The sequence below is a fragment of the Agelaius tricolor genome, unplaced genomic scaffold (genome assembly GCF_023055355.1).
Source record: "Agelaius tricolor isolate 1412-34295 unplaced genomic scaffold, bAgeTri1.0.p SCAF_2, whole genome shotgun sequence".
In the NCBI taxonomy this organism is placed as follows: Eukaryota; Metazoa; Chordata; class Aves; order Passeriformes; family Icteridae; genus Agelaius; species Agelaius tricolor.
The window spans coordinates 8310175-8371122 of record NW_027269262.1 but is presented as its reverse complement, the minus strand read 5'-3'; the positions used below and the strand labels follow the sequence as shown (position 1 = coordinate 8371122).

The 60948-nt window shown below is 43.8% G+C and overlaps 1 protein-coding gene across 1 annotated transcript; it reads right to left on the bottom strand.

The window, feature by feature from the left end:
• Window positions 1–11927: 11927 nt before the first annotated feature.
• Window positions 11928–50078, bottom strand: NEDD9 (neural precursor cell expressed, developmentally down-regulated 9). Its single transcript, XM_071452112.1, has 7 exons — window positions 49971–50078; window positions 33507–33947; window positions 18405–18506; window positions 17448–17549; window positions 15801–17024; window positions 15375–15464; window positions 11928–14531 (listed from the first exon to the last, which is right to left on the bottom strand). Exons 1-7 carry the CDS (start codon window positions 49980–49982, stop codon window positions 14040–14042), a joined length of 2463 nt encoding a protein of 820 aa, XP_071308213.1. The 5' UTR covers window positions 49983–50078; the 3' UTR covers window positions 11928–14039.
• Window positions 50079–60948: the final 10870 nt, after the last annotated feature.

Here is a 60948-nt window from a genome sequence, read left to right as displayed (position 1 = left end):
TTTTCTGTGTTTCTATTCACAGGGCTTTTCAGTTTCCACAGCAGGATATGAAAAGCACAAATGTTCCTTTAACTTTGGTAGCCAAGATATTCTAATATGTAGGGAAAGATGGGGTAGGGCCATAATGTGGCCACTCTGGTCACTGTCCAAGTATTGAACACATAACCTGCTAATTGTGGTGTACCTGCCTCTGCTGGCTTGTTTTGTGTCACTGCCACTGTGACTCGTCCCAAATGCTGGCAGTGTACTTGAACTGAGAAAGCTAAGAAAATGTGGGATCTGTGGCCTGAGAGGTATTGCCTGTGAATCTTTCTCCCTGGGTCTGGGTGTGCTGAACAATTCAGGCAGTGTACTTCTGTCCACAGTCTATTGAAACATCCAGCCTTCTATGCAGGTAACAGTCAAGTTTCAAAGTGAGAAGTTACATGTAACCTGTGTCTTCCTCAGAACACTACAAAGGAGAATACCTTGCTCTATGTCATGTCAATTTCCTCACCTCTGCACTCGAGTATTTTAGCATCTTTTCTGGGGAGTCTAAAGCCTTCTGGCAGCAAATTTGTTTGTTCACAAGTAACACAGGCTGTGGCTCAAAGCAAGTTTTGCTACAACTGTGTGCTAAGTTGAACCACTGGGGCTGTGTCAACACTGAATTTTTATTAAGGTAAATTTTTAGCTCCCTAGCACAGTGCCCTGCTCCTTCTTACTTAATCAGGAGCCTTCTGTCTTTGTGAGAACTTCTTGTTTATTTTGGGCTAATTGCAGTTCCTGTGGCAAATTAATCTTTTGATGCCAGATGATCAGCTGTTGGTCTTTAGCGTGTTTAAAAATGTTAGGCAACTTCCTTGCCATGGTGGAATGCATCAAAATCTGTCCCTGCCCACCACTTACTTCCAACATTGGTGGTCTCAGTTTTTAGAAATATAAAGAGTTGCTCCCCTCAGGTTCTGGAAAGACCCTGCTTTGAGAAGATCCTCAGGAGAAGCAGAAGATGCTGCCTGGTGACCTCTGGGTTGTTGCAAGAGGGCTGAGCTTGGTGCAGGGTGCAGGTGTCTGCAAGGCATAGGCAGAGGATGTGCTTAGCTTGGACATGCCAGGTCTGCAGCATCTCTGCAGTGATGGTAAACCCCTAAAGTCCTTGTGGTGGCTGGGTGGCACCACTTCTGCTGTGACTTCTGATCGTGGCATAGCTTGATTTTTGGTTTTCCAAGAACAGAACCAGTCTGATCAACCTCTGGTGCCAGTGGGTTGGGGGCACATTGGCAAACACAAACCACCATGAGTACTACAGTCACTTGGGGAAATGTTCATCTTTCCTTCAGGCCAACAGAGAGGCCATGCCACAGCAGGGAGCTGTGAATTTCACTTTGTGGCTCTGATTTGCAGGTCTTTTACTGAATTTCTTTGTTAGCCTCTCTATTTTCTGAAATCATAGAATCACAGAATGGTGTGGGCTGGAGGGGACCCTAAAGATCATCTAGTTCCAACCCTCCCTGCCACGAGATGGGGTTGCTCAAAGCACCATCCAACCCAATATTTTCAAGGATGGGGGGCATTGACAGCTTCTCTGGGCAAAATCACGAGGTTCATTTAACAATTGTGGCACTGAAGTACTAGCAGTGACACTTTTTGCAGCCTTAGTTTTACATTTTCCAAAAGATTCACATACTAAGGGTAGACTTGATTTTGCTTTTCGTTGTCCCTGCTTCCAGGATGTTCTCACGTTTCTCCTGAGCCCTCAAGTGATGTCATGGATAGTGGAAAACGCTTATCCCTGAACCAGACACTGCAGATCCAGTCTGAAATACTAAATAAAAAAATTGTAAAATCCTGGAGGCTTTTAGTATCCAGTTTGGGTGGGAAGAGCACTTGTCACCACTAGATGGCACGGGCCGCCCGGCTTTGGGGACGGGCCCTCCTGGCAGGACCGACGCTGCTGAGCCCCTTTGCCGATGCTGTCGCTTTATTTATTGTTGTTGTTGTTGTTGTTATTTTAATTAATAGTAATTCTGCTGTTGTTTGGTGGGATTGGGAAGTACAAGGGCAGCTGCTTGTAGGTATTGAGCCTGTTTCTTGTTTGGCTGTATACTGCATACCTGTGGGAATGCATGGAGCCTCGAGTCCAAGGGCACTGGTGCGGTGCTTAACTTTGTAAAGGAAAGTGACCTCAAAACTGTCTGCTTCAGGAAGAGAGGTCTCAAAAATGCCAAGAGAGGTCTGTTTTTTTCTTAACTCTCACCGTGCTTGAGGAGGAAAAAAAGCCTACAAATCACACCACTTCTTAGGGTTACAAACTTACTGTACCAGTGTCTGCAGCAGCTTGGGAAAAATATTGGTTTTGTGGGGTTTTCCCCCAGTCTGATGGCTAGGGAAAGCTGCCCGCTGTCCAGATCTCTTCAAAACCAGTTCTTGATGTTGCATCCTCATGCTTCTCACAATTGAGATGCAATGTGACATTCCATCCCATCAAAGCTGGTCTAAATCCTGCTAGTTACTGAGCAGGTAAAACAAGGGCTTATGATCAGCTTACTTTAAAACCTTCTCCCAAAGTCTAATATTCGTATTACTCCAATAGTAGCCTACCATTAATATAAAATATAATATTTATAGCACAATATTAATATTAGATTTGGGGACAGAGAGCCTGTGTAACATTTTCCTGGAATTAAAGACCAAAATTCTTGAGAAAAGCTAGGGGATAGAGATATGGTGGGAGCCTTGTTGAGTTACGCTGCTGATGACTATTCAGGCTAAAGGAGGAGGAAGCACTTCGTTGCACAAAGAGAAGGACTTTGGAGAAAGTCATAGGGCTTTGGAGAAACCTATTTTCCCCTTATTGAGTACCTCATTTATTACTCAAGACTTACAGTGAGTCCCCATTAGCAAATCTAGCATTTACACTTAGAGGGTTGTTGGCATTAAAAACAAGGATAAAACCTTTTTTTTTTTTTTTTTTTCAGTCTGTGTGGCTTGCCAGGGAAATTCAGGTTTATTCCAGCTGTGCAGGTGTGTGCCTGAGGAGTCTTCATCTGCAGTTTGGGTCTGAAGGGCTGCTGCTATTGTGTTAGTGATCTCTAGTGCTTGCGAGACTCTCCAAGTCAAAACTGGGATGAAATGCTGGGATTAAAAACTGGGCTGTCTGTAACACCAAAGCAGGGCTGAGGGTGGCACTGGCTTAGACCACTCCTCTGCCTGGCAGCTGGCAGCTCCATGGGGAGCACAAATGCCACTGGAAAGTAGGTGCTTGCCAATGCTCTGCACCACTGCAGCTATGGCCACCCACCCATCCTGCAGGAGCGTGGACTGGAGGAAGAAGCCTCTGCCCTGTGGCCAGCAGGAGGAAGAGCTGAAGCCAACCTTTTGTATGTGTGGTATTTAAGGCTAAAAAAGACAGGGCCTCTCTTTTTCTCTTGGCCAGACTCCAGCCCGAGGCTGACTAGCCAGGATCTGTCTACAAAACCAGTAAATACTTCAGTCACACTGTATTTTCTCCATTCTCCAAGACCCCTGCTCTCAGTTCATGTTAGGTGAGATGTGCTTGTCATCAACACTTTAACCAGGACTGGTGGGTACTTCAGAAGTAATTGTGATGGAGAGAGAGTGAGCCTGTCCTAGGGAAAGGAAGAAAGTGTGCTAGGATGAGGGGAGTGTGGAGGGACTGGGGGGTTCAGTGCAGTGGGTTCCTTCCCACTCAGGAAACACAGCACAACAGACTAAGGACACCATTTCAAGGTACAGGTACATGACAGGAGCAGTATCTTTTCTAGGATCACCAAGTACTTCAGTAGTGGCTGCAGCACCAGGTTTCTTGGGATGTCCCACATGTGGATAAACACTTCACACAGTAGGTAATGAAAACCTGCAATCTGCTGCCACAGGACATCACAAAGATAAGGCTGTGAACCTGCAGCTACCAACTAATAGATACTTCCATGGGCAAATCCCTAGTTTATAGGATAATGAGAGGTGTAGTCAGTGCTGAGCTTCCTAACATCCAATATCCAATGACTGAACACTAGGGAGAGTCGGCCTGCAAATGTACCCTAAGCAGACCCACCTGCCCCATCAGAAATAGAATGGCCTGACCCACCTGGTAAGTTCTTACTTAAATGTTGTCAGGCTGATAGCTAGAAATGCTCAGAGAACAAAACCAATGGAATACACACACATTCCCTCAACTAAAAAAAGTCTTCCAAGTTGAGAATGAAGAAAATATGTTTCACAAGTAGCTGTCATATTTACTGCTCTGAACAGTCAGTAAGAAGCCAGCACTCAGTGCAGCACATGGGAGGAGATGGCAGCCTTTCCTGCCTGGGATGCCCTGCATACTGAGCAGGACCAGCAGAGATCAGAGCTGGGCTCTGCCTTTGGGCTTTGAGCTGCAGCCAGCAGGCGTGAGACTGTCCCACCCTCCTGTAGCTGATTTCACCTGTGTAGGGGAACTTTGAAGAGCTAATTAGTTCCTATTCGTGCAAAAAGTATTATTTGTTCTTTACCTAAAGTGCAAGGGCTAGAGAAAAATCAGGTTTGGAGGACTTGCTTCTGTGTACATGGAGAGAGCTTTAAAAATAGATATCAGCTGGTGATGGAGCCGCAGCTGTGGCATGTGTGTGTAAGGCTTGTGCCTCCATCATTGAGCCCGTGGAAAAGCAGCATTGCTGAGGAGCAGAGCCTGCTTAAATGGCCTCCTAGCTGCTTGTCACACAATGTCCTCCTGGGAAGCCATGGATGCATTCATGTGGGAAACACTGAATTTCACTTTTCTCCTTGATTGGTTTTTTCATAGGATGAGAAACTGAGCAATGATCACAGGGCATAGAGATTTTATGCTCTGTTGCCTTGCCTGGAAGTAGAGGTTGGCATTTTCTGCTGAAGCTATTACTTGTGAATAACTTATATGGATCAGATGGGTTGCTCCAAAGATTTTGGTTTGCTGTAGAAGAGATGCTACAGGCTCCTGTTTCTGCCTAATATGGGAATTTTAGCATAAAAACTTAACTGTAGCAGAGCCCCTCTGATAAGTAGCTGATGAGCTGTAATGGCTCCATATGAAATATATGAATGATGGGATTTCCCCCCATGCTTGAGCAGCCTGAGGCAGAATCACTTGCTGGAAAACCAGTCAGCTGCAGGGCTCTGGATTATATGGCAGTACAGGTATCCTGTGCTGGCCTCCAAGTGGGTGTGTTTGTTTTGTCCAATAATGTGTTGTTTGTTTGTGGGACACAAGTAGGTTAGGAGTATCTTGGCACTTCTCTATCTGGTTAGCAGCTAATGAGCACAGGGCCTAAATATGTGACTCTTTATTCCTGTGCTGCCAGCTGCCACTGCTGGTCACTGCATAGGCAGTGCCTGGCTGATGCAGCACCAAGAATAAGATCTTTAGAAGGTTTTTTTTTTTCTCAAGAAGAAAATAAAAATGTGACATCTCTTTCAGCTGGATCTACATACTCACCATGTAAGGTACTTACTGTTTGCATTTGTGTCATCCTCATTCCCATACGAGGAGAAAAACAGACAAAAATGGGATAAGGCATATGTGCTGTAGTGGAAAAACATTCAGAGTAAATGAAAAAAGACTTTCACAAAACATTTCTAACTAGAAGAAGACAGCAAATTCACTTTGTCAGAAAATAATTTTGAAACCAACATTTCAAAACTAAGAGTTGTTCTATCATTTGACTCTCCTTTCACCCCTCTTGGTGATTCAGCCCTTCCTGTGCCAAAGCCATTTAACCTGGCGTCTGGTGCATGCTCTCCCTGGAAATGAGTGTCTGAAACTGCAGGTTACACTTTTCAGCAGGGCAGAGATGTATGCAGATTACTTATGGAGGGGAGTTACACTTCACCTATCAACCAGCCCTGTGACCTTAAGGAAATCTGCCTCATTTTCCTCTTCTCCTGTGTTTCTCTGCTCTGGTACAAGGAAGAGCAACCTAACCCAGGAATCCTTCAGGCTGGGAGTTCCTAAGGAAGGAGCTCTGTAACCACCTGGATTTTGCACTGCTACAAGCACAAGAGCTGGCAAGAAAACTGCTGGGAGAGTGGAGGCACAGAGCTGTCAGTTACTTGCATGTCCAACTTTTCCCCGATGTGGCACAGAGCATGTTTTTGTTGATGAGCCTGTAGAGCCAGGGCTGATTGCAAAGCCTGAAGGCTGTCTGAGGGCAGGAGGAGGAGGTGGCAGGATTGGGGGTACTCAGCTTGGATGCAGGTTGTGACATTTGCTGGCTCAGGCTCCAAGAGTGCCCTAACTTGCTGAACCCTCAGGACCAGTGCTTTGATGGTACCAATACCAGCTTTGGGCTTGGTGGGCCGGGGGAAGTCCATGAGTTTCTACAGTGCTTTAGTGTTCAGATTGTGACTTGAGCTGTATCTGTGGCCCCACCAAGTTTCAGGAGGCAGGTCTCCAGGTAGTATTCATCATCCTCAAAATTTAGGAGTGTATGATGTGGTCATTTGCACCTGTGCTCCTTATCTCGGCTGTCTTTGAAGATCTAAGAAGACACAGTCAATCACTGGAGCATGTCAAGGATTTGTCTCATCCTAAAGTAGATTAAATCATATAGGTTGGACCCTGAGCAGCTTAAAGAGGATTCTGATGATATTTCTCACAAGCAAATGTCTTTAGATAGGCAGGATGGATTGCCTCTGAGGTGTCTCACACTGAGAGTAGACACAGGCTAATCCAAATTGAGGCATTTCTGAACATCACCACCCATGGAGAGAAAAGGAGGGAGTGAGGAAGAAGCTTTCTTACTCGTGTATCTTGGTGTCTTCAGCAGCTCTACTTCTTAGATGGAACTACTGCTTCTGTGTAATGCCTCTATTTGAGGGCCCTGTGGATTTCCACCTTCTCAGGAGCAAAGGCAGCTCTACCTGCTGCTATTTCAGGGTGGAATGAGGTGTCCTGTGCTGTGCAGCCCTGCTCTGGCAATGTCCATTTGGTCATTGCAGCAATTCCCATGAAAGGGATACAGGTTTCCAGCAAGGCTGTTGTACTTATTCCTTTAGTACATCTGTGGGTGGACAAGTGAAAGCTGTATCTAGAGCAAAAACTAGCTGCAGGTCAAGCACAACAGAATGCACATGCTCATTCATCAAAAATTAATTTCTCTTTGAAATGCCTCATGAAGAAAAGCCAGGTAAATTAACTTCTCCCCTTCTGGAATGCAAGCTAATTACAAGTACCTGTTTCCAACTCAAGTCACCTCCTGAGATAAAAGGCTTTTGGGTGGGCTGGTCCCAACATCCTTCATAAAAACAAAGCATAGGGTAAAAAAACAGCAAAAGTCTATTTTTTCTTTTTCACCCTTGGGGCTTTTTCTCTTTGCGCTTGACTGGGAATAAAGGAGAACTTGGATCACTGTGCAGCAAAATGCTCTGGGGTCCTCTAACTGCAGAAAAAGTTGTAAGATGGATTCCTTTCTGTAAGAAAATTTAAAGCCAGAGCAGGCTTTTTTCTTTGTCTTTTCTTATTCTCGCTCTCTTCCAGATTTTTCTACTTGTCCTTGACTGTAACCTTCATTTAACCACTTAAGTCTGCCTTCATATAAATAGCAAATACTTCTGGGACATTGTTCTTGTGCTTTCCTGGTTGGCAATGGTTTGGGCAACCCTGGCTGCAGTGCTGAGCAAGATAAAGCTGGCTAAATAGGAAGCTGTGAAGGGCCTCTTGAATTTGGTTTCCTGCAGCTTTACATCAAGGAAAGGGCCCTGATCACTCTTTCTGTAATTAAGGGAAATTACGTGGAAGCAGAAAAAAAGTTCTTGTGATTGCAGAGGACAACTCCCCCCCACCCAGCAGCAGGATTTTTACATCCCTCCCTTGGTTGACTGGAGCAGGTACTCTGTGGGCACAAGCCCGCATGGAAGCAGGGAACTGTGATTTTTGCCTGGCCTTATGGCATGTGTAACCCTCTGGGAGCCCGCTGCGGGCAGGGGCAGCAGCTGCTGCTACTCCTGCTGCAAAGGCAGTGCAGAGCAGATGAGCTGAGCTTCATGGATCTCCTGGACACCTGAGACTTCCTGCTCTGTGCTCCTGGTTTTACCACAGTCAGCCTAGCACATGGAATTGTACAGAAGACATCCTTTCCCTTGGTGCTCAGCAGAGAAAAAAGAAGCCCTGTGCGGGCGGTGGTGTGGATACTGAGCCCATTGCAGTTGCAGCAGCGCTCCTTAGGCACTTGTTTCCCAGGCACTGGGCTTTGCCCTCGGCAGAGACTGGGAGGACTTGTGGAGATGGAGAGGCCAATAGCAACAAGGTGAATTCCTGTGAGGAGCATTGACTTGGTGGACTTTGCTTGTGGGGGCAAGGGCCAGAAGTTAAACCCAGAGAGGTGCAGCAAGATGAAAGCAAACTGCAGCTGGATTGTGGGTTGAGCCAAGCCTGATGCTGTCTGCTGAAAAGACAGAACTGAAGCACAAACTGCTGTGAGGATGTTACTATTGCAAATTAAACCCCAGGAGTGATGAGAAAGTGATCTTCTGCTCAGCACTGCCTCTCCCTCTGAGCATTCCAGCTTCTCCTGTTCAGCAGTCCACAACATCTGAGAGCAAAGGCTGTTTCTGCAGAGACAAGGTTTTATCAGGAGGCACCAGGAGCTTTTGCCCATGGGATGGGCTACTGATTTTCTGCTGCTTTGAGAGCTGAAGAGGAGGCCTCTACAGCAGCTGGCAGTGTGTATGCCAAGACTGTGCCCTGAAATTTTGACCCAAAATTATTTTTGTTGGTCCTTTGCTCTGGGAGGCCACCCCTAAGTGGTCCTAGCCACTGACCTGGAAGGTGGGGGGATGAAGATCACCCTGATGTGAACCCAGCAGCTTCCCAGGAGCTCAAATCAATGCCCTGGGGAGGTGTTTCTTCCAAGGTCAGACAGCTGACTGGCTATTTCATACTCTGCATAACTCCCTGGCACTGAAGGCTAAATATTTGGGTTTTGAATAGAGAATGATGTACTTGGGTTTCCAAAATGAATCCAACAGCCGGCAATATTTCCAGCATGCTCAGGCCTTGCTCATGATGTGCACTCCACTCCAAATTTAGCTCTAATTTAATCAAAGTAAAATTGTCTCTGGTCAGCACATCAGAGGGAAAATGAAGTAGTACAAGTTACTGAGAGTCTGTGCTACCCCTCATGCAACCTCCCAGGAAGTGAAACATCATTCCTGCTCTCTTTGAAGTCAACTGGTTTATAATAAGGCTGGATTAGATATTTTTCCTGCTGCTGTTCACTTTTTGCAGGTACTCTCAAGCTTGGTTTCAATGCCCTCTTGTCAGAAGTCAGAATTTTTGGGAGGGACTTTGCAACGCTAGATACAACTGTAGCTTTGCTGTGATGTTGAAAAGCCACACAGCTGTATCCAGGCTCTTAGACAGAGAAAGCTGCTGTCATAGGTGGAATTTGGGTGCAAGTAGCAAAAATAAATTATTTTATAAAAGGCCCCAAATCTGCATTATCTAGACAGTCCATCTCTGAGATGGGAAAACCTTCTAGCAGTAAAAGGGCTCAGCTGACTTAAGATACTGACATGTAGCTTTTGAAATGGCCAGTGTAACAGGCTGAGATGAAATGAACAGGCATATTTTAGAGTGGGGTGAAATGCTTTGCGTTGTCTTCTGGGACTGGCATGACCCTGGCTTTGCCCTGGAAATGTTTCTGTCTAAATGTTGACTAAAGCGGTGGACATTGTGAGAGGGGAAATGGCAAGGGAAGGTCAAGAATTACCTTTGGAGAAAATCGCATGAGCTTCTAAAGCCTTTAGGTTGAGATTGAGGCATGTTAAGGTAGAGCAGGCAGCCTGGAAGTTGCATAAGGAAAAGCTGAATTTGGATCTGAAAAGCTACAGATGCTTGGCTTGTAGGCAGAGGGAAGGTGTCACTGGTATGACAACACTCTGAAGAGCTGGTGACAGGTGTGGGAGGGACACTTCTGAAATGCAGCCCAGATGTTCATGTCAGAGAGTGCCAAAAGCTCTAGGGCCTAGAAGTTATGGGGGATGTGAAGATGGGGTGTACTCTGGGATCAGGTGATGGTGTGGGAAGTGTGTGTCCTTCACCCATACTGCCTGTGCTGGAGCAGCAGGCAGTGGCTCTGCTGAGGCTGCAGCAGTGCATCACTGTGGAAAAGGCAGGAGCTGCACAACCCTGGCTTGCAAGAAATGGCAGAGGTAGCAGCAGGGGGTTGTGCAGTATGAATTATGGCCTGTGTCATATTATTATGAATTGGCAACTTCTCTAAAACATGCCCATGTGGCCACAGCTCTCTTCACAGAGAGCAGCAGGCACAACTTTCCCAGGAAAAATCCTGGGGAAGGAGGTGAAAAAGCTCAGAGAAAGAAAAAACAATTCTTATCTCTATTTGCTGCTCCTGTTGTTTGGCGCATGTGGAATGTGTTATGGAGATTATTTACCAAAGAGGGATTTCTTAATTGGACTCTGGTGATGGTTGTTTGGATTGATTGACCACTTAGGTCAAAGCTGTCGTGACTGTCTGACAGGGTCACGTGTTTTTCTTTAGTTTAGTATAGTATTAGTATAGTAGGTAGTGTAATATAGTACAGTATAGCTTAATAAAGCTTTTGTTCAGCCTTCTGAAAGCACGGAGTCAAGGCTCTTTACTCCCACGTCGGAGGCTCCTTGCAACAATAATGCCCATTTCAAGGATGGCTCTTGCCTGGTTTTTTTCTCCCTCTCTCATCATCCTGGAAGAGGAAGGAAGTGTTTTCCTAATAAACATGAAACAGTAATTACTTAATGGATGCAGTAAAGAGCCATGTGTGTTCTGCCACTAGTGTGAGGCAGACTTTTTTCCACACTGGCTGTGAGACAGTCACTTCACACTGGCCCTCATCTTGGTTGCCAAACAACAGCAGTTTCTTGACAACTGCATGGAGACATTGTGGCTCGAGGGAGGGGAACAAAGAGGCTCTGGTTTCTATTCTGAACTATTTTGTTTGTCGAGTCCCTTCTTTGTTGTTAGTTGACCTTTTTACATTTAGCAGGGGAGCAAAAATAGAGCACTCTGTGGAAGAGTGCTCCACAGAGCAACCCTGTATCCCCATCTGTCCCCTTGCAAGGACATGGTGAGCCAAACCAAGCAGTTTGCTCTCAAGGTTTTCATCGCTCTTACACCTCCTGGCAGAGACATCTTTCATTAGCAGCCAAAAACTGGTGCAAGAACAGTGCCAGCCCTGGACTTTCTCTCTCCTCCTTGCACCCCTGGGTGTTTGACAGGAGGTTGGGCAGTGAGTGCCTTGGCAGAGGTGAAATGTGAAAGTAACTTTAGGGAAAACTTTGTGATCCTTAAAGCCATGGAGTTGTTTCAGATGGAACTCACACCCACATAATGCTTAGCTTGGCATGTAGTAGAAGAGGGGTGCTCTTACCACTGGCTATGGTGCCTGTACTGAGCAAAGTTGCTTTTCCAGTTCCTGCATGGATAATGGCTTCACCAGTAAGTGCTGGAGAGGGGGAGCAGGCCAGAATGGGTGGAAGGCACAGCTGTGTTCTGTGACCCCACCTTCCTGTGGGATGTGTTGAGAGGAACTGCCCCACTCAGGTGAAGGACCACTGTCGGTGCCAGGCTGAGGTGGTTTGGATGCAGCTCATGCAGCAGGAATGCACACAAGGAATGGGGCAGGATTGTGGATCAGTGTACTGCAGGCCCTCATAGATGTATTTTGGAGTTGATAGTGTGGCTGAGTTGTATAAATGCTTCACCTGCTGCTTCTGGACAGGCAGAGAAACTGCCTGTCCCTTCCTCTTAAATCACCAAGTTCTCATTTCACACTATAAGCAATGACCAGTGAAAAGATGGAAAATTAGTTCCTCATTTTAGAATGGCTTTGACAGTATCAGCAAGCAGCAATATTTCCTTTTAATATACCTAGAAGACTCTGAAAACAAGAAAAAACAAGATGAAGCTGCCTTTTTTATATAAAAAAGCTAGCAATTTTAATCATTCAAAAATTACTTTCTACGAGATAACAAACTGTAATACAGGGTTGCAAAGAAAGTTCTCGTTTGGAAAGCACAAACTATCAACATAAACACTACATTTAGAAACACATTTTCACTTTCTAAGAATATACAGTGAAAAAAATGGACAAGGAAATCCAAAAGAATCCCAAACAACAATAGTACAAAACAGGTTCACACCGATTGCTTTTTGGCAACTGGTTATAGGTTACAAAATCACAACTGCTCTTTCAGGATGTTACACCAGGCCAAGCCTTGGAGCTCATCCTGAGCCAGCTGGGTTGTGCTGGCTTCCACTGACCTTCCAGGAACATTATGCACTCTGGAATGTTATGGTAGTGAACAGTGGTCTTTGCTCTAAGACAAAGGCTGCAGGGTTTCATACACAGCTGAAATGGTCCTGTCACCTCAGACAACAAATCCCATTTCAGTAAGGCACGTGTTTGGCTACAAAATGGGAAAGGCAGGAGTCAGGCAGAAGTGAGAAGTGCCTGTTTCCCAGGTGCTACTGATCTCACAACCCAGCTGTTACCAGTGATCTGGCAAATGTTCTGAACACATTAATGTGGGACCACCTTGAATTAATAAGGACAGTAGTGTTTCTGCTTTAAAAATGCCAGAATCACCTGGAATTTTCCTGAGCTACTGCTCACCTTGAAGCACAGCTTTTAGGCTGTGGACCACAGACAAATGGTGTTCTGTGACTTATTTTTAGGGGGTTCACAGAAGGCAACAATGACAAATAAGCTTATATGGGTTTTGGAGCGACCAGCATACATGATATTTCTAAAGGAGCCTAACACTCTGCTAACAGTTTTTAAGGGTCTACATTGAAAATTACTAGGTGGGACTGTATATATTTACTTATGGAACAGTCCCATTAAAACAGGACATCATTTTTGGCAACAGTGTAGTGCAGAAAACCACCTACACAACAGAATTCTGGAAAAAAAGCCCAGTACTTTAATGGAAATCAGAATTGCAACAGATAAAATTAATTCCCAACAATATGTCCTAGAAAATTAAGTGCTACTTCTTCATTAAATTGTGTATATGCTACAGAGATGTTTAAATATCTGTTATTTCAAATTAAACTCTTTTCTTTCCATACAAAATATAATTTGTATGTTAATCCTTCTAAAAGGGACTGGTATTTTGAAACGTTGCTCATCCACAGCCTCAAAGATGAGCCCAATGGATCCTGGGATACCCTCAGGATAACTCTTGAGTCCATAAACAATAAGGCTCTCAAACCTGACTGTCAAATTAAACTGCCAATGCAAGGACATACAAAGTAAACATGTATGAAATTACATTGCTGGGAATCCATCCATGGTTTTGAAATCCCAGGTTGCACAGTTATTAGAAGCAACGAAATCTGAATGCCAAAAGATATTAAATATATACAATTCTGCCTTCCTCCTTTGAAGGTCCTGTTTCTTACATGGCCTAAAAATGCTTTTCTCCCAAATGCTGTACACCTTGCTTGATATATTGCTTATTGCAGCTGTGCATGTATGTTGGTCAGAATGACCAAATGTTTTACACAACAAAGTAACATTGAGAGGAGTTAAACTTCACAGAATTAATCTATAGAAAGTAATTTCTAAAAAGGGAATGGAGTTCTATGAGAACCATTACACTTGCTTCATGGATTGCTACAAGTAGGTTTCACAACCAAGTCCATGCACCAGCATCAAGATGGAATGAAACAAAAGAGTGCAGCATCCAGTTAACAAATATGCTGAGGAAACAGGCTGTATATACAAAAGATATGCACTGTTTACCTGACACGTAATTTTTAAGGTGCTTAATTGATGTTTTAGGGAAGGTAGCAACATATACATATATGGTGTGTATACAAATCTAAATGTGTATAAGAAACATAATATAGAACCAGACAATATTCCCAGATCCCTGATTTGATTAGACTCTCTAATGCATAAGAATGTATTTAAAATATTTAATAAAAATATCTAAAAAAAGATAACATTTACATAAAAATAGCTCCAGTTTGTCTGCTCTTCTGCTTTGCTGCTCACGGATTGGATTCTGCTGGGTTTCATAAGGACGCCATTTGGGCCAGTGAGAGTTTGAACAACTGTGCGTGATGAGAGAGCTCTGTTACTCGGTCCACCATCTTCTGCAGGGATGCAGTGTTGGGGTAACTCAAGGCAGCCGCCTTGGTGGCCAGAACAACGCTCTTGAGCAGTTCACACAGCTGGTTGCTGGAGTTCATCACTCTGTTGCACATGTCCTGAGTCGTCAACTGCCTCGCGAGCGTGTCCCCAATGAACACGAGTTTGTGCGCGCTCAGAATGATGAATTTGCTGTGTGCCACGAAGATCCGCGGGGGCTGGGAGGAGTTGACACAACTGAAGAAGGCATCGATGGCGTTGAGGAGGGAGTTGAAGTGAGTCTCACACTGGTCGGAGTAGAACAGAAGCAGGCGGCTGTCGTGGGAGGTCTGCAGGGCCTGCGGGGGCTTCCATTTGGAGATGTCGTTCTCCACTGGTTTTGTGATCTCTTGCTCCAGACGCTGAAACTGATTGATCTGAAAGGAAAAACGAAAGCTCCCATCAGCAAGTACTCTGCTACGATGCTGTTATGTATTACAATTTCACTTTGTGCCTCAGGACATCCTTGGGTATCCTACCTTATGCTAAGTAAAAAGTAACAGTATATTTTCTAGGAACAAGTGCTTTGGTTACCATAAATCCAAATATGCAGAGTTCAGAAGGGAGAAACATCTAAAATACCTCATTTGCATTAAAAAACCCCAACAACACCAACTCCTGAATTTACAGGCTGTTGCTCATTTGGAGTATTCTGAAATCACAAGTGAGAGAGATGGATCCAAGTGGCAATGACTCCTACACAATCTTTAAAAAGCTGTCATCTCTGTGGGATTTTGATATGAAAACCCTTTAAATCTCACCTCCTCACTGCTTGTACAATTTTCTGCCATACAACATGGCAACAACATACTGAAGAATTAATATGAGGGAAAAGTGACAGCCCTTGATCTTGTGAACCTACTTTTCTTAGCACTAAAAGTGATGTTCAGCACAACATTTAAGCTGATGGTATTGATGTTCACTGAGCAGATGTGAAGATGGCACATGAATTCAGTATGGTCCAGTGATTAAGGCCCTGGATGGCAGGTCAGAAAAGCCTAGGTCTCAAGCTGGCTTTGTGACTGACCTGCTGTGAGACATCACAGAAGCTCATTTCTCTTCTGTGGTGAAATTTTAGAGTTTTTAAACTCTTTGCTTTTTATTATCTGTATCCTTTGCATGCTGCTAAGGGCAGGGCCCCTCCTGCTCTATTTGACCAGTGCTCCCTATGTGGGAGGAATGCTGCATTTTAGGGCAATTATACACCTGGGAGAACATACCTGATGGTGCTCTAGCTCCATTTTGCTCTGCTTGATGATATTTTCTTTCTCCAGAAGCTCCTTCTGTTGCCTTTCAAACTCTTCTTTCCCCTGTTTTGTATAACATAAGAGACTGTGTTAAATCAAAACTGCTTCTGAGCTAAATGGCAGCTCACAGGTCAAGAAAGAGGCTGCTTTGTATTGGCTTTTTCACTGGCAGTGCCCCACTAAGAGTACAGAAAATGAAAGGATAGTGTGGCAGAGCAAAAGGCTGTCACTATTAGAAATCCAACAGTCCTCTTTGACAGTAAGTAATCATCCTGGTGAAATTATCAGAAATCTTGAATACACATTAGCATGGCAATCAATTGCTGCTTTCCCACAAGAAGCTTCCAGAAAAACCACAAACAATTTCTACATGCAGAACAAGGTGTTGGGTTTACCTACCTGCAGGTGAACATAATCATAGTCATCCATCCAGCTCTTTTCTGAACCTTCACTGGTGGCACCGTAAGGGTGCTGGCATTTACCCAGGAGTGGGGGAAGGGAGCTGCAGTGGTTCTGTGCCTTTTCTCCATGCCGCTGCATCTGAGGACTGTCATACACACAGTCAGGAGCGTTCATTATGTTCTCTGCCATGGTTTTGACACGGGAACTGCCCAGTGCCTGTCTGAAGAGCAGCTCAGCGTTGACACTGATGGTGGTGGTCAGCTGCTTGGCATCGTCCGGGACCGTCCTTGCCACCATAACGAACCGATCCAGGTCATCGCACTTGCTCTGCACTCTGTTGACAGCTAGGACATTCAAAGACCAGCTGTAGCTGTTCAAGTCATGACTGGTTTGGGTAAGGATCTGGTGAGAGTCCTCCAGCCTTTGCACCTCCCTCCGCATTTTGTTGAGGAGGCTGAACTCAGGCAGGCAGGAAGCATTGGCTGCTGATCCTTTGGCAAACTGGAGGTACTCAAACAGCGACTGCTCTACCTTATCCACAGCAGCGTGAATTTCATTGATGTGTTTCTCCATATATCCATAGGACCGCCAGTCTGGTGCGATGAAGGCTGTGAGGTGATTGACAGCTGCCTCCACCATCTGCTGGAGGCGATAAAGCCTCTCTATGGCAGTGTCTGGATCAAGGATTAATCTTTTGTCCTGTGCAGTTGATGCTGAATGAGAAGAGTCTTTTGATGTCGTTGACGATGTGGACATGTTACTCCTCGTGCTTCCTGTGCTGGAGAAGGACAACCTATTCATCCCATCAGTCACATCCTGTAAGCCTTTATTGTCTTGGAGGACTGGTGGTGGCACATCATAGACACCTTCTCTTCCTTCTGCAATGGGATTTTCACTGAGTCCTGTCTGTTGTCCTGGGAATGCAACTCCCCTCGGGGTATCATAAACATCTTTTTCAGGTGCAATTTGCTGTCCAAGAAAATGGTTTTGATGGTTTGTAGGGATGTCATAAACACTCTGTGTCTGCGGCATTCCACCTGGCAATAATAGGCTCTCAGGAGAAAATCTATTAAGTTCTTTTCCAGTTGCTTTGGTAGTGGGAGGAGGAATATCATATACTCCTTCTGGTCTTACACTGTGGCCTACTGAAGATGAAAAATCCTGCAAGTTTTCCCTCAGGGCTGTATCATCTTGGCATGCAGATGGAGGTGCAGCATAGACCTGTATCACAGAAAACAAAACATGAAACCTTTGACTAGAATAGCGAAATATTTACCATCTTCCATTTGGGATGGAAGATCTGCTACTGACTTTCAAAGAGTCAGACACTTAAGTTTGACTGAGAGTCAGTTTTAATATCTCACTTTTATCACTCATCTCGATGCAAATTCCCACAAGCAGCAAAATCCAAAAAGGCAGCATGCTGCCACAAAGATAATGTAGGTCTAATTATCAATTTATAGTTCATAACCTTAATTTTGATGCAGTGCTTCACTTCACCAGTTTTAACAATTTAAAAACCTAAGGAAGTTTTTGAAGTACTGAATCTCCTTCTCCTTCAGGATCCTACATGAATTCTTGTTATAACATGTCTTTGTCCAGACATGAAAATACAGGATCTTGTGGAAACAAAATAATGCTTACCCCTTTGGCAGGTGGTATGTCATACACTCCTAAGGCTTTTGCTTCTCCCATGGGAACTGGAAGTGCAGGCCCCTTAACCGAAGTGGGGGGAATGTCATATATCTGAAGAAAGAATAAATTGATTACAGAAACAAGTCATCTCAGGGAAAGTTCTGCTATTAGATGAATTTTCTTTTTTCTGTGTTTCCTCTCAGAAAGTTTGAACATGACCAGAGTTCTTCAGGGTTTTTTTTTTTTATATGAGAGAACATCTTGGATTTGCCTAGAATTTTGGACAGTTAGGAGGAAATGCATTTTTCTAGGCCTCCTCTGGGCAATGGTGTGGACAGCAGGCTGGAGAGATGAAGTCAAGGCTGACTTCTCTCTTGAGAGGTAAATCAGGGTCTGTCTATTACAGATACGTCTTGGGGTGAACATATGATCAGAACTGATCACACCCTTACATTCAGGGGGGTTGAGTTCCAGGTCCTGCCAGCATCCACTCTACAAACCTGTGGTCCTGGGCACTCACTGCTAAGGGTGCTCTCCAGAACAAAGATAATAGTTCAAGCTCAGTGACATGGTGCAGTCAGTAGGTGGTGAAAACAACTCCCTGCATAGCAGCTGTTCATCTGGGCGATATTTTTACCCTTACTGAGTGAATTACTGTCAACTATGAATCAACAAAGTACAGGGCAAAAAAATGTTCCCAGGCAGCAAGTTTATTCTGTTTAGATATACTCTTTGATCAAAACAGAGAGAACAAATGGGACTTTTGCATTTGGTGTGCTGCCAAATCTTAGTCAACATCAAATAAAACTTTGAAATACGTCTGTGATCTGTGAATAAGCCACAGCATCTAATTAAAACGTATTTTCTCTCTGAAATGGGAGAACTTGCCTTGCTTATAAAAGTCTGGTAAAAATTCATCACCTTTTGTGCTCTGTCAGCCCTGTTGGCACTTTTATTGGTACTTACCCCTTGGAGAGGGCGAACAGGGGGGATATCGTAGGCATCCTTCTGGTGCTTAGAAGGGAATTCATAAACATAACCTTGTCCTGACCTGACTGGTGTTATAACCTGTGGGTAAAGCAAAAAGAGGAAACATTAAATCTCTGAGGATGTTCTCTCTGTAACAATCCAATCCTGTTAACATTCATGCATCATTGGCAATGTTAGTAACACCAGTCTGCATACCCTTCTGAGAGCCGAACACTTTAAATGAGTGTTAGTAGCCGCAAATGCACCATTTTTTCTTTCCAGACCAGCCCTGACATGACTGTTTGCTAGTGCTCTACACTGTCTTCTACTTGCCAAGCACAGATTCTGTGCAGGTCTGAGAGCTCTGTCCTTTCTTCCCACTGACCTCCCATTAGCACAGACCACACGAGGTGATGGCTGCACCACCCACTTGCTGAGATCAAGGCTGATTCTACTAGGTGTGAGTGTCCCCACTCCTTCTCAGAGGCTTAAAATACTGTGTTTAGTCTCTGGGAGTCTACACCTTTGCTGTAGAGGTATTTCCCAGCTACTCCAGCAGGACTCCATGTGTTACTGTGCTCCATAGCACAACATCCTGGAGAACTGAGTGTGAGTTGAGGCTTTGGAAGTTCTTCACATAAAAATGCCATGCTTAAACTTTCCAAAGCAGGACATTCAATTTTGCTGTCTCTGCTTGGTTTTTTCATGTTAGTGGCTAAGAGATGGGAAATGTCAAGCCCTTCTTGAAGTATATAATGCAATAACAGCCTCTGAAAAACAAGAAAGCTTAGAATTTACATTTTCTGACATTTTGTAAACCATTAACTACCATAATAACTACAAATAAAATCTGGTGAAAAATAAATGCCTTAAGTCTTGGACAGCATCTGCACAACAGAATTTCAGTACAGTGTGGTATAAAATAAATGTTACCTAACCCCAAAAGAGAACTGGGTTTATAGTGGAAATGCTGACATCTGAACTTCTGCTGGTGCTATTTAGCTCTAAGAAAAAAAATATAAATACTGTAACTCAAAGGCACAACATGATAAATTACATAGGCTTGTATAAGATGTGGCTTTGTACTCGGCTGGGGAAAACTTTACACCAGAGCTACCTAACTCTCCTTAGAAATGTATGTGAGACATACCAACAGCATTTCTACCCAAACACTCAGTAAGGATCCTGTGGCAGTGTTTGCTGTAAGGAATCCTTGCATCCTGGACAGATTTCACAGTGAGTTTGTCTTGACTGAGGTCTGCAGGGGAAGTCCCTCATGTTAACCTCCTACCGCTTCTCTGCTATGTTAACAACACAGGCTTTCCTTCTTTTCACTTGCTGCCCAGATTTGGCTGTGCAGTCTCTGTCCCTGTCCCATGAAACAACCACTGGATTCCTCCTTGGGTGGGTGCCTTGCCAGCACAAGGACAGGTCTGATTCAGTGAGCAGCCCAAGGCAGCACCAGCCCCTGCCCTGACTCTGTGGGCCTTGGGGGAAGGAGGAACACTCACACCTGGCAGGCAGGGGAAGACTATGGCTTTTGCAAGTGCTTTTCCTTGAACTACCATCAGAAGACAGGAACTGGAAGTGATAGAGTCTCCAGAGTGCTGCATGAGAGAACTGCTCAATTGGGCATGGGGCTAATAGGGCTTACGTACACAGGAGTTTTTTAAAAAAAGAATCTAAAAATATTGCATTTATGACAGGCTGTTTTTGTTCCACAAGAGTCACCTACTGCATTGAAAAAGTTATCTATGGGCAAAAACTTTAAAGGAAGTTCTTTCTGAAGTTACTGGAAGCTTCCCATAATGGGTCACTCCAGACAGTATCCCTCCCAGGCCACTCTCATGTAGTACTGGGATTATTCTGTTTGCCAGAGAAAATTCTAACTTGTATCAACATCACCTCTTCATGCTTTTTCTGCCAGTGAGGGTTAGTGACCAGACTAGAATAGTTTGCCATATACATTTTGCATCCTTTCCCCCCCCCAGCTGTGTACTGCCAAATGCTTTCTACCCAAGTCAAGAACAGAAGGATTTGGTTTTAAGTCATGTTTACTTAAAGGTTCCTTCCAAGGGCTACAAAATTACAACCATGGAGTTGCTTCAATGAGTCATTCAGTGTGTTAAAGCGATCCTCTGGGAGCACTGACAATGTACAGTAAAAACAAATGGCTGTTTCCTGGGTAGCCCATCTCCACCAGCTCTTCTGCTGCTGTGAACACAGTGGCATTAGGCTGCTTGCTAATATGCTGGGAAACTGCTTGACCATCCCAGAGAAAAGAAACAACAGGGTATTCATGGCAGGCAGCCAGAGGCCCCACGCAGCGCTGGAAGCAGGAGGAACGGTGCACTGCTGCAGTCTGGCTCTGCTTCACCTGCTGCTTGCTGCCTAGAGGGACAATGCAGGACTCAGGATGTGACAGGCTCCAATAAGACAGATATTGGTTGCTCAGTGTGAAAGTTTTATACCCACTTGTTCAGTTTTGTTCCATACCAGAAGCTGAATGACTGAACTGCTTCAGGATAAAAGGAGGCTCAGGGGAGACCTTATCACTCTCTAAAGTTCCCTGAAAGGTGGTTGTAGGCAGCTGGGGGCTGATCTCTTCTCCCAGGCAATGACTGACAGAACAAGAGGACACAATCTTAAGCTGTGCCAGGGGAAGTTTAGATTAGATGCTAGAAAAAAATTCTTCACTGAAAGAGTGACTGGGCACTGGTCTGCCCAAGGAGGTGGTGGAATCACTGTCCCTGGACATTTTTAAAAAAAGACTGGATGTGGCACTCAGTGCCATGGTTTAGTTGATGAGGAGGTGTTAGGTCACAGGTTGGACTTGAAGATCTCATAGGTCTTTTCCAACCTAGTTCATTCTGTGATTCTGTGATAGAAGACACCACCACTCTTCTTGCTCAAAGAATTGATCTCCATGAACAAAGTCACAGGCCTCTAATATAAAAAAGGGAGTTGATCCAAGCAGCACAGGCAATAAGGCATAGAATCACAGAAGGCTGGAAAAGACCTTTAGGATCAGTGGTCCAACCATAAACCTAGCACTGCCAAGACCACCACCAAGCCATGTCCCTAAGCACACAGAAGTAAAACCACTTGTTCTTCTCATAGCTAAACATGGTATTTTGCTTTTGTAACAAGAATCCCTGGTCACAAAACAGATGATATCTTTGCACCATGGAGCCTGGAACATGCATGGAAGAGAAGCTTACTCATGCCCAGTACTTACTGAGAAATTCTCCTTCACTCTGCACACAGGAATTTCATGCAGCTGCAATTACTCTGGTAGCCCATCTTTAGAGGCCTTTCCCACTTTTCAAAAAATCCTGACATACCAGATGCCATATGAAATATTTACAGTACTACAAGGGTGCTGGTTTTATTTACTGTGCTGATACAATCCTAAAAAGCTACACTAAAGCTACGTAGACCACACAAAGGAAACCAGTTTCACTCAGCACTGCAGGACTTTTTATATCATCTAGGCACTTTTGCTCTTTCCCAGACCTGAAGCAGTGGTCAAGCAGTGTCACTCCTTAATTTGGTTGAAACAAAAATGTGCTCTGGGTGTGTCTAACTGCTGTCAAAGAAAGTGAGAGGTTAAAGTGCAAAATGCTTGATTCTGCGTATTCATGAGTAAAGTCTGCCTGCAAGTGCAACTGTGGACAGAGGACCTGAGGTGTCTGCAGGGCTGTGGTTAGCAGTGCACTCCACTTATGGTGGCATTTATTTTCCAAATAAAAATGCATGAGATGCTTTTATGTCTGCTCCTCTTTAGGCTTTCAAAAAAGTCATATGAAAAGCAGAAAATATGATTTTAAGATACCCAGCAACAACCAAGGTTTGCTGATAACACGAAAGACAGCTTTTTTCTCCCAGTCACTTGGGTATATTTTCCTGTGTGGAGGATCATTATCCAGTAACAACATGTTATGAGCAATTTCACAGCAAAGTCTCCTGCAGATGATAATCTGGTCTGTACTGAGTACAAGAATATTTCCTGTTGTAACTCCACCCCTCTTTCATTCCAATGCTTTTCCTTAAGCTGGACTGCTTATTCCTGGTCAATTCAGAACAGAAGAAGCTCATCACCAAAGCTTATCTTGAGTAAACATTTTGTAACAGTAATTAAAAGAATGCCCCCATTACTTGACAAAGGAAAAATGTGGGGCATTTGTTCTTTCTCACATGGGTCATCAGGACATGGGGTTGTGCTGCTTCTTCTGCCTGAGGAAGAAACAGAAGTAACTTCTGTAACTTTTGATTTTGGATATTTAGAAGTAACTTTTGAATTTGGATATCTACCCATAAATATATTAAATTAACTTGCTGCTTCTGAATGGGATGCTCAGCCCTTCCAATGCATTGTTGAACAATTTTTTATGGTTTTATTTTTGATGGTAGTTTACTTTTGAAGATGGATTCAGAAGGAAGGAGGTGACTGCAAAGGAAACGTTCTACATTAGCCACTTCTAGAACAGAGGTAGCAGCCCCATCTGACACTCACAAATTTATTTTCTAACAAATGCCATTGCACTTCATACCTCATAAGGATTATTTTCCCTTTTACCTCTTCTCTTTTAAGAATGCCTGTGGTCACCCAAGTATAAAAAAATAATCCTGCATTTCAAACCAGCAATTTTCCTTGTTTACGTGTTAAAGGAAACAGATGGTGTTCCCACAAACTATCTAGCCCAACAACATTCTCAAAACATTGTTAACCACTTAGTCCGTGCAGAGCAGCTAACAGGGACCAGCCTTGGCTCTGGTGAAACGTGTAATGAGCCTTCAAACTTTCAGTACTGCAAAACAAAGACAACTGAGCAGAAAGTTTGTTCTGTTCTTTCTGAAGACCATGCTCATCCAAAAGCAATTACTTGGGCCTTTTCCATGCCAATGGCATGTCCCTAAACAAGAAAAAAGAGCTGAATGTGCATGTACTTTACAAAATATCCAGCCCTGTGGTTCATTAAATTCTGCTTTCCTAAATATAGCGGGGGGAAAAAACAACATTCTGTTTCTTCCAGGATTAAAAGGCATGTTAGGCTGCAACAGAGAACATTCCTAACTACGGCAACAAGAAGACCGTTCTCATTCTCGTGCCTACAGCAGATACACAACACTGTAGTTTACATTGTTTCACAAGGACAAAGAGCAAATAAACCTACTGAAGCAAACAAAATTACTCTGAACTTATAGAAGCACCGTAAGGGCAAAATTGGCCTGTTCTCATGAACTGCAGTTCCTGATATGCAGAATGATGGGAAACAAGTGAGTTTTACAGGTGACATAACTGATCAGAGGTACACTGCATCTCTGCAACACCTTGACCCACCCAAATCACAGGCTGAGGGGAGCGAAAAAGGGCAGCTTGGTATTTCCCAGTATGGTGTCTCAGCCCCAAGAGCCCACTGATGCCTGCTGACTACCTTTAAATAAATAGCACTTTTTGAAGGTGGGAAAGAAGTGGCATATATTTTAAATTGGGACAAAAAACTGCATTAAAACATATTTCCCCCCACGATGCTCTCCTCTTCACCCCTTGGGCAGGGCTCAGCAGCTGATGAGCTGCTGCTATCCACTGCTTACCCTGGGAAGAGTTCTGCCCAGGTGGTGGTGCACAAAAGGGGGCTGGCATAAAGCCTGGGTGTGGGAAAAATGAATCGAAGTGTAAGGAAATGAAAAAAAAAAAAAGTCATGTCTGTTTACTGCTGTAAATTATTTCTTTAGATTTAACATGAAGCTCTAATTGTTGAAATTCTGTTGCTGAGCCCCTTAAGTGGGTATGTAACAGGCACCTGGGCTCTCTTAGGCTTGGAACAAGCATAAAACAGACAAAGAGAATATAGGGAAATATTAGAGAGAATTAAGGGGAAAAGAACTCCCTATTCTCTTGAAGTCCTAGCCTTTTGCAAGGCAGTGACAGAGGCCATGGAATTATGTCAGATCAGGCAGTGAACCACTTCTTAGCCCTTCTTTCTGTTCTGCTGCATGAAATTAGGAAGCCATGTGTGTCTCTTTAACTGTTTTGCAATTTTTTTCCACTTGGGGAGGTTTCAGTGGCTAAGTTGAACAGCAGGAAGGCTGGGTTGAAAAGCACACAGGTAATTTAGGTATCTGAAAGAACCTGGCTAGCTGGCTAAAACTGTCATTTTTACAGAAAGCACACAATGTTTCCACTCATGTATTCTGCAAGCTGTATCAGGATTTCCAGTGACTGATAATAAATTTCCTGACACTAATACCTACCATATCACTTTCTGTTGCCTGCTCTGAAAAAACCAAGCAATCATATTTTTACTTATTTGCTGTATACAATGACAGTGTATTTCCCTGCTGCCAACGAGTAAAGGCTGGAATTTCACATGTGCTAAGGATACTCTTATCAGTGTTTGGGTTTGTAAGTTGCTACAGGTCTTAAGATTATGAACTCATAGCACTTTATTTTAATCCAAATAATATATGAACATTGGACCACTATAAAATGTTCTGGTGTAGTATTTTCTGCCAAGACTGAGCTGTTGGAAGGCTTTGATCAAGTCTCACAAGCTGGAAGAGGATGGAGGAGAGGAAGTCTATAGAGGCATTTTTTCTGATGCATTGGACTATGAGTTGTTTCTAGTGCTAAGGCCCAAATGTCTCTGCCAGGCAAGAGGAAATTGCCAGAAGTGGCTGTATTGATTTTCTCTTATCAGCTGTAGCACGTGGCAAAAAGGAACGCGGCACCAAGGAGCGTTGTGACACCTCTGCCTGCTTCTGAGGGGGCGTTCACCACTGAGATTTCTTAGAATACTCAGATGTGTGAAGATAAGGACACATGACAAATACTGCCCGGGTACAGAGCTCGTTTATTTCTTGATGCTGCTTTTATCTTTAAAAAAACTGCTTATTTTCTCCTACACAATCTCCATTTGCTGTCCAAGACCTATACCTGTGAAGATTCTGCTGTAAATGCTCTCAAAACCTAAAGCAGGTCCAGATGTCACTTATTCATGGTGTGTTAAAAATGCTTAACTCTTCAGGCTCAGGCATTTAAACAGAAACTTTTAAGCGTGCCTATGAAGTGCCTCACCAGTAGATGCCTAATCTTAAAAAACACCCCTGTGGTATTGTCACAACAGCATGTAAGGAAAATGGGTGTTACAATTTTGAGGCTGTATTATTTCAACAAGAATTACACGAGTTTTGGCTCGTGAGTCTTGAAGATATAGAGGACAAGTTGTGAAACAAATTTAAGATAAAAAATGTGACATCACAAACTGGCCTGGATTTAAACCCTCACTGCTGGTGAAAAGGGTATAACCAACTGCTTTGCAAATAGCCTAATTCTGAATTTTTAACTTCTGGTAGGACTTCTTCCATTAATCAGTATAGAAAAGCAGGGTCATTACAATATTTTTAAGTTTTGCTTTTTTCCTAAATCTGAAGTGCAGGTTTATAGTCTTTCCAAACAACTTTTTAAAAAAATAAATCTGTGGAGTTACACAAATGTTCTAAGCTCTGATTAGAATAAAATGACAGGGCTCTATGAAGTGTGGTGGAATAGTGCTGAACTTGCATTAGCTGTAGCTTTAGATGATAGTGTTGAATTTTTTCTCACTGATGTTCATGATTGCAAACTAAATGCAGATAAAAAGGTCTGTATCTCCAGATCTTACCAAATGAGCTGTACAAAACACACAAAAGAAAAAAATCTCAACAGCTTTGTCACTGGCAAGATTTGACTGGATTTTTTTTTTCTTTATTTTATTATGTTTTCGTGACATGATCCTGTTCTCTCTCACATCAGCTCTAGGGCTTGCTGCCAGTTGTGTTATGAGCAACATTTCTGCTTGCTTCAGTGGGACAGACTGGCCTTGAACTGCAAGGCTGACTGGGAAGGGTATTTCCAAGATTCTGGTAAGAGTCATTCTTGCTCAGAAAATGTAATGAAAGACAGTCAAACCAACACTTCTGAGAATGTCCTGCTTTTGAGAGGAGAGGAAGAGAACAAGAGAGATGAGCAAATCATACAATTTCTATTAAATTATTGGCATTTTAAAGAGGAGTGTGAAAAGGATAGTTGTCCAACATTCTTCATAAGAGTTTTACCAGTGTAATGTCATCTCCATGACAATTACTCATATTTAGGCAGACAGAGACATCATCATTTTTGCATGCATTGGCCAACAGAGCTAAAAAGCTGATGGGTCACAGGACTGGTGATAGCACAGTCATGAACTCTGAAATAATGTCTATGGATGGGTCTTACAGATAAAGAATCCCCCCCAATTATTGTGTGATGTGTGTCTGCTAAAGCATTCTCTGGAAAACTGTGATTAAGTCTGAGCTTCAGTTTTGATAAAGGAAAAGTATGTGGCAAAACTCTGCACCTCAGCATTTGGGTCTCTTGTCCATGATAAAAAAAGAGTATCTTGCTTTGGCCATCCCAGTCTGTCTAGTCTCCCTGCTTTAAAAAGGTCATCACATGAAGAACCAGTTGCAAACCAGAGCTTGTTTTCTGTGCTGGTAATACTATGACTGTCTCTTTTCAAAGACAGAAGCCCAAGTTTAGGGCAAGTTTGGCAGAGGAGAGGAAAGAAAGAAAAAGGATCAGGTGTTAAGATAGGGCAGATTGTGTCTTGCTGTGAATGACATGAAATCCTAAAGGCTCACATCAAAAACCAGTTTGGTACAGTTCATAAAAATAATTTTAATTCTTTTGAGGTGCTTCATCTTTTTTCTGTTATTTCTTTCCTCCTACATTGAATTTCTAGATTAGGGAGAAAGCTTCATTTGGGAATTGTTGTAACAGGGTATTTCCATGATTTCTTGTTTCCCCTCCTTTAAGACATTTCTCAGAACAGATCCTTCCCTGTCATCAATTTCAGTTTTTGTGAATCGGCATTTCCCAGTGGGCAAAAAAATGGTTGAGACAAAGCACTGCCAGAGAGTTTCAATTCCAGAAGTGTGCTCTCAAGAGTTACACTTGGGCAGAAACAATGGAAGTGCCCCTAAATCATTTAAGTTGGGAACTACACTGCTCTGAGACAGAGAGGCAAATAAAACCTTCCATGAGAAAGAAGCTTGATTTGATTTTATTTCATTTGTAGGGGCTCTCTGGCTCACAAGCTGTATTGGCTCCATTTCTGTATGGGTATCTCAGGACAGCTGTACAGACAAGTGCTTCTAGTAAGTGGTGTTTAGATTAGCACAGCTTGCTTTGGCAAGTTTATGGAAGGCAAAGACACCTTTTAAACAGATATAAACTCCATCCTTAATTGTATTTTTTGCCAGACCTCAGTCACGACTGTCTGTGTATATTTAAAAGTTGTGATGGTAAGACCCAATGGGAATATATTACTGTCTTTTAAGGATTAGGGATAGACTGGCTTATGGAAGGTTCCCGTCTCCTAGGAACTCAGCTACCTTAATTTCACTTTGCACCCATTTTAACAATCTGTTTGGGGAGAAAGATTAATTTAGATTCATGTTAGCGAAAAAAAAAAAAGATGCAATACTGCCACTGCTATTTAAAAAAGAAAAACTGAAATGCTTCATGCAAACATATGGAATGATGATATTCTGATGCTAATTAGTCATCCTTCAAATCAAAACATCTGAAAAAATCATAGAATGCCTGCCAAGACTTTAGATTTCACTAGAACTGCATTTTCTGATGGCCAGCAACCTGTCTTCATCTACCCATTTCCGGTCTCCAGAAACCACACTTCCTCCTTATGATGAGATTCACTTTCTGAATAATCAGTTTTCCACTCATGTGGAATGTTTTTTTCTAAAATGCTCTGCTGCTGTACTTAGTTTTTAGTACTTAGAGGGCAATTTAGATTACCTGAATTTGGTGTTTTGTTTCAGACATAACCAAATGCTCAGTTAGATTTCTAACCACCAAGAAAGAGCCCATAAGCTTGCATTTTTCTTTTATTATTCCTATTACTATTGTTTTACTATTTTTAGCAAAGGCTTGGTCCTGCTCTTGGGGAGACAGATTTGTGTCCCTGGAGCCCTCAGTTATTGGATGAGACTGCAGGACTGGCCTTTTTTTCTGATACTCCAGGGGAAAAATGCATGCCTCTGGTCTCCAAACAGAACTGATGAAAAAGAGCCCTGTGCTCAGGGAGGAACAGGGAGTAATGTTGAGCTCATATATTTGCTCAGCCTAATAAAATGCAGTCTTTTTCTTGAAATACTTCTCTACAAATCACATCAGTGACTAACTACTGCTTACTCTGCCTCGTGGATGAGGGATTAACTGCACTGACTTTTTATCAGTAAAATGGTTGTTCTCCTATTAACGTCACATGGAAAGTTACAAGGGAAACTCCCGAGCCTAAGAAAACAGCTGTGTGCTGTTTTAACCACTGAGCTTGCATTTAACTTGAGGTATTTTCATCCTTTAGAGCACACTTTGTGAAAGCAAGCTCTGAGTGTTGAGGCATGTGTTACCATTGCTGCTGCACTCAGCAAACTTCCTGTGTGTTCAGCACTTTAACACAGAAGCAATATTTTGTTATGAGGGATACAATTCCCCAAAGTAGAGTTTGTAATGTGAAAGCAGAAGAGAAGAATGACTATATGATCACTACTGGGGCCATTTATGGAAACCCCATCACAGGAAACTGTGGTATTTCAGGCCTGAGGGTAAATGAGGACATTATCTTGGAATGTAAATACATTTTACCAACAAACTGCAAAACACTAGATATGATCTCATTCTTTCTGATAACAAAATAATCTGTCACACAACTCTTTACTGTGCTTAATGTCTTTATCTTCTTATTTCATAAATGGGAAAATAGGCAAGGAAAAGAAGACAATAATGTAAAGGCAGGCTTATTTCTGGAACTAACATTATAAGGAGCCATTTGTTTCTTCCCAGCTAGGACAGTACTTGTGTAATTGGAAGGAAAAATGTCATAATGTGACTAACTGGGTCCTGCTACTGAAGTCTGTGCCAGAATTGTCAGGGTGGTGCTGCTTGTGGGATGGTGTTTCTACTTTCTCATGCATTGAACCAGCATGACTCTTAACATAAATAAAATCCAGGGAACAAGGTCTGTTCCCATAGCCATGGTTTACCCAAACCTCCTGCTGAAGGCAGTGACCTCTTGATAAAGTAGGATGGTGGAGTGTGAAACCCTTGATTTGTCAAGGACATGTTTATACTTGGAAATAGGCGGGGGATGAAGATGAGTTCCTTCCCTATTCCGCTCTATCCACTTTTAAAAGGTGGATAAATCTGAGTGTTTCCTGAACTGCAGCGTTCCAGTCCAAACAGACCAACAAACAAAAAAGGTGATTTGTTCCAAGCTGGCATTAATCCCTATTTGCCTGATTTGGTCTGTGCCTTGTGGGAGCTGTAGTTCAGGGCTGGTAACTCCCACAGTCCGGTCTCTTCCCTGGACAAACATCAACCTCATTCTGTTTTGTGCAGAGTTTCCTTCACCAACAGTTCTCCTGACAGCTATTGGTTCCTACAGAAAGCTGTTTTCCAACAAGGAAATAATTCCCTTAATTTTTTTGGCCAATGCTACTTGCAGGGTGGCAGGGACAGCACAACAGATCAGCTAGGGGAAACACTGAACCAGAAAATGAGTGTTTAAATTATGGCAGTGACTTTTTTTTTCATGCGTAGCTTTCCCTACCTCACAGCTTAGGTGTGAACTAATGATTGATCACTAATTATTAATCAGATGCAAAAGAATCTTTGTGCTCTGTTGGCACCTTTCCCAAAAGATGTTCTCAAAGCAATCTGTACAGAACGAGTCCCTCATAATTAACCCACATATTTTGCAGATGAGATGCAAAAGCACCACTCAAGACCATGTAGAATTCTGTGACAAGGATAAAATCCAGTTTCTTGAATGTCAGATTTGTCTGAAGGTTCTTTCTCTTTGCTGGCTGCAGCAAAAGAGAATAAGTTCCAAAGGAGAGCACAGAAAGAGGGAATAAATTCTAAGACACAGCTTCCACCTCTTTACACTCCTCAAATGCTCTCCATACTTTGGGGTTTTGTGACTGAACTTGCAGCAGAGCTGCAAAAGCCTGGGGCTAACCAAGGCTAATTTGAACGCTCCTTATCTCTGTCATTGGTAGAGTGAGTTCTAGAAGGTGCTATTTTTATTTGATAGAGGGAGCCAGTACAGCTCTGTTCTCAGCAACCAGTTTGGCCAGAATCAATTAATCACTGTAATTACCTGCCTCAGGACTCCTTTTTGACTCGCTCTGCCTTGCTGGCTTAGGAGATGGGTTACCTCAGCACAGCTTAATAACATGCCTGCTGTTGATTTACTGCTGCTCCAGGCTAGACAATTCCTGCCTGACAGCAGCTCCTGAGCCCTGAGCCTGCAAAACCTGTATGGCAGCCAAGCCACATGTTTGCACAAGGGAAGCAAGCAGACACGTGCAGAAAGGGATGGCACAGAAACTGCTGCTGGTCTTGCCTAGAATGATGTCCAGAGGACACAGGTTTCTTCTCTAGCTCCTGCTGTGGGAAGGGAGAAGACTTGCATACAGCAAGAACTTGCAGCAAAACCTTTCAATGTCCGTACGACTACCAAAATACACAGCTTGCTGACCAGCTGGTTCTGCTGATGGAAGGAGCCAGAGTGGCTCATTTAAGCCTTTGGAGCAGGTGTCATAAGTCTGAGAAAAGATATTATTCATTTTGGAAGACAAAGCAAAGACACCCCAAATCAAACCTTCAAGATGCCCAGCTTTTCTTAATATTAAGGATTGTTTTAACTGATCCCTAGAGAAGGAGGATTTGGAGGGCAGACTGTTTCCTCATACAAAGAAGACAAGTGCTAAAGTGCTTTCCTTTAATTAGGCTTTTCTTTCGCATAGGCATTAGTAGAGTTGCATCTGTAGCTGTAAGAAAGCAGCTTAGCAAGACTGGGATGATACAGAAAGGAGTAGTTTTACCTCAGACACCACTGGTAAGTCATCTCTTGCCTGTCATGGATTCAATCCCAACAGGTTCCTTTTAGTGTAGAACTGAGAAATCCCAAGGAGTAAGGGACATATCTACCTCTGGTCAAAGCAGGATGCTGCATGAGGTTTTCCAGCCTCAATACAACACAGTGAATACTGAGAGCAAGGACTCTTGGGTTAAATAAATTTAAGTCAGGACTAAAGCAAGTAGCAAATATTGGCTAGGACTAAGCAGGTTGGCATTTACTTTGATTGAGGATGAAATCCTCTATAAATGTGTATGTTTAGTTATTTTACAGTGAGCAGCATAGCTGGTCTTTCATGGGTTGCAAGGAATTAAATGAAAACAAGTCACAACTCTGAAAATAGATAACTTTCTAAAGGTTACTTGAATTCAGAAAAATTCATAATCAAGGTTGCTGAAAAAATGTCTCAGCAGAAACTTGGAGAAAACAGGTGCTTCACAGCTTCTGATATTTGTATCTCAACTCAAAGTCAAGAACTTTGCACTTAGACTAAAACAAAGATTTCAGTCTCTTAGTGTTTCAAGGGTTTTAACACAGTCCTAGCAGCCAACAGGTTTATACAGAATGTCCTGTTGTTTTCACTGGAGCTGGAGAGGGTGGGAGGAGGGAGAAGAAAAACCTCTTATCAGTTGGAAAATTCTTTCTGTGTGGAGTAGAAACATACATTAATTATGCTAAGCAAACTATCCTAACAGTATTTAGGCAAGTCAGGTACTAAAATAAAGGTACCTAGTGCTCATTCCAAACTAATTCCTTGGGCTTTCCTACAGACTGCTGTAGGATTCCTACAGATCTGCTGTATGGTGCATCTCCTGTGCCCAAGCTGGATAGCTGAGGCATCTCTAAACAGTGATTTAAAATGTTTCTTGCAGCCATACCCTAAAATGAGATCTCTTCTCTGCTGCCCCATCAAAAGATTATTTACCAGGTGTTCACTAACTACCTTGGAGGGTATCCACTGTGGATAGGCAAAGAGTATCCTGGAAAAGATTTCAGTGTATGTAGTCTATATGGAAAGAAGGAAATGAGAGAAAATACATGGGAGTTATCAAGAAAATTCATGTAATTGCTCCAACAAAGCTCCTATCTCTGCCTGTGCAGCAAGTGCAATTTTCTTGTATTATCTTCCTGCACAGCCTATAAAGCATAACTGTGGAAAAGCTGAGCAAGCAAACTTCTTTATAAATTGACTTGGAATGGTTTCACAGATCTTTCTCTCTTGCTCAGAAGACAAAAAATCCATTTATTCTTATCAAGGAAAATGAAATTATAACGAGGAAATAAAAGCATTAGAAGATGTCTTCCAAAGTCCTGATATGAAAAAGGCTGACTTGTGGGCAATGTGGGGGAAAAACACAAAACAGACAGTCTTGCCAAACTAAATTAGATGAAAGTTTAAACCAGTAAAGAACTTCCTGAGAGAGCCATCATCCACTCACATAAATTGGATATTAATGCTGTGCTTTAAGCTCTAAGGGTAAGCAGGATGCTGATATCTGGAGCTGTTGAACTGGGAATGGAGGGACTGAAAGAATTTCTTTTTGGCTTTGTAATACTTCCTTCCTTTTCTGTCACCAGGGTACCTGGCAGGTATCCTGTGAAGGTAAAATGAGGGAGTGGCAGAAGATGGGGAGAACTTAAGAAGAACAGCAGGAACAAGGGGCGACCCTTGCAAAATGCAATAATGCAGTAATGGTTGCATCATGGAGCTGCTGCAGCTCTCACTTTCAACCAAGAAATTTAACTGTAGATAAACATCAAGTGCACTCTTAAAAGTTTTAGGTTTAGTACTAAAACATCCCTCATTATCATCATCCTCTTATTTCCTCACTCTTACGAGTATGGCCCTTGTCATATCAAACACTGATTCCTCTTTGTAGTTTAGACCCACTGGGACTGCTCCAGCAAGATAGTATATAATTTTTAATGAAACAAAAATTACTTGGGCAGATGATGTAACTGTTCATTAATAAGTGGGAGAGTTCCTCTTGCTGCAGCAGCTCTTTTGAACACATAATGTGAGAGTGCCACAGGCCAAATGTGCTTCAGCCTGGGAGGAGCCTGAATCCCATACTTCTCTCAGCCCAAGTGAGCGGCTCTGGAGCTACAAAGTAAAAGCAAATGCACACACCTTGTTAGTCACAGCTGGACCATCAATACACCTCTGCATGGAGGGTGGCACCTGGTAAGTCTCTTGTCCCACCAGACCATGACCAGTGGGTATCTGGTAAATTCCCTGGTTTTGGTGGGAAGGCGGCACTTGGTAGACAGGGTCCCGTGCCGAGGCGTGCGAGCTCGGCACTTGGTAGATCTTCTGGTGGTTGAAGGGCTGATTCATCAGTGCTGAGCTGGGCACATCCCGGCCAGGAGAGCTGTCCTGTACCACGGCACCTATCAGGAGCTTCACGCGGTTGCCTGGGACGATGCCTTGGCGGCCGTGTAGGGAGCAGAGCCACCATCCTTCCAGCCCCTCGGTGTTCTGCTCTATCACCGTCAGGATGTCTCCCTTGCGGAAGGCCAGCTCTTCTGCACACTCGGGGACATTGTCATAGAGGGCCCTGGCCATAAGATTCTGTGGAAAAGCAAAGGCAAGAATAGCAAGTCAGCAAACAAGGCAGAATTTTTCTGTATCTTCAAGCACATTCTAAGTGATAGGAAATAAGGACTGAATTTGAAAAAGAAGTGTGCAGGAAATAAAAAAACCCATGGAAAATCATACAGCACAGGATTCCTCTGTCCCAAGTTGGGAAAATGAGAGGCTTATGCATTAGCAACACTGCTAGTGAGAAATTTTCCAGAAACAGTGGGTCAGATAGAAGCTCTTTATATGGCCTAGTCACCTGAACAGACAGAAAGTCAGGAGAGTTCTGCTCCTGGCACTGAGGTGCTCTTCCTGTGAATGAGGGGCTTGTGCCTTCATCTCTTGACACTGATTTCCCTACAAACATGCTCTGTGTACTGCTACAGCCAGCTAGCAGCCATTAAAAATAAACCTGAGCAAGACTCACAAGGAGTGAGTAATCCAGAGTCATTTTTCCCAAACAACTTTACGTTTGTGGGGTCCCAAAAGACTTTCCACGGAGATGCAGATCCCATTTAGTGTAAAGACAGTGGCCTGGCTTTTTTGGCTGACGCCTGCAGGTGGCCTTAAAAGTGATGGATCTGTAGACCACCTAGTAAGAAAAACTATCTAAAAATGAGTTGAGAAAACGTCACAGGCTTTGAGCTACGATGCTCATCTTTGTGTGTAGCTTTATGCCTTCTCACTCTGCAAACTTCTTTAGGGGCACAGCATAGCACAGAAGTAGTTTAATAGATAAAACCCTTCCTCCCCTGCTGCCTCAAAACCAGCACCACAAAAAAAAAAAAAACTCCAAACCAACTTCAAAGAACATGGTTCCTCTGAGGTCCATCTTCTGTAGAAAGACCTTCAAGAGAAAAATATAATTCTAAAAAATAATGCACCCAGTGACCCCAAGCAGGGTGATGCCCGTGCCATGAGGAAAGCAGTGCCCATCTAAAAGAATGTAAGAATGTAGGTATCAACCAGCACCACAAAGAGCCTCTGTGTGTAACTTAAGGGGAGACTTAGGGCAGCCAAAGGGTGTCTTTGACTTGTGTCAACACAGTTTAAGCACTCTTAGATGCACTTTGCTTGATTATGTGAAGTGGAGCAGTACCATCAACACAAGGAGCTTCACACAGCTCTACCCCCAAGCATTTGCCCAGAGTTTCAGGCAGGCTTTGCAGCTTGCCCTGACTTCTCTCCTGCTGGGGTTCTATGCCCAGCAGTACCTCTGCTATGCAGTTTTAAGCCAGCTCTGAGTTGATGTAAGATTGTTGGCTGGGATGTGTTACTAATAAGTACCACCTCCTCTCCCAGATGGACGCACCTCCCTTTCCTCTTTCTTTGCAGGCCTCTATGGCACATCCAGTTCTGAGCAACTGGCCAAGGTATTCAATGGAAAGTAGGCAGGCTGTCTGCACTAACATTCTTGGACCCCTCAAAAAGGCCATGAAGATTTAATTTCTTGGCTCTGGTGATATTTCCAGACATATTGGAAACAATTGCTCCATGACTGCCTGATTTTCAGTGAAGGCGGTCAGCAGAGGTGGTTATAATCCGACTGTAAGCACTTGAAAAAATATACAGAGCCCTGGATCTGAAGTGTTCAAGCTGAAATATTTGGATGCAGTACACAAACTGAAATTGTGCTAATCCACCAAAAAGGATATGCAGCTGCCTTAAAGATTTATCTTTCCTATGTCAAAGGAATAGCGTCAAGTACAGTTTAGTGTTTTTATCTGTCATATTTATCTTCCTCCTTGGACATTTCAGAACTTTTTCTTTTAACCATCCCTCATTTGTTATATCTTTCCCTGTTATCATGCTGATGTTTTCCCATCATTCCTGTGCTTCCTCAAGACAGAGACTTTAGTTTGACCTTGCTCAGTGTAGCAGGTTGTGTGCAGGGCTGACTGGTGGATGGAAGGGGGATAAGCTCAGGTATCACATAAAAGGTAGGTGAACTTGCATTTCCCAAGACATGCAGGGTTGAAATGGGGTGCACAAGATCAGTTTCCTCTTCTCTGAATGGGAGATCAGCTTTCAAATGTATGAGAAACACTGGCTTTACCTTTCATCAGCATCATTAGTGAGGTTGGTATAAATTAAGCTTTGGCTTGGAAAAGCAGGATTGCCATTTTGAACTTCCATGTAAACAGCAGCACTGGGGCCCACCATTCCCTCTGATGTATGTCTACTCAGCTCATCAGTCAGCAACACTAAGATATCCCAATATAGATAAAGCAGGGAGCAATTTTTGTCCATGCCTTGGCAGGACTGTAGAACTATTATTTAAGCATGGTCAAAACCAGTGGTCTTTTCTTGGGCACTACCTCTATACTCTTGCTGTGTCAACCAGGCTGCTTAGTGGAGTCTGAAGCTCAGAAAACAAAAGCCCCTGCCTAATCTGAATATTCAAGTCAATCTCTAATCTTTCCACATTTCTTTCTAGCATGTCTTTCACAAGGGAAATCTACTAATGGGACCAGTGCCTGTGCAACATAAAAGAAGACTTTCACAGGGGAGTTGTTTAAAGGAGGAAGATTACAGCTGGGTGGGGGAGGCACTAACCAAGCAGGCTAAATCAATGATAAATGTGTATTCTTCTATATTTTGGTGTTTAAAGGTATTTGAAAAGTTGATTAGCTTCTGCAGCAAAGGAATTCTCAGAACAAAGCTGAAATGGTGGTAGAATTAGAGCAGACAAAAGTTCCCATGTGAATTCTTTTTTCTAGCTGCTCATTATCTCTGTCCCAGTGACCTTCTCACCACCTGGCATGCAGCATGTTAACACTTTCTGGATGTGCTTCAGGAACTTCTTTGCTGCAAACAGCTTCAGATTCTCATTGTTGGTGTTAACTCAGGCACCAGTATGTGAATTATACTAATTGGTTGCCACTTGTTTCACAGCCATTTCCCCAAGGCCTTTTAAATAGCCCAGAGCCATGCCACCAGCACCAGTCACTGATGGAGCAGTGAAGCAGGAAAAATATTCCTCCAAATAAGCACTGGGACCAGAAACACTAAGCCTGTTGCTTGGTGCCAGCAGCAAAGGCACTGCTCCTGCTAAGATCTTCTTTGTTTTCTCTGACTTCATTCTTCCTTCACAGGATTGCTAAGTATGAGCTTCAGAAACAGTGTCACAGTCACTTTCACAAGTCAGCAGAATCAGCCCTGAGAAAAATGCACTTGTGACCACAGAAAGCAAGCTTTTGGAAACCACAGGTACCTTTAGCCTGCTGTGGTGATCACGATGGTCGTCTCTACTTTTCATCACACAGAAAGAAGTTCTGATCAAAGACATCTTGCAACACCTGTGGGCCTTATCTCCAAAGATTTGACAAATCTGAATAATTTTCTGATTCTGTGGGCACTGTAGCCCATATATCAATATTTCTTCTCATTGGTCTCATCAGCTCAGAGAGTGGGGACAGTTACATGAAATTAATTGGACCTGCTCTAAAGAGGCATGGATCTGTCCACTCAACTGCCTGAGAACTGGCACCAAGTAAGCACTAAGATCTGATATGAGAAGCCAACAGCACAGCAGTGACCTTTTTGTATCACTAAATGCTAAAAAGAACTTGTCTGCTTCCTAGAGAAAGGGCAATGAGAAAATTGTCTTGGAACTTGTTTTCAAAACTAGTAAGTTGCACAGAAGTCCCTCTAAAGGGACTTTATATTCCCAATAAAAAAGAAAAAAAAAAAGGGAGCACGACAGATGCAGAGCTACAAAATCAAGTTCTGTAAAGGCTGGGGAAAAATTACCTGATGCTAGATAGGGAAAAAAATTTTGTTACAGAAATCAGCTGCATTTCATAAAATGAAGATACTGGCAGCTACCAGCTCCTTTTAATAAGACTAATACTGAAGTGTCTGTTGCTCTCCTTTGGTCCAGTTAAATTAACTACATGATAGTTGCAGTGGTACCCTCTTCAAAATCCAAAAGTACCTGTGGTCCCTGTGCAGCATCTCCATTCTCCTGAGCTCCCAGTGCTGTGACAGCCCTACTTGAAGTAATGAGTGCTTCTCTACAGCTAATGGTGGATTGGAAAGACTCAGCAGCTTCTGTGTCAAGCCTTGCTAGCAATACTGGGATGTCTGGAAGCTGAAGCCAGGGTCAGGCCCCCATGGTGTTAATGCTCTGTACAAGCAAAACAAAAAAACCCCGCATTTGTTCTCAAGAAGCTTAAATTCCTCTTAACCTTGGGCTCATGAGTGCAGTAGAAAGCATCTTATGTAAAATCACTGAAAATCGGAAGTTTTACAGTCTTCTGTTTAACAAAGTGCCATCTCAGTTGTCAGCAGGTCAAAGTGAAAATGGAGCCTGACCCTAATGACTGCTGCCTGGGGATTTTAGCTGGAACATACTGCAGGAAAAGGCTCAGCACACTCTGCTGACTCTGTCAAACTGTCTAAAAGTAAGGGAACAGAAATGGATACTCTCAAGATCAAATGCAGATTACAGTGCCCGTGGTCCCAACTTTCTACATTGGTTGAGACAAAAGTAAAGCTTTCAAGCTCCCTCTAGGTAAAGTGAACCTGGGATTTGAAACTTCTGTCTGAGGTTTCCTTTAATGCCATTTAAAGTCCATTAGATAAAAGCTGGAAAGGAACAATTTGTATTCTCTGTACACCTCAGATTTTTCTTTCTTTTGCACCTAGGATGCATGACCTAGTAAGCGAGAGATGCTGCTCTGAAAACTGTCAGCTGTTCTAATTGCAGAACCAAACAAAAAAAAAATAAGACTCTGTAAACTATTTTTTTCTCAAATCTTGACGGAACTACATGCCAAATTCAGCTGTATAAATGAGGTCTATTACAGAACTGTCAAAGGTGTCTACTCTCTCCTTAGCCTGTTGTAACTGGTGGCTGACACATCTGCAGCTGGGTGAGGACAGACGAAAATACTTTGAAGATCACAACCTGTTTTGGCTGCCTTTCTCTGCAGTGAGGAGAACTGACAGAATTCTGTAATTCGTAGTCTGGAGGATGAAGAGGGTGTTTGTTGATGAGGCTAAGTGGCAGAAGAGAGAAGAGGCAAGAGTTAAAGAGAAGAGTGGAAACATCTACCACTTCTGTTAGAGTAAACACATGCAGTGACGTGGGTAACGAGAGTGTGTGAGGTGCCCAGAGCCATGGCAGCAAAGGCAGGAATAACAAATGACATTCTAGGAGATTAAACACAATGGTCTCTTTAAGGGCCCAGCGCGGCGGTGCCAAGCTCCCAGCACAGGGCTGCCCACTTGACTCCTCTCAGCCAGCTCCACGATGAATGAACGCTCGAGGAAAAGGCTCAACCAACCATAAGCTCAAAGGATTCCTGCTGCATCCCTCAGAGGTGCAATATGAGGATACTGATCCCCGCTCTGTGCTTGGCTGCTGAGGCGTATTGTTTGGTTCGGCTTTGTCTTGTATTTTATAATATTGCTTCCTGTGTGTAGAGTTTATGTGCAAACAGGACTGGGAAAATTGCCTCTGCTCTTCACTGAAAGAGGGTGGGACTCCTTTTTTCTATTACTGGGCAAACTGTTTCTTAAAATGACAAACAGCTTCTCTCCTATGTTTAGCTTGGGAGTAGGAAGGGAGGAACAAAGGAAGGAAAGGTGGGGGCAACGTCTGTGAACAAACCAGTAGCTTAATTTTGGTTGGATGACTTTTAGTTATCCATCTCATAATATTTTTGATACAGATTCCCATCTTATAGATTTCTTAAAAATTAATGACTGCTATTGCAAAGTAAGCTTAAGCATTTACATACCCTTGTAGGGCTGCATTAGGCCCAACAGTAATGATCTGCCTGTGAGATAAAAGGATTGTTCTGAAAACACTGTAAAAAGTGAGTTTTATTCTGAGATACAAGCAGGGCTGGTAGAAGAAAGGAAAATTTTAGATCTATTGTGGCTTCTTGACACAAGGGTTTCAGTGCAAGAGTCATTGGACAGTTTAACTTTGGTTCTTTTCTCCTTTTCTATTTCTCACTGTCACTGCCCCTGAAATAAAGCATTCATTGTGCTGTGTTGGCAAGGAAAGCAACTCTTGAGGCACAGTAGGTAACAGGTCTATCTGTAACAAGCAACCTATCACAAAGGCTACTTAACAGAAGTTGACAAAGGTCACTGAATAAGACATTAAGCTTTGAGAAATGTCTTTTGCTGGTCTGCTCAAATCTGGAAGAAGGTAGTGTGAACAGCAAAGGCAGTACCTGATAGACACAAAGCTGCCCTGGTATGTTCCTGGGCGGGGCCCTGTGGGCAGTGACATGGGGAAGGGACTATGAAATGGCAACGCTTGGCCATAACAGCCCCCATCCATGTACAGACCTGAAACAACTCATTGCGAGCAACAAATGTGTGCAGGCTTTTGCTCTTTATGTCAAGATGAAGTGTACAGCTACAGAGAGGATGCAGGAAGTGCTACCACAGCCCCTATCAAAGAGCCTCTGCACTAGCAGGGCTCACAGCTACTGCAGCTGCAGCAGGGGAAAGGCCCCGAGCACCCAGCCTGTGCCTGGCTCTGGAACTCTGAGCTCCTGGCTCTCAGCTAATGACAAAATAAGGAGCCCAGCAGCAAATGCTCACCATGGTAATGCTTCAGTTCACTCCTCAGGCAAAGCCTATAGATCTACTTTTGAGGCACTCTCTTGCTTTCTAACACCAAAACCCACAAGTTTTTGGTTTAGCAAAGATACTTCTCTGGTCAAGCACTGCTCACCCAAACAATTCCAAGTCCAGCTGGATGGAAATTAAGGCAGTTTTCCATGCACAGCTTTGGAAGACTGGCTTCACAGCTAATGAAAGAGCTGTGAGCCAACAGACCCAGCAGAGCCATAAGGAGGAGAGGTCTTTATCCACCCTAAGTATCCTTACTCTCTGGTCCTGTGCATCTCTGCAACACAGGCTGTTAGTCATGCTAAAGCAGACCAAGCTGCCTGGAGGTTGAGATGTGGAAAACCTTCTTTCTGCAGGGCAGAGAGCCAAGTGCCTTATTTCATTGTTCCACCAAGTTGTCCCAGCCCCTCTGTCTGCCTGAGAGGCCTGATTTTCAGAGTTGGCCCTGGCTGGGACTTTTTTTTTTGGTAGTGAGACAAGTTACACAGAAAGTTAAGGAGGAAAAATAGGAACATTCTCTTTCTTACAGGACCACACTTGGGTAAGCCAAAGTAGGCACTATGGCTGTCATGCTCTGGAATATTCACTGCCAGTTTTTGCAGACACAACACTCCACCAAGCAGGGTGGGCAAGCACCGAGCAGAACAAGTAGGGCTCAGGCACTTCACACTCCTACCGAAGATGCTGATGTGGCCCATTGGTTCACCCAAGACCAGGATTCACAAGTGACAGAAACATGTGAGAGACTGACAGCGCTCTGGTCTGAGAACATTTTTTGCTGCACCAAAACTGCTAATTTTAAGAAAATAGGAGATATTTGTGTATCCATTTTTTTTTTGTAGGTAGTTGGCAAAGTAGTTTGCGAAACTGAGGCACAGCAGTGAACCTGCAGCTTGGGAGGGAATCCAAATGCATGTCTATGAAAGAAGGAAGAGGCTAAAAAAGTGAGTATGGGGGGAAGTAAAGAAGGAAAAATGTGAAAATGAAGGATAGAACAAAGATCCTAACTGGTGCTCCAGCCTGTGTGAATAAAATACTTCACAATTCTGCACTGAGTGCATCAGCTTATTGCCATGCCTGATGTTTCCCAATGGAATAGTGAGTTGAAAAGAAAGATTTCTGGCTCCATATCTATTGAGAGCAACAAAAAGATAATTCTACATTGGCAAGAAGGAAAAAAAACAACTCAGGCTGTCTCTGCTGTCTCTGTTTGCTCAGACGATATTCTTTCATCTGTTGACTGAGTTTTGGTTTATTGGCTTGCCCCGTTTCATTTCAATTAGAGGGGGTGAGAAACATTACAAAGGTAATCACAGAAACATAATATCCTCAGTGTTAAATAAGGTGTTTCTGATGCTGCCAGGGCTGTACCTCCTCCCAAACCACACGTGAATGGCATAGAGCAGGAGGAGCTCAAAGGGAGCAGGGCACTCCCTTTCCCTGTGCGCAGCCAGCTGGATGCAGCGGTCCTGGCTCCAGGGCCAAGGGGCACGGCTGGGACAGTGCCCTTCAGGACAACAGCCTGGGACAACAGCCTGGCACCGAGCAGGGCGCTGCTGGGCTGCACACCACCCACCCTGCACTGCTGCCATCACAGGCGTCGCACACAGCGTGCGACAGAAACACCTACAGCCAGGCAGAGCGCTGATCCGCTCATCACGTATTCATTCCTCTCATTGCCCCTGAGCTCCTGGGGTTTTACAGGAGGGCCGAAATAGCATCCTCTTTGCTCTCTCTGGGAATACAAATCACATCCCCTGACTTACCTTCAAGATCTATTAATATTTTGGGAAATTCCACCACACCTAACTCACTAAGCTTTCTGTGTATGTTTCACCCTCGTAACCGGTTTCCTTTCCCCCCCCACCCAAGGAAGGGTGTGATCTTGTTCCATGACTTTAAAAGGCCTTTTCAAATCTGTCTGAGGGCTGTATGCCTTTTGTGACATCAACAGGGAGAGAGGGAAAAAAAAAACCAAGCATGCAAACAATACCCTTAGAGTAAATATGATCTCACTGTGATTAAACCACAGTACATCAGAATCAAAAAGCAGATGTAAAACTTAACCTCTTTCCCTCAGGCAAGCAATTAAAAACTTAATGAAAGGAGATCGGATGTTAAATGCTAAAGAATTGAAGAAGCAGAGCAGAAGGGGGAAAAAAAAGTACGGAAAGAAAGAATCCCAAAACGTGTGTTTTGAGTTCTCAGTTTTCCAGTTTCTGGCATTTGTGAGCAGTCCTCTCCCAGACAAAGTTTCCTTAAAAAAAAAAAAAACAAACCCAAACCCTTTTTCCAAAATTAACCCTTCCTTCTGTGGCTCTGGGGAAACAATTCCAACTTGATTGTCAAGAAACCATAGCTGTGTAGACACAGGACCTCAGTATTGCCACCAACTTACTTGTTTGATGGCTTCAGCTTTAAAAGTATGTTTTTTAATTTTTTTTTTTTTAAGTCTAGAATCTCGATGAACCAGGACATGCCTTTCTTCACCCAGGTCTCTCAAAAAACCAAAAAATTCATTAGAAGGGAAAGCCATCCTGCACTGTCAATTTAGTGTCACCATCTGGGATACTACACAGCAGCTACAATTTGGGATGCCCTGAGAGTCCAGCTAACTAAAGAAAAACAAGCTCAGGAACTCCTCTTTCCAGGCTGCTTCCAGCCCTCAGCAGGCTGGTGGGACAGGAGGCACATTGCCTGTGAATGAGAATTCCAGGGGAGCCAAGCCTGGCTGGCAGCTGATGTTTGCCAGGTCCAGTCAGAGCCATCTCCATCCTAAAGGGCAGTGGCCAAAAGTCAACAAGCCTCCCAGAACAGCTCGATTTTGGCAAGCTGACATTTTCAGGGTAAGTGTACCCCCAGAGAAGAGGGATGGTGAAGGTGCAAATGAGTTTTAAGCAGCTCTGGTTACTCTGCTCAATCTCAGGCTGAAGCACAACTTCAGCTTCATCATGTAAGATCTTGATCTTGTGAGAGATTGGTTTAGGCAGTTCCTGGGCTGCAAATAAAATAAAGCAGTATAAAAAGAGAGACAGAAAACAAAGAAGATATCTGCTTGTAAATACGCCCTTCTGTAGCAGTAAAAATTGGTTTATTACCCTAAGCATTTTAACTGGATGTAAAGTCCACAGGACAAGGACATTGATGACACCACCTACTGCTAGCTGTATCTTAAACAGAATGCACACTTCTGGTTGTCTTGTACTTAACCCTTTGGATCAGAAACTTCTTTAAAAAGAGAATTATTGATTTTTTAATGGTCTGTATCTTCCTCTCTCTGTCTTCAGATAAGCAGGTCATTTGCTTTGGAAGAACTGAGATTTGATCCTAGGCTCCTTCAGCATTTTCTAAGATAAATGATTTATGGTATTGCTAAAATTTTCAACCTTGCTGTCGATGAGGCCTGCTTAAGAAAGGGCTTCTGATGTGCTGACTTGCATTCCTGTAGAGTAAACCCATTCTTATTTCTCTTCCTTTTCTGGCAGGCTGATCCACTCTGACTGTGAAGAAAGTGTTTTCAAAACCAACATAAAAATAGAAAGGCGAGAATAGGCCTCATCCCTATAGACAAAAAAAATATACAATTTTTGTCATGCTACGCACTTGTGTTTCTAGGAGTGTGAACTATAGTTTTAGCAGCCCTGTTTCATGTCAAGCACAAACTACGTCCAAATCTGCTGGGGAAAAATGAGCTCCTTAAAATTAAGACAGTTTCCACTACTGTAATGTCTAGACCAAAAGGCAAAAGAAAACGGGCACTTGCCAAGAGCAGGCTGTGATAATCAGGCAATAATATGCAGAGGCTGCACTCTGAGCTGCTATAAAGTGACCCAGCTTCACTGATGCTGAGAGTTGCAGCCATTTACAGGCAGAAGTACCTCTACATGCAGCTTTTCTTAGCAGTGGCCTGACTTAATAAACATTGCTCAATACCTGCCATAAATACTATTTTCATAATACAGTCCCAGAGGAGTATCTGATCAAGCCCACTGAAGGCTTGGCATAAAGCACCTTCCAGGGGCAGAGTACTGCTCTAACAGGGGATGTCCACTACTTTCATGGATGCTCAGAGAGCATCTGTTATGAAAAGAAGCCTCTTCAAAAGTGACTTATGCATTTGTGATTCCAAATGTCACTGAAAGTGGTTTCCTGCAGAGGCGTGTGGGCTTTTATGTCCTAAGAAGTTCAGCTACTTGTCTCCATCAAGAGCAGCCAGAAATTGGAACAGTGCAAGATAAGAGTCCTCCACAAGTGCTGCAGCCAAGGCTGAGACTGCATACTCCTCTAAAGCACTCATGTTGCTTTAAAAATAGAATTAAACTCTGGACCCTGGGAGACAGGTGAGTTCCTAATTGCTGCTGGTATGAATGGGATTTAAGTATTTAAATGCTGTAATAAGTTAGTCCAAATAAAATAAGCATGGCAAAAGTGACTTCCCATTGGCCCTTAAGTGACCTAAGCCCATCTATTGTGTGCAGAAGGCACTCCCATGCCCTTAACACCTTTGATAACAGCAATAGGACATGTAGGAAGCTCTATGATCCTGGTTTTCTACCTTTCTAGATGCACCTGGCCTTGCTGCAATTACTCTGGTACTTATAGTGGAGCACAGGCTATACACTAATACAAATGTCTCCCCAGACACCACACACAGGAGTTCAGTGTTCAGTGATCAGATATCAGTGCAAGTTAGTCTTCTAACCCCACTTGTTGCTGGGCTTGAGATGGTAAGATTCCAAAGATGAGTTTGTCGGTAGTCTTAGGAACTGTGTTCCAAAAATTTAGCAAGGTCCCAATAACACATCATGAGACTTCTCTGATGTCTAGACTATATTCTGCAAAATAGCACAGTCCTGCAGCCTAAGACAATAACCATTGAAATGTGCTTTCATTTTCCCTTTGCAGAAGATGTTTCCATAAAGTCTTACTATTAGACAGCTCTCCTGCTCTCTGATCTGATAGGTCCCTGTCGATGAGGTATTTTGATAGTATGGCACTGTTTGGAATCAGTAGAGTTGAGTCAAGATACCTCTAGGCCAAGTAGGACTCTAACGTGCAACCTGCAACATCTGCAAAAGCAAAAGTAAAACCCTCCCAGACAAGTATCTAATGCCTCTTGCTCTATCTAGAATCAAATGGAACAATCAATAAAATAAGGAAGGCTGTTCATTTGGTAGTTCTGCTTCCCCATCAAACACTAGGAACTACTGGACAGAGACAGATTAGGCTGCCAGTTTCTGATTCAATTGATTCACAGCTACATTACTCAGGAGCAGCTGTTAGCATAAAAAGACACAAGTTTAGAAATCAGGTAAAAAAACTGCATGCTGTTGGCTGCAGTGCTTTGTGATGGCTCTTATTCTTCCTCTGAAAAAAGCACTGTAACATCCCTAAGCCTCAGCAGCTCCATTATAAAACAGAAGTAAAAGCACTCTGCTGTCCTACCAAGACTTTGGTAGGGCAAGTGGACACAATTGTGCACTCAATTGTGTGTTGAGTTTCTCAGCTACCCTGGGGCAGTGGGGCACTCTCCTCTGTTAAGTATACAAATATAAATCTACAGGGGGAGTACGGGAGGGGAAGGAGGGCACACAGAGGCTACAGCCAGAACTGAGAATGACAGTGGCCCTCCAAGCTTTATGAAGGGAACAGTCCTTCTGGCTACATCTCACTGGTGTTGCTGCTGACTTGGGTCTGACCCTGCTAGACCTCAGCCACCTCATCCTGTAGGTGCACAGGTGAGAGAAAAATCATGAAACTTCCATTCTAAACTCATTGCAGTAAAAGAGACGGCACAAACTTGGACAGGTTTTCCCCTTGTCAGTTTGTTCTTCTCCTAACTACATTTTACAAGACTTTACAGTTCCTATTTACTTCTGAGTTAGATTGCCACCCTGTGATTGCTGAGATACTGAAAAAAAAAAGTGAACGAAGAGGCAGAAGGAATAAATGAAACAGAGAGGATTTGGTTAATAAAGTACAGACAGTTCTTTTCCTTTTACATGGTCCAACACTCAAAGTCTTTCATTGCCAGGGTTACAAGCAGCTTTTCACAAGCACTTCTGGTTGGGAATATTGTATTTCTTCCCAGGGACACTATTTTGTTTGTCTTGGCGTGCAGACATTGTAATCAAGTCTATATATTACAGGACTGTGCCTTAGCACAAATGGCAGGCATTTCGAACCCTATTTAGGTTTCTTCCTTGCCCAACAAATTATCTAAAAATAGATAATCAAGACCTCATACTTCACATCTACGTCATTCCTTTTGGCTTAAATGAGGTAAGGAATGCAGGGTTTTTTTCCTCTCCTCTTTCACCATTTGGAAGTTTTAGTAAACAGACAAATCCCCTTTTCTTCCTTCCTTCCCCCTCTTATTTTGTCTTCCATGTGAACAGCCACCCAGCTACAAAAGCCTTGTTATGATAATGTCTTCTCCCTTTTGCTTCTGTTGCACTTTTATTGCCTGAGATAAGAGTGCAGGAATTGGGAGCCAGATACACCCTCTCCTATCCATGTCCTTCCCTCATCATGGAAACCCACTGGAATTTCTGTTGCTACAGAGTACATTGTAGCTAGCTGTAACTGCTCCATCCTTGGAGTCACAGCCTGTGTTTGGTTTCAGAAAGGGCTGACCCTACTCCTGGATTACAGAACACTGGAATGGAGTCCTGTGAGAACTTGATGGGGTGCAGTTTTATTGTACATGGGGATTTAGCTCAAAAGCAAGCTGTTGTCATCAAAGAACTGAGGTGTTGCCCTCATGCAACTGCACCCCTACAGGAATTACTTCTGAAAGCAGTTTTTAGACAAGCAGGACTAAGAAGTGCTCCAAACCAACACAAGTATTTCTTATGCTTAACCTTTCCCATCTTTCCATAGCTCAGTTAAAATAAATTCTGTGTTCTCAGTCATTTAAGTAGTACATGAATGGGAGAGCAGGACCTGACCTGGGGTTAAATTTCTCTTTGCTTTAAATAGTCACAGAATCACTGAATTTCTCACAGTGTGCAAAAGCTAGACAGTGGTGTAGAGACATATTTAAGGTAAAATTCTGAACTTGCTTAAATCCACAGGGATTTTGCCTTTCAGAGGATTCAGACTTGAGTGTTAAAATGGAAAAATGCAATGGACAATAAAAGAAGCTTAGATGAAGGAAGAGAGGGAGGGAACAAGTTTTGAAAATGTCTGAATAAAAAATGTATAGATTGTGTACCAAAAGGATTTCTAGACCAGAAATGACCTTGGGTTTAGTCACACTGAAAGCAAAGTCATGAGTGATGGAGAGACATATTCAGGGTCTCACCCATGAATCAGTTCCTGTTCTGTCCTACTGTTAAAACTCTGTATTAAACTATAATGAGCATTTCAATAATTTCTTCAAATGAGGCCTTACAGACTATTACAATGAAAGGAAGGAATGACAGGCCCCAGTATAACACTGTGAGCAGGTAAACAGAGCCAAATGTGCACCTGGATGCTAAGCCTCCTCTGAAGTGATGATTTGTCCCCAGGCAGGCCATTAGCATTCTCTGTTCCTTTATTTCATGTGTACAATTAATTTAAAAAAAAAAAAAAAAGTTTTCCTATAGGAAGATAAAAGAAAGGGAGAAAATACAGAAAGAACAAAGACTGAATGTGCAGGTATTTTCTTTGTGTATTACTCTAGGGATAAGAAATAGCTCTAAGAATGTTTGTCCCAGTTAAACACTGTAACTACTTCACATTTCCCAGGGAAAGTAAACACTGTAATCCAGCTAGAAGGTTTTTGAGGCCAAACCCCTCAGTCTTCTCTTTTTTATTTATTTATTTTTAATGGCTTGCTCTTTCTCTGTCTAGTCTTCTCTGTCTAGAATTATGTAATCACAAACCAAATCCAAAATCCTCATTCCCACAATACAGGGCAAAGGAAACATTACAGAGCAGGGAAGACTTCCCCCTTTTGAGCCACCTTATTTGTCCCTGTTCTTGCAGGGCCACTGGCCTACATACAAGAAATCAGGAAGCTGTATAACTATACAGGACCATTATTTTGCTGCTGGAATACAAGTGTTCCTTGGCCCTGGGCAGCCTGAAAGCAGTTTGTGAGCTTTGGACTAACAGTGACACTGCTCTTCTACCCTTGAGTGCCTGATGTTTTCTGCTCAGAGTAACACCTTCTCTAGGCAGGTATAAAGTCTACCTGGGCTGATCAGAGGTGGAGCAGATAGAAGAGAAGAGATGGATTTTATCTCAGACTTCAAATCAGTCAGTTGTTTGAGACACAATTTAAAATAATAATAAAAAAAAAAAGCCATGGATTACCTTTGGCAACCCACATCTAACACAATTTCTTTTCCCTTGTTTTTCCATGAGATGGAGAAACTGGCAGTTGCTTTGGAAACTTAACTCTGACCTTTCCCAAAGTTTGGCTTGAGAGACCCTGAAAACTTGGCCTGAGCTCAGAGATGTACAGAAGAGCACAAAAATCCCTGCACATTTACCTGGGTATCACTGTACTTCTCACACACACTGCCACTCCATCAGCACCCTTTCACACCAAGCTGCCTCAGTTTAGTACAGAGATGGACTTCACTTCCAAAGCAACTCAGTCTCCAAGTAAGTATATAGCGTGTGACATTTCCAAAATCACCTTTTTATTGACGCTGAAGTTATTTTTGGCAGGGCAAGGAAAGTTTTTCCTTCCCTCCCCCTTTTTTTCCAATCGCACAAGATTACGGTATGTCTGTACAGTAATCTAATGCCCCGTGGGCAATTCTGTACCTTGCCCAGAAGTTTTTGAGTAATATTAGGACAAAAGGCTCTACATTTGTGTCTTTTGGGAAAAAACCCAAAAAACCAACCAACCACAACCCCCTCTGGTAAAAGGTCGCTAAAAGCGATTATTGAATAAGCGGGGATGATAGGAATTAATACGGGGGATAGGTTACCAATTTCTAAAAAACGTTTGGGTTTTTTTTTTCCCTCGCTTGTGATGCATCAAACAGACCGCACCGTGATAAGGAAACATCCACAAGCGCCTGGAAGGAGGTGAATGAGCTCCCGGGGAGGATCGGGGTACCTGTCCCAAACGCGCCTGGCCATCACGCCACTTTTCCCGCGATCCCGGGCTCACCCCGTTATCCAGGGCCGGCACCAGCGGGGAAAGCGAGAGGAGCTCCTTCTCCCTGCACCGCCAACACCGACACAGCACCCGGGGGGCCCCCGCAGCCCGACCCCTTCGCTGCCCCCTCGTTTCCCACTCCCCGCGGACACCCTCCCGGGGCTCTGCGCCCGGAGGCAGCGCAGCGGAGGGCAGAAGGGAGACCTGGCCGCCCCGCGGGCACACGGCTCGCCTCGGGGAGGTGCGGAGGGGAGCCCCGAGCGGTCGGACCCCCGCCTGCGGTGCGGTGCGGGCTCCTCGCCCGCCGCGCTCACCTTGTACTTCATGGCTGCGCCGTCTCCGCGCCCCGCCGCATCCCCGCGCGCTCTGCGCGCCCCGCCGCGCGCCGCCCCGCCAGCCTAACGCGCTCATTTGCATAGCACCGCCCGCGTTTGCATGGCGCTCGACACGAGCCGGCCCCGCCCCCGCACCCCCCGCCCCCGGACCGCGGTGGCGCCGGCGGGGTCCGCGGGTTCGAGACCGGGCGCGGCGCCTTCCGCCGCCTCCCTCCGCCGATGGCCGGAGAGAGAGAGCCCCGCACAGAGCGAGGGCTGGCGGCCCTGCTCCCAAGGACCCCGCCCGTGCCTGTTCAAAGCTGCTCGCCTTCACTTTTCCCCGGCGGAAAAGGACCTGGGGGCACAGGTTGACAGCAGCTGAGCAGGAGCCAGCGTGTGCCCAGGGAGGCCAATGGCATCCTGGTGTGGATCCGCACTAGTGTGGCCACCAGGATGAGGGCAGTTACCCCTTGTATTGGACACTGGTGAGACCACACTTCACGTCCTGTGTCCACTTCTGGGCCTTTCACTGAAAGACCTTGAGGTGCTGGAGCAGGTCCAGAGAAGGGCAACGGAGCTGGTGATGGGTCTGGAGCACAAGTCCTGTGGAGGGAGACTGGAGGAACTTGGGGATGTTTAGGCAGAAAAAGAGGCTAGTGGGGGACCTTGACACTCTCTACCCTTACATGACTTTGTACCAGATGGGGTTTGGTCTCTCCTCCCAGGCAGCCAGCAACAGGACAAGAGGACATAGCCTCAAGATGTCCAGGGGATGTTCAGGTTGGACATAAGGAAGAATTTTTTCATGCAAAGGGTGGGTAACCCATTGGAATCCACTGCCCAGGGAGGTGGTTGAGTCATCAACCCTGCAAATGTTCAAGAAACAGCTGGACATGGCACTTAATGCCATGGCCTAGTTCACAAGGTGGTGATTGGTCAAGGGTTGGACTCGATGATCCCAGAGACCTTTTCCAACCTAATTGATTCTGTGAACCTTTTCCATCCATCCCTCCCACAGGCATTTTTCTCACGTGCAGCTCTTGGAGGCGCTGAACACTGCCTTGTTCATGTCTTTGCAATTATTTTTGTTCTCAGTTGTCCTCAGAAGATGATCTTTTTCAACTACTACTGCTCGAATCAATCTGCCAAGTGTTGGCTTTGCCTGGCTGCAATTTCAACACTGATTAGACACCATAGGCCAAGAATGCTTTAATGGCCCGGAGATGTCCATTATAAAGAGTGACCATTGTAAATAAGGATTATTTGGAAGAGAGTAATAATTAACTCTGGTATCTTGGAAGCAAGAAAGAGCAGGGAAAATAGATGTGTGGTGATCCTTCATGCTTTTCAAGTTAGATCTCTTAATCAGGCATGATTAATATGGTGCACATTATAGGAATCTTTGTGTATGGGACATACTCCAGCCTGTTTAGAGGAATAGGAAATAAATTCTCTCCTTTTTACCCGAGCTGAATCTTACCCAATATTTTTAGGTCACAGATGGACTCAAGGCTATTTCTGGTGGCCTAAGGAAAAATAGCAAAGAATAATCTTGTACTGGCAGATTACAAACATAACTACATTTCATAGTGCAATGTTATCCTTAAATTCTCATGTGACTAATCCTCTAGAGAGGGATCCTATTGCTAAAATGGCTTCTTGACTGATAAAGAATGTCATACTTTTATCTGCAATCTCTTCTGTTCTCCAGTTCCAGCATAAAATATGTGGCTGTACTCTACAAATTTACTAATTGAATGCAAAAATGCTTTTTTTTCCCTATGCTGTCTTCTTGACTGCACATGCCATAACAGCTCATGGGTGTGTGTCCCTGTCAGTACAAAATAAGTCTCAGAAGTTCGTGAGAAGGACAAGTTCCTGCTTTCTGCAGTGCAGAAGAGCCACTGTGGCTGGGCTGTAGCTTTGCTGCTCCAACCCCTTGTAGGGGTTTTTCTCTGGGCCTTTCTTTCCATTTTTGTTGTTGCTGTTGATTCTTCTGATTTCCCAAGAAGAAACATGAAACAGATGATATTTTATATGCACTGGGTTTAGGGCAGGGCTGTTTCAAGTGCAGCATCAAAATAAATGTGGGTAGTTTCAAGAGAGTAAAACTCACTTGTGTGCTGTGTCTTTAGACACCTTAATTAAGAAAGGAATTCCTCCAGTGATTATGTATAACCAGCTTACTATTAAGAGAGTGCAAATCTCTTTGGAGCATTTCTTAATTGAAGAGTTAAGAACCAAAGAAACACTGTTTTTCTTTTCGCATGTTTTTGCTCTTCATATTCCAAGTAGAAAATTAATTTCAGATACAGAGGATGCAATGGCTAAGGTGTTAGCATGATAGTGGACTAGCATCCAGATCTCCTTCCTTGAATAAACTCTCTATAATCTCTTCCCATGGCACCATTACCATGAAGATAAATGCATTAAGGACTGTAAAACCACATCAGCAAGAACCAAATAAGTATTGGAAACAAAAATAAGTAACTGACTTCACCTATATTTAAACTCAGAGAGCATCTGGTTTCCAGTCATCCCACCAATACTGGTACTTTTCTTGTAATTGGTGTTTTTTCAGAATGCTTTACAATCACATTATGAAACCTAAGCACATTTGAGAAGCTGTGCCTTCTGCTGTTATTTTAGCTTGCATTGCTTGTAATGTGTGTAAAATGTCCCTGACTGATTTTAATATGAGGTAACAGATGTGTCAATATGAAATTCTAGTTGGTGTTCCTGTACGTGTATTGTTTTGCCTTTATCACTCTCCATAACTCTTATTAAATACTTTTACTTAGATGCCACTGGAACGTGCCACTTTGGGCACAAACCCGCAAAGTCTGTCAGTGCTGGCAGCTGTACTTTACAACTCTGAAGGAGCAGGCGCGAGAGCTGGTATTTTACGGGGAGAAAAACAGATTGCCGTCGCTCAGCACTGCGCGGCAAAGTCCCACTGCTCGTTTTATTCACGCACCCTCCCTCCCCCTCTCTCACCTACTGCATTTACCCTGAGGGGGGTTTTAATTTCCCCCAGGGTGGAACACTCCCACTCAGAGGGACACTCGCAGCAGAGCCGGCAGCATGGCAGAGCTCCATGGTCTATCCCGGATATCGGGAATTGGATATACCTTGAAAGAGGGATTTGTAAACGTGATCCGCTGAGCTCCTCGCCTTGCTGTGAGAAGCTGGGATTGCAGCAGGCGCGTCTGTGGTTGGTGCAAGCACCCCGCTGCTCTTGGTGACCTTGGCGGCGGGCGTGCCTTTGCTGTGCAATATTGTATTTCAGGCACGGCCTAGGGAAGTTTTGAGTCGGTTGCCTTGGATAATCAGCTCAATTATACGATGCAACTTGCTGATGAGGAAGCTGGGACCAGGCATTACTGATGTCTGTGTTTCAGAGGCAACTTCAGCTGTATTGCCAGGATTTATAACTACAAGGTCCTATTGAAGTTCTCAGGAGGGTAATTCATGTAATGTGCCTTTTTTGCTTCACAGCACAGCAATGGCTTGATTCACTGCCTCATATTTATTCCACTGCAATTCTAGCAGAGTAGCAAATGGGTTCTGTGACTTCGTCTTGTGCCTCTGTCAGTGGCTTTTGTTTGTTTCTTTGCTTTTGCTGAGGGCAATTAATATTACTCTCTGCTCATTTGGGCGACCTACTGCTTGTATCCTGCTCTCATACCCCATCCTGCTGAGCTTATTGCTCGCTTTTTTTCCAATCATGTCTCTGCTCTGTGTCTTCCTGTTGCCCTCCTGGTTGCCAGCTGGGGTGCTGAGGTGTTTGGGAGGTGGCAGCAGGTGAAGTTATCACATGGGGCAGCCACAGGGATTGCTTATCAGCCGGGCTCTGCGGCTGGCCTGCCCCCGCCCTCCCTCGGCATGCAGCATGGAGCAGAGCTGCCAGCAGGCCGGGAAGGGAATACCCGCTGAAGCACAGCAGCCAGCTATCACCTTGTGACAATTGATAGGGGAACACGAGACAGAGATCCTGCTCTGAAAGGTTACTCAAACAAAAATCCCCTTGTTCCCGTTTCCCCATTGACACAATCTGAGAAAAGAGGGACACAGCAGAGTGTCTCCCTCACAGTTGAGAGAGTCTTTTCAGGAAGGGTCTGTGAGCTCTGTGTTTGGGAAACATTGAGCTGTCTTTTTTCTTTTTTCCCCCCTCTATACAAAGGCCTAACTATCTCTTGGATAATGTTGTGCGGCATCTGCATTTCTTCTTGCTGTGATACTTGGCCAGGGGGTTTGGATTAAAATTAATTTAGTTATAGTTCCACTGCACTTTCTGAGCATAGAAAGTGCATAATTAGCTCCATGTCCTGTCACCTATGTAATGCTACCCAGGCTGGTTCAGGAGATATGCAGTGGATGGAATTTCTTCAGTGCAGAATGGTTTTGTACATGCGCTCAGAGTGGTGGAATTTGCTTGCTTGGATGTATCTGTTGAAAAAGATGAAACGCTCTTGTTTCCTGAGAGGAACATTAACAAAAGTTCACCACTGACATGGGCAGGAATGTGTGTCTGTCTGCATAGAAAGGCTCCCTCTCCCACCTCACTAGGAGATAATAAGAAAAAGATTTCATTCTCACCCAAAGAAGGGAATATTTTGCATTTTGGTAGACCAAAACAAAGTCTGCTTGATTTTTCTTTGACCAGTGATGGAAATATTTTTAAGCAAATGTTCTATTCCATTTAACAGTATGAGATATCTCTCCTGACAGATGGAGGAGTGGGTAGCAGTCATTACAGTGGTGAGATTTGAATGCAAGGGTCGAATTGTGAGAATAAAAATTGTGACGTAGAATTATCTTCTTAAATTTGCCTGTGCTTTGCCAATTTAAGATGCCTAAGATGCCTTTTAACCACAGGGTTAGTTCACTTGCCTTGCTTTAGAATTCTACTTTTACTTTAATATATACTAACTAATCTTACAGGCATCCCACCTCCTTTCACAATAAGGCACAAAAGCTGTTCACATTCTTGAGAAGGGCATTTTATGCAGTGTTTCGTTAGGAATTGCTCATTTAACTTAGTAAGTCAACCACCAAGGCCCTGTTTAGTGCCCCTCCTTCAGATAAGGGGAATAAATGCAGCTCCTTCTATCCTCTCTGTTTTGCTTCAAATGCCAGCCAGAAAGAAACATACTGGTGTTCCTCCCACCCAAAAGGTTTTGAAAGTGAATCCAGCCTTTGTTAGCTTGAGAAATCATGGAAGGCAGTTGGAATTTAGATATTCTGGCACAGCCTGACTCAGTGAAGAAAACCTGAAAAGTTTGTTCAGTTAAAACAAAAAAAAAAGGGGGGGGGGGTGGTTATAGATACCACTACAATTTTCATTTGTTATGAGAAGCAAGCAGTCATCTTCTCAGGGGAGAATGGACATGGGAAAGGGAAACAGTGGAATGGCTATTAAAACAGCATGAGGGTCATATCTTACTCTGGAGAAAAGAAAAATAATGTAAAATTGAAAAGAAGTAAATTTATCTCTGTTCCAGCACTGGAAATCAGTCCCACAGAAATTATTCTCATCAATGGCAAGCTGAACATGAGCCAGCAGTGCCCTGGCAGCCAGGAGGGCCAGCCCTGTCCTGGGGGGCATCAGGCACAGCATGGCCAGGCAGGCAAGGGAGGGGATTGTCCTGCTCTGCTCTGAGCTGGGGCAGCCTCACCTCCAGTGCTGGGGGCAGTTTTGGGTGCCACAAACAAAGAAAAGGGACATGGGTACAAAGAAGACATGGAGCTGTTAGAGAGCATCCAAAGGAGGGCCAGGAGGATGGTGAAGGGCCTTGAGGGGAAGCCATGTGAGGAGCAGCTGAGGTCATTTGGTCTGTTCAGCCTGGAGAAGAGGAGACTGAGGGGAGACCTCATTGCAGTTACAATTTTCTCCTGAGGGGAAGAGGAGGGGCAGGCACTGATCTCTTCCCTCTGCTGACCAGTGGCAGGACATGAAGGAATGGTGTGAAACTGTGTCCGAGGAAGTTCAGGTTGGATATTTGTCCTAGGGTGACTTTATGATGCTTGTTTCCCCCATTGTCTGTTCTGTTTATGCTGGATATTAAGTTCTGCACCTTTAAGACTGGTTCTGAGAGTGAAGTGGGGGAAGAGAAGCACGGAGTTTGTTTTTAGAGGCTGCACTTGCTCCCAAACATTCTCTCTCATGGACTGTGTTGTCCACAGCGTGGACAGTGGGAGAGAGTTCTCCTTTGCTTTTTAGTTAGCTTTTTTAGCTAGCTGAGGCAGAGAAGTTCCCTGGACTGTGGCTTTTCTTTTTCCTGGAACTGATCAGCCCTGCTCTGGACTGAAAACCCAGAAAAACACCAGGAGCTCACACCTGTGGCCCACCTGGGCCTGGGACACGGCATTTTACAGCTCAGGAGGAACTGATAAGAGACTGAGTGAGCCAAGCTACACCCCATGAAAAGGACTTTCTGAATTTACCATCTCTTCAGAATTGCAAGAGGTTTCATTGTTTAATATTATTTGTTTTTTTATGCTCGTGAATACTTTGCTTATTAAATAAACAGGTTTTTCCACTTTTCTCCAAGGAAATCTTTTCCCGAACCAGTTGCAGGAGAGGCCACTTGAATCTGCTTTCTAGAGAGACCCCTTTGGAAGTTTCCTCCCAAATTTGCCATGACCAAGGCCAATATTAGAAAAAGGTTTTTTGCCCAGAGGGTGGTTGGGCACTGGAACGGGTTCCCTAGGGAAGTGGTCACAGCACCAAGCCTGACAGAGCTCCAGAAGCTCTTGGGCACATGGTGTGACCATTGGGGTGTGCTATGCAGGGCCAGAGTTGGACTCAATGATCCAAATCAGCACATTCTGTGATTCTGTGGAAAAAGCTTTTCCAGGTCCCTGCAGCAGCTCCCCTTGGAGATGGCTGATGTGGAGCACTTGAGTCAGGGGGACTTCATGTTCTCAGCAGTGCTGGGAGGAATTTGTAGAGGGCAGCACAAGGGTCATGCACCCTTTGCAGAGCTGAGGCAAAGCGGGAGCTCTGGGAACCTTGGCACGTGCACTGGTGCGGATTTGGTGCACCACTGGTGAGAGGAGAGATGTCAGAAGCCCATGGCTTCCAGGTGGGTACAGATTGGCAGATTGGGTCTCCAGTGCCTGTTTGCCTAGGAACTGATGTTATTGGGAGGGAAGGAAGAATGTGAGGTATGCAGGGAAGACTGGAGAGGGAAAAGAATGTCAGCATGGAGCACGCACTAGCCTATTCCTTCCAGAGATACTGTCAAAGGGTTATTCATTTCCCAAACAAACAAACCAGTCTAACAGTCATACTTGCAGGCTACACTCCCTTATTTTCCCCTCCAGCACAGAATATGTTTAATGCATGGGTTAAAAAATACCAGCTTGCTTCCAGACATGTGGCGTGCATGCCATTCAACCTACTGATTTCAAATGAAGTTTTCTTGTTTTTCCTAAGAAAAACTGAGAAATGGCACAACTATGGAGGCTGCAAAGGACTTCTGTTCTCTCTGGTTCACAATCGTGTGGATGAAATATGATAAATACAGGGAGGTTGCTCAAGAGGAAATGTATGTTTAGATATCACAGCTTGTTTAAGATGAAAGGAATCCAGAATTGGGACCGGAATTGCCTCAGACAAGAAACTTGGGCACAAAGCTTAGGCATGTTAACCTTTTCATGCAGTTGTAAGAAGTCATAGTGCTGGCATCCAAAAGCTCAGATCTTTACCTGAACTTTCTACTTGAACTTTCCCTACTCTGGGTGAAACTCCAGAGCTGGGATTTTATTCACATGGAACATATTACATTATTCCACTAGATACTAAAACTGTTAAAATGGGAATTAATCAAGTTAAGAATTTATTTTCTTTTGAATACATTCACCCAGCATATTGGGTTTGTGGGAAAAAAGTCCTGACTCAAATAGCACATAACAAACTTTCAAAGGAGTTTCTAAATGGAAGCAGGAGTGTGAGTGTGGACAATTAAGTAGGAAAGAGTGGTCTGGAATAAAAAGGTTCACTTTTCTGTGACACCCTGGAAAGGTAAGGTTTTGTAGACTAGGATCAGCAAGTTTTTTCTCAGGAGATACAACCTCTCTCACCTCCTCACCTACAACAGAGTAATATGCAGCAACACTCATCCCCAGAAGCTTTCTCTTGGACACAGTAGTGCAGAGCTCTGCTCTTTCCAGTCTGTAGTGCCCTGCTCCTGTCTGCTTTTCCCGCCTACCTCTCCTTCCCCTCCTCCTGTCTTCACAGCCCTGCAGTTGGCAGGGTGGAGAGGCCCAATTCCAGGCACATATGCTAGCACTTTGCTCTGAACTTGTGTGGAAGGAGCTTGTACAGACACATGAAGGTACAAAAACTGGTGTATAAAGAGGGGGGGGTGTGTTGAACTCCTCATACATATATTAGATAGATTTAAAATACTGCATAAAAACCCTTGAAATCCCGTGAATCCTCTGTACAGAGCATTTGTGTGTCTTAACTCCATTTTAGGAGTCAGGACCAAAGCCAACCTTGTCAAAATACTCTCTCCTTCCTCTGATTTGCAAAATGCACACTACTTTAACTTGGCAAAACATCAATAATGACCCAAAAATATAATCTCTCCTGACCATAACTTGTCCATCAGTTTTACACATCATTCAAGGAATTGTCCTGTGACTAGCCATTTTGCTTTTGCCAAGCTTGTTAGATTTGTTCTCTCTGTTTTTAAAACCTTTGGTTGTAAATCTCCCACACTTCTTTCAGAAAAAAATATTTGCTGTTGCTGTATTTTATATATTCATGGTTTTTTTCCCCATCTCTCATCAGCAACTCTTTCAAACCAAAAACATTTCTCTCTTGTAAGGCCATCAGCTCAGTGGTTGTCCACTAGCCAGCAGCCACTTTTTTCCAGTAGGAGGAGAAGCAAAAATAAAACTTTAATAAAATGCAAGTTTGGGATTAAAAAAAATACAGTGGAGAAAGTTCTGTTTTGCCTTTACTGCCAAGCTTCCCGTGAAGTCTCAGCCTAGATACGTTTTGAGGCTTGAGGAATTCCTTCGTTTGGAGGTGTTTGGAGGGAGGATATAAGATAGGAAAGAAATCATCTTTTCTCTCTTTTGCTTCAAACAGATCTGTGAAGATCAGTTGATATCCATAACAACAGAAAACAGCATATGAAATGTCTCACAGTGTCTGACTTATTTTTCTCTTCTTTGGGTGTTGGTGTTTAAGCTCTCATCTCATACTCAGTGTAAATTTGCATCTCTACGAAACTGCCAAAAAAGGTTTTCTTTGCTGCCATCTAAATCTGTTTATGGTCTACTCTCCCAAAATCATTCTTTAAAGGAAAATGACTGACTTTCAAACCCCTCCTCCTCTTCTGTTATTTTTAACAAGCATTTCAGCGTGGTGTCGTTTAGAGAAAAGATCATTGCATTGCTGTGTGTTGCAGGACTCTCAGGAAACAATGCTAGAAGAGAAGGAACGTGGGAACTCTGTTCCCTCTCTTTTCCATTTGCAAACTCTGAATGCTTCCAGCACCAGGGTAGCCAAAGATGGGGTGAAAAGGACAGAGCATGCTCCCATTGGCAAAGCTTCTCTCATCTTGACTGGGAGAAGGATTTGGTCATGCCATGCAGCATCCCAAGCCTTGGACTGAGGACTTCACTGGCTCCTTACAGCAGGTTGGCTCTGCTGAGGGAGACAGCACTTGCAGATAACTCAGCCCTCACAGTTATTCTTCTGCTTCCTTCAGTTATCCACCTCAGTTATTCTTCTGCTTCCTTCAGTCTGGATACTTGCACAGGTGATGGAAGCCCAGTCTTGGGCTCATATGAAAGGAAGACTCTGCACAACTCTAGCTGGCCTCACCTTCAACACCTCAGTTCTTGTCTTTGTCTGCCCTTTCCCTTACATCCCAGCTGACTCATGGTGTTTGCTTCTGAAGTCTGATGAGGGCTTGAGTCACAAGGATTTGACACTTCACATCCTCAGATTTCAGCCCTGTCTGGGAGCTGTAAAGGTCTGTCTCCACGTGTCCTTACAGCTTCTGAGGAGGGGCTTAGCTCTTTAATTGTGTCATAACACTCTGGAGTACATTTGTCTGGAAGCCATGAGTCCGTACTGCAGAGACTCTCCTTTATCTGCAAGTTCTGAGATAGAGGGTGTTGGCTCTGGCTCGGTGAGGCTGCTCTGTAAGAGGATCTTGGTCATGCTTTCCCAGCCACTGTAGCACCCTAGTGAGCACAGCTGCTGTGGGATGGCTCCACTCTAGCTATTCCAGAAGTTGTTGCCTCCAGTGATATGGCTGAGTGTTTGCCCAAAAAGAAGACCACAGAGGACATATGTATGCATCCACCTCTCCTCAGAACATAAGCAGAGGTCTGATGTGACTGTTTGGTGGGGTAAATGTTGGCGCAGAAAGGAAAGTAAAAGGTGTGCTGGGAGAGCAGGTTTCAGGGATATATGTGTAGATAGGGCCAAAAGGTTTAGACTGGAGCTGGTGGCATAGGCTCCTTAGACTCTTCTTATACTTTCTTTTTCCTTATTTCTCAGAGATTGATATTCTGGTGCAGAGATCAAAGTGGGATAGCATAGGAGATGCAAGGTCCCAAGTGCTGACTCCTGACCTAAGCACATGGGCGAGGGAGAAGTCTGTTGGACCAAGCTGCTTTTATAGGAGCTGTAACCACTCTAGAGAGTAATGGAGGGAGACAATTCCTTGAATTTGTGGGAAAAGGGAAGGAGGGCAAAAAAAGCAAGATGAATAGAGATATAAACTATTATTAATCAAAATAATAGGAGTGAAATAGTCAGGGGCATCAGGGATACAAAGCACCCCACACCTTATGTGGATCAGTACATATTATGGCCTTTTCTGTCTTTTGAGAAATCTGTTCAACTTCTTTCTTTGATATTTTAAATATTCTACACTTGATAGATAACAAAAAATACAGTCCTTAAAGACTGAACCACATTCTGGTAGCAGCCAAGATAACTTTA

What these genes read in the sequence shown, in the direction of transcription:
- NEDD9 (XM_071452112.1), bottom strand. An exon ending in ATGATTATGTTCACCTGCAG is followed by an intron (nt 15,465 to 15,800) that starts GTAGGTAAACCC and finishes TATACAAAACAG; the next exon opens with GGGAAAGAAGAGTTTGAAAG. An exon ending in TGGAGCTAGAGCACCATCAG is followed by an intron (nt 14,532 to 15,374) that starts GTATGTTCTCCC and finishes TTTTCCTTTCAG; the next exon opens with ATCAATCAGTTTCAGCGTCT.